This window comes from Carassius auratus, chromosome 40 (assembly GCF_003368295.1).
Source record: "Carassius auratus strain Wakin chromosome 40, ASM336829v1, whole genome shotgun sequence".
In the NCBI taxonomy this organism is placed as follows: Eukaryota; Metazoa; Chordata; class Actinopteri; order Cypriniformes; family Cyprinidae; genus Carassius; species Carassius auratus.
In genome coordinates this window covers 14,820,805-14,876,491 of record NC_039282.1, presented here as the reverse complement: position 1 = coordinate 14,876,491, position 55,687 = coordinate 14,820,805, and the positions used below count along the sequence as shown (strand labels likewise).

Below are 55,687 nucleotides of genomic sequence, written 5' to 3'. Positions count from 1 at the left end.
TCTTATGAAAACATTATATATATATATATATATATATATATATATATATACATGCAAATTTTAAGTATATATTAAAATTGTATTGTAATACTTGTAGTTCTTAACCTCTGGAGAGGGAGTTAAAAACCATTTTATGATCACACTTCCTCTCTCCAAGGCTGAGTTCATATATTTTGAGCTCGTAATCCCAGCAATGACATTTCCAAGAACGAGGATATTCTCTCAGATGTGCCAGTGTACACACTTCTAAATGAGAGACTACTTTGATCCATCCTAATTCTGCAGCTTTACTTGACGAATGCCTTTTCTATTTGCTAGAAACCGAAAGTTGAGTCATTCAGTTAACAACCCATGTCTAGAAGCATTTGTGTCTTTTTTTTAAACCATTGAAATTAGCATAGTGTGGGCCACCTTTGCTCTCTGCTGCAGCTGAGTCGGTGACGAGTCGAGCTTTTGTCCAGAATGATTTGGTTTTTTGTTTTCATATTGTGTACAAAGTGCCATTGGTGGATCCCTGATGGGGTTTCAAATGAAAACTCTTTCAGTCTAGGTAAGGTTTAACCATTAGGATGACATTGTAATATCAGAGGGTGCATGTAACTCTGCGAGCTGCAAAATCACAATTCATTTTTGCTTAAATACTGTTGATTTCATTTATTGGCTAATTGGTTTGAGTTTAAATCTTTGGTCTGTCATCAGTATCATATCTATAAATATCTATCTGATAATAGGTGACACCACATTTCTGTTTTTTTTTTTTTTCATGCTGATGCTGAACACCAAGTATAGCACATGCCTAGAATAGACAATTTAGTTATTCTCCCAGTGCTGTAATTCTATTCAGTTTGGTTTTGGCAAATCATAACTCTCCCTGCAAGTGCAAAACGCAACCCATAAAATGGAAACACATGTTTTGTTATCAGCCAACTGCCTTTTTTTGGGGTTTAAACTCAAAAAGCCTCCGAGTAGGCCTATGTTTATTATAGTTCACTGGTGGCAGCTCTGTCATTTAAACGCATCATAAAATTGTCAGATGATGCCACTATAAATTATCTGATGAGAAACAATGTATTGGATCTGGCAATAAGGTGCAAGGTATATTGCATTCAAAATCAGAAAAAATGGAGATTATTAATCACAATTTACACTAGACTGAAAAAATAATGATTGGCGTAACTGTCAGTTAGTTAAACATACCATACATCTCAAGTCAAGACACAGATGATCATAATCACTCTTTTATGAATGACAAGCTTTTCATTTACGTTGGGTCAAACAAGATTCCGCATTATCCCAGTATAAACCACCATATATTGAAATAATTTTTTATATTTAAAAAAATCATACCTTATATACAATTATATTTATAACTACAAATTATATTTCTACAAATTATATAAATGTACCTTTTTTTGTAAAGGGGTAAAAGAACACATTTAGTTACATTTATTGACAACTTTAATAACTCATGATTTCCGTTTTACAGGTTTAGCTAAACACAGCTGAAATCTTTTCATGTAAGTGGTTAGGCATCACTGGTTTAAGGTAATTTATGATTTTGTAATATAAAACAGATCTTAGATAAGTGTTATTGTCATTTACTGTGCAGTTCTTCTAATATGTTCTCACTTTAATGTGAGATCAAGGAGCATTAGCAGTGCTGTTTCATTTCATAACGGAAATGTCTGACTCATCCCTCTGACTGCGTGCCATGCATGGAATAGAAAACCTCATTTATCAGTATTTTATTCTGGACATAAATCTGTGAGTATTTTTCATTCCTTTTCAAACAATATGACGTTTTTTTTTCTAAAATAAGAACTCACGTGTCAGGTGTGGTGTGATGTGATAACGTGACCACTAGATGGAGCTGGAGTTTGATATTTCAGCTCATCTTGATTTTTTTTTTTTTTCTTTTTTTCTCCTCAATGAGATCATCAACTTCTGGAGTGTCAGGACCATCTTCATTACAGGGCACTTAAATTAGCTTTTTGTCTGTCTGATCTCCATCAACTAGTGGTAATGCGTGCGCTCGCACAAGCTGAGATGAATCTAATGAAGGCACTCGAGCACACACAACCTTTATTCAGACGTCTTTGAAAGGCTGTGCTTTTTAGCTCATCACTGGACAGTGGTAATTATCCGAGGTCACCCATGTCTCGCTTTCTGCCGGCAGACAGCCGAGGCCCTTAAATCTTTGAAAACTGTGTGCGAACACAATGGTTATTCAGACATCTTCTGTCATGCCAATGTTTCACTGTACGGCAGTGCTGGAATTAAATGAATGTTATTTTCTCCTGAGGGGCCGTTTAACATCAACACATTTCTCATTCGATTGTTCTGCTCGGGCACGGCTAAATTACACTTAAATTTTCGTATCTCACCTCCCTTCTCATTTTCAGTAATGAACGAGCAGAGGCTGAAGTCCATTCTGCGTCCTCCAAGGACACTTTTCTTTATTACCATCCATTATGAGGCGAAATGTTTCTGTTTCTGTCTTCTGTCTAAAACCGTAACCATGATCCCAGCCTTCCGAGACGGAATAATCGAGACTTTCTCCACAAGGGCGATTCGGAAGCGTTTCAAAGTAATCTGATACCTGACCATCAAGGCATAAGTCTGATTTATCCTTTCATTAATACAGTCCAAGGAACAAATTGATTTTAAAACACGCTGGACATTGATATCTGTGCTTCTAAAACACCTTTTGAACAGATCCAGCGGCTCTAAAAGTATTTGAAACACCTCAACAAACAGAAAGGTCATTGCTTTAAACAGAAAAATATCAAACCAAATATCATTTATTTTGAATTAAACACTTTTCAAGTAAAACTTTTCACTAAAAGAGATTTGCAAGGTTTTTAAATGATAAAACAATGGATATATTTATACAAATGGTTTTCCACGTGCTCAAAACAGTGGCCCAAAAATTTAGAAAAAACTTTTTTATAAACATATATATTATTTTATCATTTAAAATCTTGCAAAATTTAGGTTTTGCTTGAAATGTGTTTTATTCAAAATTAATTATGCTTGGTTTTATATTTGTTCTATGTAAAGCAAAAAAATATATGTATATTATATATACATATATTAGCCACATTATGTTAAAACAATTTATCTTTATTTTTATTTTTTTGCCTTTATTTAACCAGGAGAGAACCTCACTGAGATTAAGAATCTCTTTTATAGGAGTGTCCTGGCCAAGATTATTATGAAAATAATGCAAAAAAAAAAAGCATCCTGATTCATATTTTTAGCTTTCTCACAAGTGACTGACGCATCACTTGTCTCTGGCATCCTCAACAAAATCGAATAGTGGCTGAATAGTGACGTGCGACAAAAAGACAGACACTTGGAGACATAGAGCTAAGTAACTGAAGGTTCACATAAAAGCATATAAAGGGCCCTCAGCAACTCCTCTTACACTGACACCATCTGCTCGGCACTGATGTGTACAGCACAGCCTCTGTCTGAGCGTAGCTTCTTGAGCGGCTGATGAATAGAGTGTCTGCTTTGTAGCGTGTGCCAATAACTTTGATGGCAGATCATTAGAATGAGCGCTAACATTTTTTCTGTGGCCTTTTTTGTTACATTCCTTGATGTGTACAGGTGTGGATAAAGGAGAAAAGATACAAATTTGTGTTTGAATATAGTGAACTGAACATGGCCTAAAATGATTCTGTCGGAGCATTAGCAGTGGGCATCTCATAATATTGACAGGCACAAAATAGCTCAAATGCTATATTGGGCTTGTGACAATATGACAGATCTGTCGAACCAACATTTCTGTAAATAAAGCAACAGCCAAATGTTGATTGTGGAACAATCTGTGCATGGAAATAAAACAGAATGGATGTTTGGATGTGATAAGAAACAGCAATTCATGTGACAGGATAATGCACATCAGATAACGTGATTGAGGAAGTGCTCAATGCTCATTTAGTGGTGATGTGACAGGACTATTGATTTATTTGTAATTCACATACTGACCATGTCAGTAACACGATTGATGATCTCTGTATTGATTCCATTGGTTCTTGGGTCTTTTGAGCCGGATTTGATTTGTTTCAAAGGTGTTTAATTCATCCTTTTCCAAATTAGTCTTAGTGACTGTAATCAAATGTGTGATTTATAATAAGAAACTATTTTTAATTCCACTTAATTAGCAATTTAAAAAAGGTTAACTAGTATCACTTGTTGACTTCAGAGCAGTTTTCGTTCTAAATGCTTAACAAAAGAAACAAAACATTTGATATAGTTCTTAATTTTTTAATAGTGATCATCCTGGGTTTCAAAAAGTTATCAAATTTTGATCATCATTCATAAGAACCAGAACGCTGCTTTTAAAAGCGACAACGTGACGAGACTCCATTCTTTATCATTTCAACCTCCATTAAAACTGTTTCTTAAACATGAAGTATTATCTTTCGAATTATCCATTTAAAGATCTGAGCAGATATTTTCTAACCCCATTGTCAGATTGGCCATTTTAGGTAATGTTTGGCACATTAAAATGTTCTCTCTAATTGCAAAATGCACAGGCTCTAATTGGACAGATCCGTGTTGTGCACTTAGTCTAGGCTTTAATAAGGGTTTTCAGTTCAGATGTCTTTCTGTGCTGTTTTGAAGACTTAATGGATTTCCAGAGACATTAGATTTAACTTAATAATGGCGAGGGTTGCGGCATTAATAAAGCGTGCCTTCAAAACTGCCGAATGCAAATGTGTATATTTAAATATCCTCTTGATGTGTGTTTCTTTTAAAGTTGAATTTCAATTTCATTTCATCAAACCCGACAGCCGTGTCACAAGCAACATGAATATGCATATGGTGAATGGTAAAATTCACAAGTGTATGAAACTGATGCCTCGTCTCGTGGCAGCGGTGTGTTTATTATGTAGATGATTTTATAGCTGATCTACGCTGCGAAATGTACATGAATAGATTAGTTTTTTATGTGATCAGACAATTAAAGGTGTCAGAAATGTTTTGAGCTAGTTCTGCTACTGGTAATACAATTCTAACAAGTAAATGATACACTAATAAAAGGTCTAATGAGGTCCACAGTGTTCTTTAATGAACCAGTAAACGTTTGCCCTCACAATAAACATATCCCTAAATGCTCTTTAAGGCTTCTATGCTATGAAACACTCGGGACATCATGTAGATATTTAAAACCTTGCTCCGAACAGTCATTTCCTGTTCAATTATGCCAAATCTCAATGAGCCGTGATTGTAAAAACAGCCCTATTTGACGGCCCAGTTGTGAAGATCTGGCATCGTGCCTCCTTGTAATGCCAGAGAAATTACAAGACATAAAACACAACATGCTTTCAGGTGGTCAGATGAAATGCTATTCTGTACTTTCTTCTAAAATGAAAGGCAGCCGTGCTGAATAAACTATTTTGCCTACCTTTATGCTTGCTTATCAAATCCTATTATGAAATTATGTCGTTTCGATTATCTTAAATACCCTGTAAAATGTTCTGCCAAAGCCTATCAGAAATTTAATTGCGTATTGAATTACGATGAAATGGAACGGCAGTGGTGATGCATATTTGAACTTAACAGAAATGACATTTCGGGCGAAGAGCAGAAGCGAGCTCAATTTCAGCTGATAATGATTATTATTAATACTTACTAGAATTAGAAAACAATTGAAAACAAGTGTGTTTTTGGCACATTGTTTATCTCTTTTTTTTTCTTTTTAAAAACGGTGGTCTTTTCTTGCTCAAAGCCCCGAGAGAATAAACTGAGAGGAGAGAGAGATGTTTCGTTTTCTGGGTTGTGCCCCATAGGTACCCGTGTGTCAGTTTACCAACAAGCTGCCTGTTAGGCAGTGAGCTGAGACAGCGGGTTCACCTGCCAATCAAGAGCATCTCAGCCTCCCTCCTCTGGACACTGGCTTTATGTGGGCTCTTTACTTCAAGAGTTCTAACTGTTGTTCAGAAGCTATTTTTAACAGCAGGGGCGAGAAGAGGAAATATGAATTGGTATAGGTATAGAGAATAAAAAAAGAAGAATGATGAGGTGTCTTCGGGCCACGGAGCCTCTCTCAAACAGAGCTGCAGGAAATAAACAGCAATCACTGTAGCATGACAGAAAATCCACTGAGCAGGCAGCCTTAATTGAGCCCCCTTCTCTCTATTTCCTTTTCTCTCTTCCCCCTCTCTATGGATAATAAGCACAGGATCCCTTAACCTTTGTGTGCATTTTAAAGACCATTAATTGATTTGTAAAACTGCATTTTGCAGAAGTCAAGGGGTCCACAGACCCTCAGGTGGTGTGTGGTGGCTCGGATATTTCAAGTTGAATGTGAATTTCAAGTCACAAAGGAGGTGTATTCTGTACAGTCACTAGTATACACAGTGGAAAACAATAATCATATATAACATTTGCACGAGTGCTTCAGAATGTGACTGGAAATATCTATATTTCTAAATAGCATGTTTTCTTTGGTCAGTGACTAAGTATTTATTACTGTTAGATTTGATCACCTTATTGTATGCATATTGTATTTTGTACATTATACTGAAAAAAAATTGGTGTAGAAGATTTTTCACTTAGAATTTGCTAGTAATTGATGAACTATTGAATTATTGATGAATAAATGAAAATATACATTTATATTCGTTATTAATGAATGATATGGCATGTTACAAATGTGACTGCAGCTTAAATGTGGTTTCTTAATCTAATATTAAGTTCACAATAACAAAAACTGTTTTTTATTTTTATTTATTTATTTATTTTTTGTATTTTTTTTTTTTATTGGGGTTACACCCTCCACTGATTTAATCAAACAAGGCTGTCTGTACATTAATTTACACCCTGCTTGCTTTTTGGACATCTTTGAGCAACTCAAATGGAAGATAAGTTATGAATTCTCCATGGGGAGAAGTAGGCTATTAAAAATGAATCACTTCTCATTAATATTATCTGTTATGCAATAGCCTACTTCTCTTTCTTGGGTTGCAATGACAAAATACTTTAAGTAAAAGATCACTGGACTGCCAGTTTTTCTCTGGACCTTGGAAATCATATTCAGATGTATCAGTGTATCACTTTCTGTGGTATTGTTTACATTCACGTCTTTAATGTCTACAAATGCATAATGTGAATACTGTACGTTCGGTTACGCTTGTGTGTCTACGGTGATGTGACAATAAAAGTGATGCGATGTGATCTGATCCTCATGCGCTGGGCATCGGGTGGGCGGGGCCATGCTAATGACGTCAATGGAAGGACGGGATGGGGAGGGAGCCAGGCAGAGCTGATCCCACGTGTGACGCTCGCATTCCCGGCTCAGTAATATTCTCTTAGCTCTGACAGTGTGTGTGTTAGTTACTGGCCATAGTTGGGTTAGCCATGGAGGGAGACGGGAGCCAAGCCACATCTGGAAGCCCTAACGATTCGCAACACGACCCGGGGTAAGTCCGAGGCAAAGCTGACAGCACTTGACTTTTTTCCTTGTGTGTTTTTCTCCAGTGAGCATGTTTTAAAAACGCTCTTCCGGGTGCACGCAACTACTACACCCTTGTTTGATGTGTATTAGTGAGCACAGCCCGTCGGGGCTCAGTAAACACACACCGCTCTGCTTTGCCTTCGTTTAGCTCTGCTTTTTTTGTCGCTAGCTACACGTCAAAATGGCCGATCTGACATCTGGACTCACTTCTGCTGTGTTTTCCCCTTACAGTAAAATGTTTATCGGTGGCCTCAGCTGGCAAACTTCACCAGGTAAGAGACCGATGGTTCGCTGTCATTTGCACACGTTTGTCGGGCTGTGTTGTGTTTCTTTCATTGTGTCCAGCCTGGCGCGCGCTGTGCGGGATATGTGCCGTCATTTGAAGTCCTCTATTCGACCCCTGTCAGACATCCAGGGGGGCGTTTAATTTACAAACTGGTGTGTGTTTAACGCATGAATGCTTCGCTCATGTGCGCTCTTTTCTCTCTGTTTTGTTTCACAGACAGCCTTAGAGACTATTTTAGCAAATTTGGAGAAATCAGAGAATGTATGGTGATGAGAGATCCCACGACAAAACGCTCCAGGTAAAAAAAGAGAAGACACGTTTTATTTTTTTGGGTTTGTTTGTTTTTGTAATCCCTTAACACATTGAGTTTTTTTATTCTAAGCGATAAATTGTCGATTTTGCCCTTGCGCTGTTATTCAGATGCTATGCGCTGTTGAGGAGACTATCGGGGTTTGTGGTCAGGATACAGTTTGACATTGATTTGGGATTATTCATGTTAAACCAAATGTCTTTAATAAACCGAACGCTTTAATGCGGTTGCATGTGTTCTGGCTTTGACATTGGCACGTTAGTGGGTTTTTCTCACTTGAAATTGCCATTCTTAACCCTGGGTATTTTGTTACGTGTTTCACACTGTTCATACTTTACCATGGGTTTGTAATTCATCCTGAGCTGTCAGAATTTGCACTTTACGTTAGCAGCTTATTTTGCATATTAATGAGGATTAAAACGTTGACTGTAAGCGTACAACACGCGACCTGTTTTTAATATCAGTAGAAATGTCGCTGCGCAGATCCTCTCGAGTTGCATTTCATTCTGTGAAACGTACCGCAAAAAATAAATAAAATAAATTAATTAAATATATAAATACATTGTTTCCCCTCAAACATTTAAATTAAGCTGCGCGTGAAAGTTTCTGCGACTGTACAGTACGTATGAATATTTAATGAGCGAAGCGCCGACCCCGTTTATGATTGGTTGACTGTTGGTAAACAACTCTGTTGCAGATTTCCATAACGGACGGTTAAAAGCTTTGTCAAATTACAAGTTTGAAACGTTTCTTAGCATAAGTTTGTAACTGACTTTTTCTCAGTGTTTAAAAAGACACTAACCCAGGATTAAGTGTGGCGTGAAAAGTCCTTATGTGTCTTTGACAAACTGTATTTCTAAGGTAACATTTTATGCAAATGTTTATCTGATACGTTTCCTCAAACAAATTCTTGCTAAATAATGTAATAGTGTGGGTATATTAAAGGGATATTTCACAAGGAAATGGAAATTCTGTCATTGTTTATTCTGTGAAACACAAAAGGAATTGTTAGTGACTGACAGTTTCAGTCACCATCCACTTTTATTTGCATCTTTTTCCCAATATGCATTGAAAGTGAACGGTGACCGAAGCTGTCATTCTACAGATTCTTTTATGTTCCTCAAACAAATGAAAGTCAGGTTTGGAATGACACCAGGGTGAGTAAATGATGACAGAATTTTCTTTTTTGTGCAAACTGCAATACTGTTTTTGTCACTGACTGTATTTCTAAGACAACATGTCATTGCAAATGTTTTAGATATTGAAGGTCATGCAGCGTTTAATAATAGAATAGAATGGATATGTTAACAAGCTTACCAGTCATACACGTGTAGCGCATTGCTGTCAGCTTCTAATGTATGTCTGTGGTTTTGTTTGTTTTGTTTTCCAGGGGATTTGGCTTCGTTACGTTTGCGGATGCGGCCAGTGTAGATAAAGTCTTAGCTCAACCTCACCACGAATTAGATTCAAAGACGGTACGTTCCCTTCTATGTGCATTTGTTTTTTGAAGTGCTGTTTATACATGCTTGTATCTGTGACCATTCAGTGGTGAAAAGACACGCAGTCTTCCTATCATACCCCTTTCCTGGGTCGAGGCATCCCGCTGAATTTGTCATTGTACCACACACACAACAGCGGGGCACTTGACATAAATAAGTAGCCAGATAATTAGTCCTGTCTTCCTCACATGCCTCAGCAGGATTAACCCCTTGCTTGCCAAACTGGGACTGGGGAACAGAGGGTTAAATCTCATCGAGGTATGGGGCAAGAAGGGACTGTTGTTCGATCATGACTCCAACGTGCACATTTTGTGACGTAAGACTTGTAATGTATGATGTAGTGTTTTGCGCTCTTGTACATGACTGAATTTTCCAGACAGAACTCCGGATGCTGCTCAGGGCAAGGATGCATTTTGGATACGTGCATTAGTTCAGTGTAAACCTTGCTGAGCTAGAAATGTTTTACGTGGATGATTTACATGGTAAACTAATTGGATCACATTTGTTTCTTTTTGTATTTTCATAGTATATTTACATTTATGTTGAACTTGATACTTTGTCATTTGTGGTGCAGATTAGTGTGTGTACTGCTGTACACTTTCCCATTATTATACAATTAAGTGTTATGCATTGTTTATTTCCTAATGTGTCGTTATTATTTGAATTTTTTTCAAATTTATTTTTCAGTTGTTTTATTCATGCCTGCATGGAGTTTGCTGTTATTTCAACTTTAAAACATGCTTTTAATACGAAAACTTGAATTAAACTATATTTTTTAAAATAAAGATTCAAATTTTTGAAAACTATTTTGAAGTGTTTTTTTACCTGTAGAGGTTGTGATTATTTTATATTTACTATAGTATTTATATTATAACATTTCATATATAGTATGGACTCTTCTTCTAAAGCATTTCTGTTTGGAAATAGGAGTAAAATCTGGAAAATATTGTGTGTTTATATTATATTATTTTACCTTGGCCATGTAACTATGCAAACTGAGTCATACCTACATTTCTGTCAGCAAGAAATAGGTTTGCCTTTTTCAACCTAATCTAAATCCTAGCTGAAATACATTTAGATTTCCATGGGACAGTGAACCCCAGAATAAGCAGACGCTGTATCTGTAAAGTTATTATGGATTCTATTTTCTTTTTTTTATGTATGAAGTCACCATCTATCCTGTTTGTAGATGCAGCGGCTAGTTACCTGTAGGAGTCCAGAGTGAAAGAGCCTTTTATTTGGGATAGCTAGGGTGTGGACAAATACCGCCTTCACTGACTTATTTTAATGGATGCCATGTTGCTGCAAGTTCATATCAAGAGACTGACTGTATTTAAAGCCGTTCATTGCTTCCCTCAGGAATTTTATGGCTAATACTCTTCTCCCAGAACACTGTGTATTGGCTTTCCCAGTGCTTTCCTTTAAAAAATGATTAATGTGTAATTCTGTGATTTAAAACGGGATTAGAATAATTTTTCTGTTACTAGGTGAGTAGGCAATTTGCTAGTAACACTGTTATAAAAATGTTTTTTGCAACACAGACCCTTTCTAATACAAATAAAAATGAAGATAAATTGGAATAATAATAATAAAAAAAACCATACAAATAAGAGATGTATTTTAATAGTCAAAACTTATTTTATTTAACATTATTATCATTGGTTTAAGAAGAATTTGTTTGCATAAAGATGTAAAACACCAAACTAAGGTTCACTGATGTTGTACTGATTAGATAAAATCAGGTGGCTAATTTGGTCAGCCGCAGATTAACCTGTTAAACTGTTTATTTCCCACCTATAGCTGCAGGTAGATTACTGATGATTGTTTACTTAAATCTAGCATATTAATTTTGAATCGTAATTTAGCACAGCCAGTGAATATTCGCCACCTCTCCTGGTTCTGTGCCCTAAATCTGTTAGAAATACAGGTGTGCAATTCATTCAATCTCTCTCTGCCAGTTTGGAATTGACTGATGTTAGCCAAAATGCCTTTAGGAGGGAGAACATGTCTATCTGATTAATAAAATAATATTACATTGAGGACTTACTTGTAATTTGGACCTCAAAAGTAGGGCTGTTTCGATTAGACAGTCATGGCACACTTGTATTTTTAGTTACAAGTGGGTCAATGTTTGACGTTTAAATGCTCTTGAATGGCTGAGGGGGAAAAAGAAAGCTAGCATTAGCAGTGATGTATCCAGGATCGAGATCATGTGCACTGTAACGGTTGGTGCTAAAGCAGGGATTACTGAGCTCTGGGTTGTGATGTCATTGTCAGGGTTGGGGTGGCTGTGTCATGACTCTGGGGTTTCAGCTCCATCTGGAGACCAGGAGCTGGGAGGATGTTGCACTGGTGCTGGTTTAAGAACCAATTTAAATTGCACATGCAGTTGAAAGCTCTGCTTTTGATAGCTATAATAGAAGAACTATTATGAAATATTACTATTTGCATATGTATTTACTACTAGAAATTCATGTAATATCCAAAAAGTGTAATATCCATATATTTATAAGCTTTTTTACATTTGCATTTCATATGGATGTTATATTAAAGATAAACAATGTTTGCGCATATATATATATATATATATATATATATTTGAATGTATATATAATATGAGTATGTGTATGTTTATGTGTATATATATATATATATATATATATATATATATATATATATATATATATATATATATTTGAATGTATAATTGTATATGTGTGTATGTGTATAGTTGTCTTATTTAGAAATAAATTAAGTACCTGCTTCATGTACAAGTATCTGCAATTAATCCTTCAATCAAGCCCCCTACGTTTTAATTGCATTTTCCATTATTATTTTTTTTTTCATTTTCTTGTCCAATTTTATTTATTTTTTGTCAGTTTTGACGAGTGCAAATGGACCAAAGAAAACAGACCACAGATGTATATGTACAGAGATATTCTTGACACACTTGTTTGACATTTGATTAAAAGCTGTGTAATCTGTAATTCTGAAAGCCTGGGGTGAGAATTGCATTGTGTATTGACAACTGAAAGACTGCTGCCGGTTTCTCTAAAAGCACTTTTCTGGTTGAATTAAAATATAACACAACAGCATCATTTCCCTCCAGAAAGGTTTTATTTGATTTGTATACTTATTTATTTTTGCTGTACATATTGCAATTATGTTTAGGTCAAATTAATTTACCAGGATACCCCTTCCTTCATATTCCACCAAAACATGTTTATTTATTTTGCATGCTGCCACATCTCACAATTCTGCTTTTCTTTTCCTTACTATTTATAAGAAGTGACAAAGTATTCAGACATGTGGTAAATTCAAGAGCAATATAGCACTAATGGATCTTTTTCCCTTGAGTTATTTTTTCATTTAATGAGAGTGCAGAGGCAAGTCTTTGAACTGTTTTTGTTCTCACATGCATGATTATCTACCATCCTATCCTTCCAGTGCTCTGGCTGCCCAAGCTTTTGGCCTGTGTGCTAAAAAGCAGGGCTGTTGTTTTAGTCTATGAATGTTTAAATGACCAAAGCTTGCACAACAGCAGATCTGCAGGAACTCACTTATTCCGCAATGTAAAATCTTTATTTGAGCATTTAAAATAAATAAGCAATGTTCACTAAGATGAAGTCTAACAAGCCAGCTAGTGGAAATCAATAATACCTGTTTATCATTAATGAAACAATCTTTTAAAATGATTTTTCATCCATATTTTGCAGTATTAAAAAATGTATAATGATGCAAAGATCTAGTAGAGAGAGAGAGAGAAAAAAAAAGCATTGACTGCAATTGACATATTTATATTGTTATTTTACCCCTCTAGGGAATTAATTATTATTAATATCCAGGATGAATCTCAGAACCCCAGAGGTTTATGTAAATTACAAATACTCTTAATCACGATGTGTGCAAAACTACATTTCATTTGTAATATAATACAATCAAATAACATAGCTTATCCTACCAATAAACCTAGCAATGCCCTATCGCATACCAAAATGCATTCTAGGTAGAGCAGTAACCCCTCGTGCAGTGTGGTGCAGTGGGATAATGATAATCCCTCAGGGGGAAGGAGGTTGTGGATGTATTGATCTAATGCCTGGTCTTGATTCTCCGCAAATCTACAGCGCTCACTAAAACACCTCCTGCCATGTCGACCTGACCTCCCCGAGGCCGCAAGCACTTCTTCAGCGAGTCTTTGAATTATCTCCGGTGTGTAATATAATGCCACCTGTTTATTTATGTTCTAATCAAGTAATTATGCTCTAACCGGTGTAAGGTTTTATTCGATTTTGTCATACACAGGCTTCATGCAACTAGCGTGTAATAACTAGGCGAGATTACACATGAGACATGGAGCATTGCATCATGATTAATGCTATAATTTCCATGAAGGTTATCGAGTAGTCACAGCGCATTGCTGGCTTTTTCTAATATTTTCTAATTTTCCTCTTCACATAACAGTGTCACAAGCTCAGTTTTCTCATATTTCTTTCTCTCCTTCCTTGTCTCATTTAGATTGATCCTAAAGTTGCCTTTCCAAGACGCGCTCAACCCAAGGTAAGAACTGTTTGCTTTTGCTCTCTCATGCCGAGCCACTTTACATTTGCAAGTCTGCTGCGTATTTGTTAATAGTGTGAGAGGGTGAATGTTTTTCACTGAATTTGTCCTTTGATAGAACAAAGTTTGGTTGGAGTTGTAGCTGTGATGTTCTGCTGCAGTCTGGCTGGTGTTATTTTCCAGGCTAACTATGACTTCTCTGTGTCTTAGTACAAGGAGAGACTGTTTAATTGTTGTTTCAAATGTGAGGAATTCAGATTTTTTTTTATTTTTAATTAGCGTGGCTTGGTATGAACTCGAAGAAGTATCATGGAGAAAATATTGAATTATCACTGCCTTGTTGAGCGTGAAGGTTGAATTATTTTTCCTTTTTGGGGGCATGAGGTGGGGTGGTGATTAACTTACCTTTTTTAGCATCGCTGCTCGCATGTAAGATCATTAGAGAGGGATTTTTTTTTCTAAAAGGAAAAAAAAACTTAGAGGAGAACATTGCCCTCAGCTGCGGAATTCAGAGCATTAAATTCCTTTTTTTTTTTATCTTGCCTCAACAAGAAAATTTACTTTGTATAGCCGTGTGTGTGGGTGATTTTATGGTTTCTAATGTCCTGCTTCTGCTAGCCATGTTGGCAACAAACTTCCGACAGCCTATTCACTTCAGACTGCACTGTCAGCCAGATGGTCTGTGCCCCAGATTTTGTGTCTGCTATGCAGCCGTTGCTTGGCCTCTCAGGCAGAGCTGGGACGGCCCCCTGGCCCAGATACGGGCCAACAGTGTTTTCACCCAAGTGGAAAGGTGTACCGATCTGAGATCAGCCTAGGTGTTTTTTTATTTTTTATAGAACGGATGTGTAACAGGATGGCAGACGGTCCTTGATCATAATAGGCCAGGGAGGAGGGCTCATGGGGTGACAGGTGTCTATTGCACACTTGTCTGGCTAATTGATATAAAGAACTTTTTTGGTTCATCCAGAAATCATTGGAGGAGAAAAGGTGCACTCTTTTTCTCGCTCTCGCGCACATACACATGCCAGCGAGGCTGGTCCAATGCAGGCCGCAGGGCCCCGGGCCTAATGCTGTTTCTTGGCTCGAGTTGGACACGGGATGAATAGCAGTATTAATAAGGCCAGGCTCCAGTAACAGTTAGACTGCAGCCCTGTGGATGTTTGCTCAGAGCCAGGCATATTGACAAATAAAAGCTTTAATGCATATACATTATTATTCCCATGTCCTGTCAATAGGCTAGGCCAGCGATCGGCAACATTTTCGGCATGATGTGCTATTGAACATTTTTCTAGTTAATCACTGTGCCCACCCCCAACCCCCCATGCATTAAAACCATTCAAATTTTTATCACCATCGTTATTAATGCGCTGACTTAATTGATGTGTGCACACACACACACCAAACAGAGATCAGAGTTTGTGCTGTGCAAAGAGTAACATTCAGAAGCTCATAAACTTGTTGTAAGCGCTGCCACGCAACTTTTATTAATCAGTGCTGAATCGATACATTTATATTTCTCAGCAACATGGAGGGTAACATTGCAGTCTTAATTGATGCGCGCACACACACACACACACACACCACTCACAAACAGAGATCTGAGATTGTGCTGTGCAAAAAGTAACATTCAGAAGCTCATAAACTTTTTGTCAGCACTGCCACGCAACTTTTATTAATCAGTGCTGAATCGATACATTTGTATTTCTCAGCAACGAGGAAGGAGTAAGCTCAAATTTTTTTTCTTCCCTAATAACTGAACTTAGCCTCATTGATTATGTAGAGAGACAGATGCAGACAGTTTACACATCTCAAATGATTTGCAGCTTCATCTTACCTCACTGTTTTTAATGTTAAACTGACGCTTCGCGCTTTGCCTTTGTAAACCCCGCCTAGTTTGATTTGATTGGGCATATCAGTCATTTTGACATTGACGAGTGCTGTGGCTTTGATCTGAAGTGCCAAGTATGTGCAGCAGTCGCACACGCGCGCACATCTGTAGACTTGCGCAAGTTAATTCTCACACTTTAAAAGTATTTATTACATCAAAATCTATGTCAGTAAGCATTTTTACCTATTGTTTGCATGCCACCAATTATCACTCTATGTGCCACTGTTGGCACGGGTGCCATAGGCCAGCATTACTGCGCCTTTGGAAGTAGCCAATAGTTATCGCCATTCAGATTCATTACCCTATCTGACTCTAAATCAGCAGCAGGTAACACGAAGATTCAAATAGAAAACTTAGGAAACAAAAGCTCAGACCTCTGAATAGCCATTCTATCTTCGCCATGCAACGATAGAGCAGTTTTTTTATCTTCCAGCAAAAATACTTAAAGGGAGTGGGGATTTGTTTGTGTAATGATTATGTTGAACAGCACAGAAGTTTACCACAGGCGGTGGGCGAGATTGCTTTTTTTTTGCCGTGTTTGTGATTGGGCTTGTTGTTTCACACTACTTTTCCCAAACATGGCTCTGCATGTCCCGACAAGATTTTAATTGATATTGGGACTGAGGCCACTTTTGGAAGTGAATGGATTTTCACAGGTCTGATATCGCCCTCAGAGAAAACGGTTATTTCCATCAACCCTAAGGCTGCATAATCCTTCCAATCAAGTTACTGATGCTTCACCAGCTGCTGTAGTGCGGTTTTAACAAGCCTCTAGGTGCAGTAAGGCGATGGACGATCATCTGTATGTGATGGGCCATTTGTTTGATGCTCATTCTTGTCCTTTCTCATTGATCATGTTTGGAGGCTGCTCCATCGTTAGTTGCTAATTTAGTATGCTTGTGTTTATCTTCCAGACATTTGTGTATGAAGCATTACGTTCCAAAATAATTTCAAAGCTGTTTATGGCCTTAAATAGGTTCACCGATTAGAGGAAAAAGTTTAAAAATTAAATGTCAAATTGTTGCATTTAACTAGATAACAGTGTTGGGGACACATTGTAGCTTGTCTACTTTATTTAAAGTAATTTAATTACAGTCAAGTTACTATTTCGAAGTATATTTATGGTGGCATAAAAGTGTAATATTTGTACAATTGTAATAAATATTATATTTAGATATTATATTTAGAAATCCTGAGCCACTGGCTCCTTTAAGAAGTGCCACAGAATAAACGTGTTTTATTTTACTTATTTATTTTTAACACTTTAACATTTCAGTCATACTATCATTTGTTTTTGTTTCCCCTCCTTTTACTGTTCCAGCATTTAATTTAATTTAATTCACCTTGTATATGTCCTGGGAACTAAGTTTCACTTAAAGTGAGAATTGAATGGCTTGAGAACTATATGCAGTCACTAAGAATTATTTATTACACAGAATCTGTGCCAATATCATGGAGCAAAAATATGTCCGAATGACTTGGCTGTTGAGTGTAGTTTGAGCTCCTCCTTAATTCATCCTATAAATCTTGTCATATGTTTTGCACACTTCCATTCTTCATTAACATGCAATTTTAAAGGTTTTGAAATGTATTTTGCATTCTTTCTTATCATGTGGACAAAAGGTTAAAAGGGTCATATGATGTTTCTAAAAAGAACATTTATTTGGTGTAATGAAATGTTACGCCCCTCACCATACTGTGTTCTGACGATTTGTGTTACACTGTCAAATTTTGCTACCTCCCATTAAAACCGATGGTAGCATAATTCGATAGCGAAAAGTGCCACCTATCAGATTTTGCTTCATGCATGATATTAATAAGGTGTGAGGCTTTATTAACATGTACACCTACCCCAACCCTAAACCTACGAGTGACGAGACAAAAACATTAAAACCCATTACAAATGCATTTGTTGCATCCAGTGGGGACATAATTACTGATTATAATGACTTATACTGTCTTTTTGTGTTGCATCACATTGCACCGCGTAAACAAAATAACCATGTCTGAATTTTTGATTGGAGAAATGAAAAAGCAATAAGTGTTACTTTACACTGCTCAAAACTCACATTTGAACCATCAGTAGCAAATCCTTTAAATATAAAAAACGCTGTAGTAATGCACGGAACCACTCGTTATAAATCACCTGTGATTTATAGTAGTCACGTTTTTTATTATTATCTGAAACGTGCTGTGATTTATATTCCAAAGCCATTCATGTAATGGTATCGGGGTATCCATACATTTATAAAGAATATCCTTTTGGATTTGAGACTTTAGTCTTTGTAACTTAACAGATTTAACGGCTTGTAACAATCCAAAGAGAAAGGAAAAAATTTTATTGCATCATATGGCGCCTTTCAGTAAACATATTAATATGGAACAATAGCCAGGCCTGGCACCAGGATGGCATATGGGGTGAGTGCCACTACTTATAATGTGCAATGTCAAAACCGACTCGGACAGGGATGTGCCCATGTACAAAAGGGGGCTAATTTTTTAAGTATTTTTAAAAATATATTTAAAAATGTTTTCTGCATGGTATAAAAATACCTTTTATAAAATTGAGTGACAAAAATAATAATTCCGCAGTAGTTTGTCCTTCTGACTATTTAAATTGAGCAGTGTAACTGTTTCTATGTATAGTTGGCTTATGTTATTTGATAGGTTGTGATGTCAAGTATCCTATAACTGATATGTTGTGTGTGTTCGTGAGAGATGCCTGCGCGTTCACTTGAATTTGTTCCTTATGACCGCAGAAACAAAGAGAAGAGTGAGACATAACTTTTATCTTATTGCGACTGTGTACAGTCAAAATTACAGCGAAAAACAGTGCTTTTCAGAATACCATCTTGATTTCTTTTACGTGAACCCGCCATATAGAACGTGTCCCAGTTTTTTTTTCATTTTTGTTAATTAAGTCAAATATATTTAGCGAATAGGACTATTTATTCATTTTATATATTTTTATTCATTTTTTCTCCATTCAAAATGATTCTTAATCAATTAATAGCAAACATTTATGGCAAGCAATTGCTTATGAACTCAAGTTGATGAATTGTGACTGTGTCTACTTTGTCCTTTTTATATGTTTTAGCTGGTTGCAAGAATGCATATTTTATCTTCAAGTCAGATGCTGTTTGATCTGCGCAAATCAAGCACAACACTGTGCTCTGAAGGTGCACACATGCTCTCTCATAGCGCTAGGCCGGAATATAGCGCATAAATGTATTTTTTCTAGCTGAATAATGAGCTTATGGAGTCCAAATGACGTCCTATTAAAACTTTGATGTGCATGAAGGCAGTCGGACACTGGACAAGAAGCGCAGCACACAGAACAGTTCGTACAACAAATACAACATTTCTTAGCTGGGCACTGCAGACATATGCTAAATGGTGTCGCTGGTGTGCATACAGTTATTGAAAATAATGTGTTTGAATTTTAAAGATGTGGCACAAAGTGATACTGCGCTGCACCTCTCTTCCGGTGTGCGACCGGCTTTAGTGTACATAACATAACAAAATAAGTGATCACAAAACTATAAACGGGAAAAAAGCATTATATGCAAATTTTATCATACATGTTCCATTTATCTTTAAGGCTATAATGAAGCCATTTTGATTAGTTAATGTTATAAGCCATAATATTGGCTGTCTGGATAAAGAGGTGCTTTATACTATTCATTTAGATTCTGTCAAAAGTTTTTCCTGACTTAAGTGTTTTTGTGTGTTTTGTGTTTTGGGACACAGTAGGTAAGCAGAAGTAGTTTGAACTGCTGTTTTTATGCAGGTTCAAATGTTGAGTGTGGACGTGGACGGCTTGCTCTCCATGCCTCTAACTTCCAGCCTCTGTTTTTCCTGCCATTAAAAGATTATTGTGTAATTTTTGCTGACACTAGTTCAAAACAATGTTAGACACTAAATAATGAGTTTGCATTCAAAGCTCAGAGCTAACCACTTTCTGGTCCTCAAGTTGATTTCACAGGGCTCTCAGTCTTTACCAAGCCGGTTATAATCAGGCTAATGAGTGGCATTATATACAAAAATGGGAGCTATGCTTGAAGTACAGCCATGTTAAAAGGCCCAGCACACAACATAATGTGATCCTTCAGCTCTAGCAACACAACACACAGCTGACCTGAGTGGAGATGTCCTAGCATTTACTGCCCGTAATTGCTCTCAAAACAATGCCTGCGCAAAAGCTACATTCCCGTTTCTCTCGTTTCCTGCAAACTGCCTAGAACTGGACTTGCAGAAGAGTGAAAGAGCGCTTGTCGGAGCTGAATTTGAGTTTACCTTTTGTATTATTTTTTTTTTAATTTCCTTTCTATCCTACATTGTCTTGTGCCGTTTTTCCTCACACTCTCCTTCCCTCCCTCCCTTTTGTCAGTTTTGAGTGTGTAAAAATATTTGCACCTAGTGTACTGTGAAACAGCGAAGCTGTTGGGTCCTGTGGTGCGGGCTCTCGAGGAGAAGCACATGACTAAGTGTGAAAAATCCAGGCCAAGTTTTTAATGAAGTCCAGAAGGTGCTGAAACTTCCTCTCAGTGAACGTTTTCTCACTCTCTGAGAGAAAAGAGTGGCACTGAGAGCCTAATAACTCTAAACAACCCCAGCTCCAATTAAAAAGCCTGGATAACGCATTGCTCAATCCGGCTTCATGAGCTCTGTTGATCGCCTCTTTCATTTCCGCCGGCATAGTTCTTTGGACAGCTTGGCAGAGCAGCCCCTTCTCTCTTTTGAATTTTCCGCAGGTGCTTTTTTTCCCCTTGTGGGCTGAGAAAACCGATTTGATAAAAGGGCCTTGTTTAAATCTGTTGTAGGTAGATTTCAGTTTGGCTTGATGTAGACATTGCGTAGAAGTTCCATGATGAAACGTTTTGATGCGAGCAACAACAACAACAACAACAACAACAAATAAAAGTTTGTGGATTGAGAGATAGAAAGAAAGAATGAAAGAAGGAATATCCATTTCATAGTTCACCATGCACCAAGTCAATGGATTTTGACCTGAATTGTAACAGTGTTGAGTCAGAATTGTGTTATTAATCTGCAAAATTGCATTTCCTTTTTTTTTTTTTTTTTTTTTTACCATTTATAAATGCTATTTGTATGCAGAGTAACATGTTTTTTTTTTTATTATAAAGGTAAAAACCTACACATTTCTAGGGTTGTCTTGTGAATTTATTGTTGCTGAAGTAGATTTTTTTCAGTGTGAATAGGAATGTCAAAGTAAGCATTTTCTTATATACACTACTGTTCAAACATTTAGGGTAAGAACTTTTAATATTTCAACAATGGTGCATTTATTTGATAAAAAATATAGTAAAAACAGTAATATTGTACAATTTTAAATAACTGCTTTGTATTTTAAAATGTACTTTATTCCTGTGTTGGCAAAGCTGAATTTTCAGCAGCCATTTATCTGGTCTTCAGTTTCACATGATTCAGAAATAATATAACATTTATATAAAAACAATAATAACATTTTGTAATATTATCAATGTGGAAAACAATTTTTCTGCTTAATATTTTTGTGGATATCATGATACTTTTTTTAGGATTTATGATGAATAGAAAGTTTAAAAGCATTTATTTGAAATATAAATCTTTTGTAACATTATATATGTCTTAAGTGTCACTTTTGATGAATCATCACTGAATATAAATATTAATTTCTTAGAAATTTTTTATAATATTTATTTAAAAAAATTGCAGTAGCCAGGATCACTGATCAACTTTTCCCTTGTCACTGATAAGTTAGTTAGGTTGTATTTAAGTAGTGGAAATTGACTAGACCAGCCTTACACAGACTCTGCTTTGGTCACATGATAACGTTGAAAATGCCAATTTTGCCTGTTCTTTTTCTCTGAGGAATCTTTGAGAGCCCTGTCTTCCCCTCTTGTAAAGCCTGGTGACTGAAAGCATGGCTGGTGTGTTCACATGCTTGAGAACTATAGAGGAGAGCTCAGTACCGCTGTGACTGGCCCAGCACTAACTGCTGTTGAGTGACACTAATGAGGAGAACAGGCATGCAGGAAAGAGAAGGAAACAGGCTCTTCACGACATGGCCATCGACAAAACCCCTTTAAGATCTCACCACACACTGCAATCTTTCCCAAGACCCCTCATCCCCCCAGACTTCCTTTCGCAAAAAGACATCTCTAAATTAGCAAGGCTTGGAGAACATGGTTCTTTTCCTTTGATTTGTTTTGATTAGCAGGATGTGAGGGATCTAATTGAATCCTGTTCTAGAGAGTATTGCAACAGGCCTCACATCGAACCGAAAGAACAGGGAAAATACTGAGACAGGGGTCAAAATGTATTCTGCACTTGCAAATTTGAATCTGAAGCTGTCTGTGGTTGAACTTGTTTTTACGTTAGATGTGCAGACATGATGAGGGCGAATCTCTGTGCCAACTTCTACATTAACATTCCATGAATAGAAAATAATTTTGGTGTTGCATTGTCTGTATGTATATGAATTTATGTATAACTGTATGCAGTTTTTTCCCAGTTAAATTTTCCGATTATGATTTTCTGAAGTGCTCCTTTTATTGGCTATTTATTGAAAAAAAAAGAATCATTCATTTTATGTAATTTTCACAATTTGTTTTTGAGTTTCAAGCCCTATTTTGTCTAGGGATGCACGATAATATCGGCACAACATCGGTATCGGCCGATAAAAGCTTAAAATGACCATTATCGGTATCGGCCGATATTAATATTTCTGCCGATGAGCCAAACCGATATTCTCCAAGTGAATTAATTGACCTGTTTTTCAGGTGTGAATGTCTGTCTACATTTGTAAAATAATACATTTATGGTAGAATCAGTACAGAAGAGATACATGGATTTCTCTTCAGTAAAATAAAAGTTTAAATATATCAGGCGAAAATGTTTATATATATCGGTATCGGTATCGGCATCGGCCAAAATTATTTTGAAAATATCGGCATATCGAATATCGGCCAAAATCTAATATCGTGCATCCCTAATTTTGTCCCCTATTCATGGAAATTGGCAGTAAATATTTATGTTGGCTGTTTTGGTGTTCTTCCTTCCTCATTTGTTCAGGCTCACTGCCTATTCAGAAGTAAACCGATGCACACAGGCCTTTCACAAATGGCCTAATCAATAGCAAATCTTTGTCTTTCTTTTGTAACTGTATGAAAGTTAAGTAAAAAGTTTATTTTCTGTGTAGCTGTTGTTGTAGACAGTGGCTTGGTGCCAGTTCTAAAAACAGGATTTTTCTTGATATTTCTTTCCAGGTCGCACGGTGACATTAATTCAGTAGAAAAAGTAGCAATAAAACACAGGGTGTTGTGTTCTTCCTCCCAGCTAAAGACACTGTGAGAGCTGAGCCAAATGTGTTTTTTTTTTTTTTTACCTTTCTAACACCAGTGTTTAGCTTGCATATGTATTTGTATATATTTTTAAATGTTTACAGTGACCACCAGGGTGTATGTCCCATTTGATTTCTGATTGTTTTTTATGTCTTAGGTAATTTTTATACATGGTATTAACAAGAGTCTTCAGTGATCACTTGTGTTCAGATTTTTGTGCAGATTTTGAGCCCTGCAGAGTTGTTTTAAAAACTATAATGCATCGAAAAACTGAATGGAAAAGTAATTGGTAATGGTATCCAAAATTGTAATGATTAAACTATTTATAAATTATTTTTATTATTTTTATAAAGAACAGTTTAATTAAAGTTTTTTTTTTTATTGAAACTATTCTGTTAATAAATAGGATTAGGTTTTTCATATTCCATATTTGTGATCTGTGCTGACGAAATGAGTCAGAATGCACACAGGCAAATTTTACATAAAAAAAGTGAATAATGTTGATTTGTCACTATTGAGGTTTTCACAAAAATTTGTTTTATTAAGCATTCATCTAGTTATCCCAATGCTCCAAATAATAATTTAAGATGTTTAATTACCTTTATTTGAACATTTTCTGAGAGGAGAATACACACAATTCCAATAAATATACACACATACACAAAATTACAGTATTTAAGTATTCACGCAAACATAATATGTTAAGTATTAAGTGAACGTTTGGGGAACTGCTGGGGAAAATCAGGTAGATGTAAAGAAGCTGGCTGTAAGCCCTACACTACAAATATTTACACCCGCTGCACCAACTGAAACTACGATCAGGCGCAACTATGCACGGTGTAGACAATGCGTGTCCACGAAGCCTACACAGTCTCCTGCAGTTATAGATAAAGCTGAGACAATGTTCACGCAGCAATGGCTACAACTGCTAATATAAACTGAAACGCTTTAGACATCATAACATGTGAAGCCACCGCGCCATGAATTAATTGAGTAAACATTTCATAACAAGTCCGTGTTTTTATGAGTCTTCCTGCACATTCCTGTGACAGATTTCATCAAGGTTAAGTAAAATATACTGTTATACAATGCTTCTCTCTAGAGTTATTTTTTAGCTGACTATCGAGTTTATGTAGCTACGATGAATGTCTTTCCTGAGGTAATTGTGACATTTGACACGTGGCATTTTCTGTTTTACTGGCATCATTCTGTGGCTTAAAAAACTTTTATAGTTTGTATTTTGTGATAAAATTGACAGAATTTGAAGCTGATAATTTATTTCTGAATAAAAGTAACAAAGCACAGAACTAATTGTGATTTATTGGATGGCAGGCACACTACAAATAGTGAATGGAATTAAATATGTGAAATATTTCAGATATGTTCTTTCTAAACAAAGATGTCAAATGTTTCAGTTTCTTTTAATAATCCCAGTTCAAATGTACTATTTTACTACATAATTATTTCAGTCCACACCGAGCTTCGTGATTGATATCGTTTATCTGGCCCGAAAAGACTAACAGACATGAATTCTAAAAATGAATCATGATTAAGATAAGATTTAGTGCCAGACGTACCACTACGCTGAGATGATGCAACGGGTATAAATTATACGCACAACTTATTTATTTGTAATTAACACACCAAATTGATTTTTACATTTGATTATTTGTTTTCTTACTTGAATGCTTTTGTTTATATGTAAAATAAAAAAAGTTAATGCATTGTTTCTTTCTTAGATATTTATAATAGCAAAGATAAAAATAGCTATATTGTAGCTATATTGTGATTTTATTAATAGTAATTATTATTAAGAAAAGAACTGGAGGAAACTAATGCAGTGTTGCTCAGAGATTTTGCTTTGAAAACTTCAGAAAATATTAAATGTTTTTCTCAAAATTGCTGACTCTATCCACTAAAAACAGGTGTAGCGCATTCATATTTGCCCTCTTTTAAAGCTGTATTTTGGTAGTTGCATGTTTAAAACTCTTGTTTTTCACATTTGCAAATCGTCCCCTTGGAATTATAAGGTTCTATCTGCGTTCTCAGTAGTTTTGAGATATTGAGCTTCAAAGTTTTTGTGTTCCATAGACTTCTGTAGATAGAACCTTTTTGTTTTTTCAATAAAAAATTACCAAAATGTACAAAACTTAAAATAAAACATCACATAATGTAAATAAATTGTCACAGAATAAGAATATGTGAATAACTCAATTTTGACAAAAATGTCAGATAGAACCTTATAATTCCAAGGGGACGAAATGTATTTAGTGCTGATCATCACCCAATATATATTAACACCAAGTTCAAAAGGGTATTTTAATTTTGTCATTTCTCACCTGTTCTTGTGCATAGAAATATTTTGATTTTGTAGCACAGATTGCACATATTGCTGTCTTCATTACATTTGCTTTGTCAGCCCTCAGTTTTATTCGATTTTGATAAAAGTCTTACAAAATAAGACAATACGATATTACTTCAGGCCAGCTTTGACTTTGCCTTAGGCTGTCAGGCCTGGAAGCATGTCAACAGCTCAGACAGGTTATTACACTGTGACAAACTCCGAACAGAGCAACCCAGAGCTTTCATTTAGGGTTTCTCCCAGAGTGGAAGGCTGCCAAGTCTGCCAGAGCCCTTGTAGGAGCAGACAAGCTTCCAAATCCACCCATTCGACGCTGCAGCGTGCTTCTCTTTGATGCTGCGGTTACCTGCCGTGTCCTATGCACAGTACTGATGTAGCACCGAGGCTATCGGCCCACACACTCCACCCTCTGACAGCGGAACTCTCTGCTTCTGCCTGCTGGCTCTCGCTGTCTTTCCCTTTCTGAGACCTCATTCGAACCTGCCTGCTGCATGGAGAGTAGGAGATTTGCAGCGTTGTTTTAACAGCATGTTTATTGTGTTGTCTGTAGGGATGCACATATTTCGGCCAGTATAGACAAATCCATGTTAAAAATCTTTACTATTTTTATTTTAAAAAACACGTAGTAGGTTTTTACAGTGTCATCAATGCAGTGGTCTTTAATTAATTTTAGGCATCACAACATTATAATACACATATTGCCTGATTTGATTTAGATTTATTTGCATTTGTTTTGATTTGATCAGTTAACGTTGCTTAATTTTCTCTTGTAGCCATGCTACAACAATATTGCAAAATAATTTTAAGTTAAAGTGTATATTTTATATATTATATTCTTTATTTATTCAGTCACTGAAACTTGATTCCACTCTGTAGATTAAAAAAATGAACAGATCCAGACCGGATGGTTTGATACCAATACATTTCAATAAGTCGCAAGTATCTGCTGATAACCAGTGTGGTCCCACATATCATGCATTTAAATAAAAACTATTTAAGGAAAACTATTTACTGCATGTTTTTGACCCTTTGACCTTTATGAACAGACTGCAGTTAAAAACATTTTTCTCCCTGCATTGTTACTTCTTTGACTTGTCAGATATTGAAATTTCTGACAACTGTGGAAGCTGTGCTTGCCTCGTTCACTGTTCGCTTCTCTCTTGGTTTGTGAAATGAGCAGTCTATGCAATCAGTGCAGTGCTATGGTACTCGTCGAAGCTCTTCTGACCTGCCGTGTGTATGTCCTTGTTCAATGATTGTCCTTCAGTTCACTGCAGTGCTCAGCTCCTCTCCTCCACACAGATCGGCCACTTATCTGACCAGGTGGCTGATATGTTTTTCTTTCCCTTTCTTTTCATTTATCCCTCTTCTTTTTTCGCTCATTGTTTTTAGCATCCTGCTGCAAGGGCACCTTTTTTACTTTCCACTCAGAAACACTTGGATTGCTCTCTCATGACTTTTCATGTCATGTCTTTTCGTCACTCTCTATCACACATTTATTTTTTTTTATTTATTTTTTTTGTCCCACATACAGTGCACAAACCAATACAATTTACAGGGATGATAGAATTTGTACCTTATAGAACTGGTTTTGTTTCAGGAAATCAGAAGGCAACCTTAATAGAGCCACAATTGTTTATTGTACAAAATAAATATTGTTGAAATTACTAATTGAAATATTTTGATGCTACCATGAACTGCATAGGCCTAACAAATTGAGAAATGATTAACATTTCAATTGGCTGAATTGGAAAATTTAGTATTTTGGTTTCTGTCTTGAATTTCAATAGCTTCATGCTCAAGCCTGCTACTCGCCACAAAACTGATTGTGGTCTGCTCAAAGTAGTTTACCCTCTTTTCAGTGAATCTGTAAATTAATGTAGTCTGGCTCATATTTCTGTTTACCTTGCGTAATTTTGTTCAAGGTTTTTGAGGATGAAGACATGTCAGGCCAACCAAGCATATTGGCATTTTTGTAATTTGGCTAGTTTTTACTAGACAGGTGTACTGTATACAGTTTTTTTTATTTTTATTATTATTAGATGTACACAAATTTCTCCTTGCTTTTGAATCTGACAAGCCTGTTTATTTTACCATCTGAACTGTGGTTAAATATAGTTTAGTATTATTATTCCATTATTGTTAATTCCATACTGGCCTCCCTTTTTTGGGAGTTGAAAACCAATAGAGCACCTTACTGAGGTCCCTATTTAGTTCTGTAAAAGGTACAAAAAGGTATTAATACACTTATCCAGATCTTTTTGTTTTGTCCTGTGGTGTAGGTCAGGGAAGCAGGAGCATCTATTAGCTGCAGTATGTGTATGACTGTCAGGCCCAAGCCTTTTATATTGGCTTCGAATGTGACTAGTTACGGACACCCCCCTCAGAGGCGACGCCTCCTTTGGTTGCATTCTCTCCGCCCTCTGGTTAGCTGGAACCTTTGCTACCGCATGATAAATCTGATGCTAAATTTAGAGGCTGTTTTTCTCGCATGGAGAGAGAGATTACTGGCAAAGAGAGAGTGAAAGACAGAGTAAGAGAGTGTGTTTGAGTGTCGCAGGCTTGCTATCTACAACAAATCCATTTGCAAAGAGACAAGTGTGTTGTGTGTGTGTGTGTTTTCCCCCCACTTGAGGGCTATTGTTGTCACTAATTTTCCATTGTGTGATTTATTTAGTTGTTTTAGCTGTATTGTTGCTTTATTTAGTTCACTTCCATTTAGGAGCACAGAATGTTGGCCAGGCCTTTATAGTATGCATTTTTTTCTTTTGCAAATCCCATCAGTGAGTTCAATTACACCTTGTCTTCTTTAAAAAGACAAAGTTTAAGTGGCTTTTTGTAACTGATTGGATTCCAATTGGTCCTTTTAGTCGACTTTTTCTGTATATGTGATTGAACTAAACTTTAATCTTGCATGCCCAGGTTTACTAAGCATTTTTTCTCTTACTTGTTTGTTTGACAGTAACAGTTCAGTTATGTAACGGTGAACTTGCAAAAGCTTGGGCTGCATATGCAGACGCAATCCCTACTTCAGGTTTTAGCTTATTCCATTCACTATCAAGTCCCTGAGAAACCACTTACCTTGATTTTCCACGCTACTGCTGTGGGATTTAATTTGATCTTTAAAAGCAGATGGCATGCCAGCTACATCTAAAAACAAAACAAGTGCAGTCTTCCTTTCATATTGACAAAAGACACAAATACACTTAGCGTTGCATGTAAGGCACTGCACGAATCGAAGCATCAAATGAAATTAGCCTTGAGCTCAACTGGTTAGCAACAGCTGTTAGCTTCAACAGATGCACGCTAGGCTTTTGATGTAGCAAGAGAGGGTAAAGGCTAAAGGGCAATGCTGGGTCTCTGTGAAGTGTGCAGGGAGAATGAAACTTGTTGGGGACATTTTTCTAATGCTGATACAGCTGAAACAGCAGGAGGGACAGTGCGCTTGAGGACTGACTTGCTTTACTCCCCTGTCGCTACACAGACGCCAAAACAAACTTGCACCTTTTCAAGACTCAGTCAGTGTGCTGTGCTCTAATTCACAGGGGTCTCAGCTGACCTATTTCATAGCAAACTGTGTACGGCTGCAGTCGTTTCAAGGGATTATTCACCCAAAAATGAAAATCTGTCATCATTTACTCACCATAATGTTTTTCTAAAGCAGCATGACTTTCTTTTTTGCATGGAACACAAAAGGAGTAATCTTGAATATATATGTTTATGTATATTTGATTAAAAAAATACAGTAAAATGGTAACATCTTATTGCTATATTGCTATTTTTGAAGTACCTGTTTTTTTTCTTTTTGTAATTAGGGGCCATAATAATAATAAAGCTTTATTATTCTTTTTGAATGGGAGTCAACGTATGAAATGACATATGAAAATGATGAAATTTGGCATATTGTAGTGGTGGTCATGAACCGTGATCTGACCAACTTTGTGGTCCAAAAGACCAACTCTATTCCACTGACAAGCTGCGCAAAACATGCACAAAATATGATTGTGGTTTGGCGCAGCTTGTCAGTAAACAATGGCTCTGTGTGGTTAATGCTGCTCCTTGTGAAATCATGCACATATAGAGATTAAATATCGCATGTGATTTATCATGCAGCCCTATTTTGCCCCTAAATGCTGTTTTTGCTGTTCAGGCTCTGCATTACCTTTGCTGCCCATGCTCGCAACTGATTTTTTTCCAATCTTCAGTGTCACATGATACTTCAGAAATCATAATACACATGCATGGTAGTGTATTTATTATAAACAACTTTATATTTACAATTAATACAGTTCCTTTACGACAATTTCATTTAAGACTGGAAGAATGATGTTGCACATTTATAACACTGATTCATAACAGTTTTTAAACACTGAGGTTTTTGCCCCACATTGCTTTGAATATTACATTAACTATTTTATTTTATAAACTAGCAGAGCTCAAATAATCCCTTATTCAGCATTAGATTTTTATTTGGAATTCTCAGCCCAACTGTCATCACATTTTCCTCTTGGTTTTTAAAATAAATCTCCTGCAGGCCCTCTTCTCTGGTGAACTTACAGAGGCCCATTAGGAGTGTCACCCTGTTGGAGTTGCAAATGGTGCAGGCTTTTATTTTTGGCCCTGTCCTGGCTGATGTGTTCTGTTCTGAGACTGCTAGCTCTAGGATATTGATAGGTTTCGCTCTCTCTCTCTCTCTCTCTCTCTCTCTCGCTCCCTTTCTCTCACTCACGCTCCAAAACACAACAGCACATACAGACTCACACATGCATTTGTGTTATAGGCAAATATGGGAAGGCATTGATTGAATGAGCAATTTTTTCTTCTTCTCTTCACTTTTGTTGTATCTGGATTTAAACACTGCAAACTGTGTATAGCTGAATAATAAAGTTATTCAAATTTAAGCAGCATCATACTTATATAAGCACTATAAATCTATAAATTGCCAATTTAATGAATTATACATGAAAAAGTATGCAATGTGAAAGAAAATATAGACACTTTTGAGAAGGCATATTTGTTATTAATTATATGGACATCACATCTAAAAAATGTTCGCTGTGGCACAGAGGGCCAAGTGTTGTGCTTTCCAGCAGCACTAATTACTCAAAGACCATGATGCAGTGATACAATAAATCACAATCATTTATCTGTGGCTACTGTCTGTGATGAATAATTAAGGTAGTTATTAGTTAAATGAACAGCACATTAATTACCCATAGGCCTCAGTCGTTAAAGGTTGCGTCTCGCTGAAAATGAAGGCAGCTCTTGGGTAGTGGTTCCTTTGGTATTGATGTATTATGTCTGGAGCTCGTGTTCTAGGCTTCAGGTCTTTAACCTCTTCAGTTAGAGGAGTTCAGAGTGAAATGTGTGGCTTGTTGGTAGTCGGCAGAATAATTAGCAATCAATTATGAATGAAATGGAGCCTCTGAACATAGAGGCCTTCCCATCTCTACATCAAATTGTAATTATCAGTGATAAGCAGCCGTGAGAGTCCAGTGGAAATCTCTGATGTGTTTCACAGGTTGTTACAGTAGCTGCAATCCTTGGGTCCTTGGGAGATTCTTTACTCAGATGATTTTAACAATAAATGGTTTATTAAATCAGACTTGTTTTCTAATACAATAGCAAGCATCAATTTTGTCATGCGGCATTTTAAACTAAGGGCTACTGGATGTTTAAATGATGAGGGGGAAGTGCTTTGATATGTCCCAGCCCAGCTACATTCATTAGCCTGGATGCTGAAATAAAAAAAAATAAACGGCTAATAATGCATTATAGGAGGAGAACTGAAGGTTATATAGGGGTCTGCTCACTTCTTTATCAGTTCTCTGGGCCTGGAGGTGTACAATATCAAGCTCCCTGCAGTGCGCATGGGCCATGTGACTGTGGTTGCTACATTACGGTGTTCGACTAGGTATACTCCCCTAATGGGAAGACCCTTGGAGTAAATAAGTGCCACATCAAGTCAGTTAACAATCAAAGCTGATTCCTGTAAATATCAGCCAAGATCTGAAATCTCTAAGTCTGAATGCAGAGGATACACTTAATAGTATTAAATGTGAGAAGGAATGGTGAATATACACTTGGCTCAAGTCAGAGTGGTTTCTTAAATAATAACATCATTAAAGGAAACGCATCATCATTCTAAAGCAATCATAAGAGCTGTTTTAGCTCCTTGTAATGCTGAGATATGACACCCATACCGGGAAGTCCTTGGTGGATGGTCAATGCATTGTGTGTAATGGGAAAGTTATGAGGATAAATGTCTGAGGAAGAGTGGGCTAGTGCAGGAGAATAAAGATATAATGTTGCCACTGACCATACAGCTCGGATGTAAATGTCTGCTTGAGAGCAGTTATCCATCCATCCATTCTTCTGGCACAATTTTAACCACGGCTTCGCTGTTGAGTCGAGGGCAGCTGATGCCTGGGGCACTTTGATCAGTGTCATAGGTGAACAATTATAACTAATGGGTTTTTACCTTCAGGGTTCTACAAGTTTGGTAACAATAGACAGAGTAAATGATTATATGGAAGTGTGAGGAGCTGGAATTGTGCTTTCTTAAATGGTCACTCAGTATTCACTGTTCAGAGTTCACTGATGCAGTGAAAGGAGAGAGTTTTGCAAAATGCTTTGTATGCAATGGAAATTTGGTGCATACTACTAAGTAAACACGCTACTTTTTTGGACTGGGATCTTCTGCTGGTCTTAAATAAGGAACAGCTAACATCAGGTAATAGCTGCAGCATAACAATACCATTTATGTTGTATGTACTCATTACTATGTGCATTTAATTAATTTGATCAAATTTTTTTCTATTCTACTTCAACTTCCAATTTGTATATATTTTTTTTTTTATAAATATTTTTAACTGTTACATAATAAAGTCACTTTAAAACCAACTGGCTGAAGATGCAGGAATAAATTTCATTGTTTATTAAAATGCGTTCTCAAATTTCCAAATGTTCTATATTTTGTTATAAATATATTTCAAAGAATATATATATCATAATATATGTTATGAATCTTAATGAATTTTATCAAGTTGATACATTTTAATAACTAAGTACATCAGAGCCTATTTCTGATCATCTAAAAATGCTAAATTAAATTGTTGTTGGTATAAACATTTGTTTTCAAGTTCTAGGATGTAAGAGACTAAGAGTAGAGTACCCATCTAAAACTTCCATATTCATGCTTGTAGGATGATTTTGCAGCATTATCATCACAGTGCATATATTTGTGTCTTCATCCATGCCCCTCTCTCCATTCTTAGAGATCCCTGCTGTGCCAATGTTCCCCACAGCTGTGGCCCCTCTGCCCTGCAGTAGATTTGGGCCTGCTGGCCCTCTCTTAATGGCTGTGAGCATTAGGGGAGATGGGCCGCTTGGGGAGTACTTGTTTGTTGATTGGCGACAGAAGGGCAACCATTGTTTTCACAGCTGCCTTGATCGAGGTTTCAATGTTTTTGATTTGACCTTGGGGAGTCAGGGACGTTTGATGCGTCCTCCAAATGTAGACATGGCCAGGCCAAATACGGCCTGCTGTCCTTTATTACTCACTTAGAAGTGGACAGCGTGGCCAAAATCTTCACATCATGATATCATTTTTGGTGGAAACTCAAGTTTTGTATGTTTATATAGAATATATATGTAATATCTATTCTCTGTAATCTAGTGACTTAATTTTATATATTGGAACTTGATGGATGCAATCAAAAGATAAGATAATTCTTAAATAAGTCTGGGATCAGTGTAAAACAAAGATCGTAGGTTGGGATGACTGTCACGCACAAACAGAACCAAAACTCAAAATAAAAGTCCAGGCCTGGTCCTCTCTCGTCTTTCATTGCTCCTCCTTTTATCCTTCCGGAGCTCTTCCGTGGGACTAGAGAACAGTGAGGGGTGCAGGTGTCACACATTATCATTAACTCCACTGGCCTCACTCTGTTCCCATGGCTCTTGACCCAGCTCCTCTCATCACACAGTGCAGAAACTGCTTCACATTATGTAAGCACTGAGTTGAAAACAACATTCATAGCAGCAGGGCTCAATGCTAAGGATTTCTTTCTATTGGCCCAGTTCAAATTATTACTCGGGCATCATAGACATAGCTGTCTGTGTGTGTGCTGTTCACACAGAACACAGTGTGCGAGTACTGAATGGAAACGACTTTCTGGAATGCCTTGAAATTGTTAATATTTTTAATTAGTAAGGCTTAAAAACTGATGCAAATGATAAAAATTTTGGATGACAATGCAGTGGCCCGATTGGGCGAGTGACAAATCAGTCAACTGTCCCTAGCTTTCACACGGGCCCTGGGCCATCGGGCAGTCCTTATTCTCGAGCCCTGTTAGCTGTAATACATTAAATATGATTTGATTCCATATTTTAAGCCATCAGTTCTGTTTTAATGCTGAAAATTGAGATTAACAAATTAAAACTGGTTGTGTTTCTTAATGCAGTGTGTCTAAACTAAATTGCTCTGATTTAAAAAAAATGAATCTACACTTGTTTTTAGCCAAAAGGCTGAGAAGCTATAATACACACTGAATCTATAATGGAAGTGCTCAGTTTGCTTATCAGATTTGTAAAAGTTGCATCACATATAGAACGTAGTATAAAAAATGGTACAGCAGAATCTCTACCATTGCACATTATAATCAGTCATACCACCCAGACACTTCTTTTCTACTCTTGTACATTTTGCTTTGAGAGATGCATGTAATCCAGTATTGGAGCTTGAGCAGAAATGTGGTTTACTGTGCATGTTGCTGGGGTGGATGTAATATAAAAGCTCTTTACAGCCCAAATTCCAGCTCAGAACTCTTCCGTTTTGAACAGAGCAAACAAACAACAGCACACTATCCTGATTCAGGCCTAAATTGGTAAACAACCAAGTTCAGTTGTGCTTGTTCTATTGAAGTAGACACCCTACTGAGCGCTCCTGACTGAACCTGAAAGTTTAGGAACTCTTCGTCTCCTCCAGCAACCATTGCTTTTGTTTGATCAAACCTTGAAAAGCTACAATGAATGTACAGTTTCAGAGCGAACTCATATTCTCCAATTTGGCCTGAAAGCATTTGATAGGTTTAATTTTTTTATACAGCTACCGCAAAACCTTTTGGTTTGTGCATTTTTCTACAGTTTTATCAAATAGGAAATTCCCGTCTCACCCCTACATCTGTCTTTTTTTTTGTGTTTTACAGCTTCAGTTTTCATGCCGTCTCGCAGCACATGCCGCACGTCTTCCCAAATCCCAGCTCTTAGCTGCTTGCCATGAAAACCACTCTCAAAGTCCCGTCCCTTTCCTCACACAAGCTTTTATTTGAACATGCTTTAACCATTCATCAGAGTGCGAATCCAGAGATCACAGCCTCTCTCTAAGGACATAAAGGGGAAGTTTACTTGGGGAAACATCAGCAGATATAAAAAAAAAGAACGAAAAATAGACACCGACACTTGAACTTATGATTGACACCTTTGACAAGGTTTGAGTCGAGTTGACTTTGTGCATCCATAACCATAAAATATATTGAACAGTTACTGCTGTGTTTATGAGCGCATAGCTCAGAGAGGCGGCTGTCCTCAGAGTTGCACCATTGAGTAACGCAGCAAAGATTAATAGCCTGCAAAAGACAGTAAATGATACTTGATTTATGGCTCATTATATACGCTGCTGTGCGGCTCATAGTATTACATACTGGGCTTTTAATACTGCCTTGTCTATCAAAAGAGCCAGGCTTATGAATACAGGATCTGAGAAATTACACAAAAGTAATTAAAATTGAAAGACCACCGCTTTATAAATGATCTGACCGTTATTTTGGCCCACCTGTGGTTCTTTTGCAGACAGTATTACTGGCATTCGAGGGACGGTTGCAAGAGATTACAAGGGAGTGATAAACTAAATAAAGGTGTATTTTCCTGTTGTATTTATAAATGGAGGCTGACAGGGTTTTAGTCACTCTGCCATTTATGTGGTGCCAAAATAGAGGAAACAACTTTTATTACAGGACACATTTTAAGGTCTCAATGAAAAATGTTTTTTAATTCTTTTTTTGGCTAGGGAAGTAGCTTATTTCTCATGGGCGATTATAGTTGTTCGACTGTGTTTTTTATGTGTGCAATAAATGTCCTCACAATTCATTGATGCATGAATTTCAACATAACCGTGTAACTGACGCAAACACTTGAAGAGAGATAAAAATGATTTAAAATGATCACGTCTTTGGTATTAATCATCCAGTCGCATTATAAAAATTGCCAAAGAACCGTCGAAGAGCCTGAGCCTGTCCCTCTTGGCTCAGCAGTCTATTTTAAGAAGACCCTGGTTGTGAAGCAACACTCTCCCTGATGTATCCTTTTGTCCACAACCAGTCATTACTGCCACTGTCACCCTCTGAGAGCTGTTCACTCCCTCCACACCAGGGTTAAGGGCTAGACTACTTTTGACCCACAGAGCGTGTGCTCGCAATGGTTGATAGGTGATGATCCTAAACTGGTGGCAGACCATTTTCACTGGTTGCTATCTCACCCTTGAAATGTGAAATCTCATCTCACCCACATTTTTTAAGGCATTCTTTGCCCAAGCTCTAGTGATTCCTGAAATCTGTGTCTAGGGCTTCAGGTTGGGCTGTAAAACCCTCATCCTTAGTATGTTTCTGCTCCTAGTGCTTTTTTCTGGAGGCTGTTAGGATGTGTGAGGCTTTAGCAGAGATGATGGCTAAGTGATGTGGGGTGTACAGAGACCTGTGAACTTGGCTCTTCCTTCTTTTTTTCATTTCTTTTTTACCTTTATTTATTTCTAATGCTGAATTGTCAAAAGTTTATACACAAGCACATCTATTATTATTAGTGCTACACAATTAATTAAATCTCTAATCACGATTACAATTATGGATGCCACAATTAAGTAATCGTTCAAAGCGGCAATTAATCATTCAAAGTCCACTTATGTTATTTTTGCGTGCTTAAGATGTTTTTTTTCCCGACATGTTATCTTAAGGGTTTTTCCTATTATTTGAATTTTTGATTTGTTATAACATAATACCATTCATATTTTTACTTTTTTATAATTTAAAGAAGGAACCAATCTGATGTATAGTTGACATTTGATCTTAATACTATAGAAAAGCACAAAAAATGTTCAGCTTGTTTATTTTCATATAAAAATATGGCATGCAGTTGCATCAAACAATGGTATAAACATCATTCACTTGTGATAATCAATTAATCATCGCAATTACAATTTCTAGGGAATAAATGCATAATCATGCATCCCTAATTATTATATTGTATTATCTAAATGTGTGGGGTCAGTAATCGTTTTTAGTGTAAATCAGTACTTTTATTCAGCAAGACTGCATTAAATGTTCAAAAGTGACATTAATGACATTTACAGAGTTTCAAATAATTGCTGTTCTTTTGAACTTTCCACTTATTATAGAATCTTGATAAAAAATCGATCATGGTTTTTACAGAATACTCTTTTCAACATTGATAATAATAAGAAATGTTTCTCAAGCATCAAATCAGCATATTAGAATGATTTTTGAAGGATCATGTGACATTGAGGACTGGTAATGGCTGCTGAAAATTCAGCTTTGATCACAGGAATAAATTACAAATATATTAAAATCTAAAACAGCCAATTTAAATTGCAATAATAATATTTCACAGTATTCTTTAACTGTATTTTGATTAAATGATTAATTTATTAATATATATATTTTATTTTATGTGAAAATTTTGACTTACAAACTTTTTAACTTGATCTTTTACTGTGCTTTAGTTCTTAAATGCTTTGAGTCAAAAAAAGAAACTGAGCTAGTGAGAATCTTGAGTCGTTTTTGCAACACGAGCTCCTAATTCGCGTGTTTACTCTGCCTTGATTTGGATGATTCTCAGCTATTGTCTGTCTCACATTTTTGACATTTAGTGGGTGCTTGATAGCTTTTCTTTTTCACTTCCTTTGGATGAGGTGACTGAGGGGAAGGCTCCCTACTGTGCTTCTAGCTGATGTCTCTGTCTCTCTTTCTCTCGCATGCTGTTAGTGGAATCAAGGGCAATGCCACAGATGAGGAGGAGACATGCTAAAAGTAGCCGCCACTGATCACTGAGAGTGAAAGTGGAGTACCCCCCATGTACCTTTAATCTCACTCACTTGTTCTCTCTCACTCTATCCCTAGCTCTCTCTCTCTTTCTATCCTCTGAATTTGATTACAGTTCTCCAGTAGTTACAGAGCATGCGGTGGAGACCAGGTCTGCAATGGGCTGCATTTACTCTCTGCTGAAAAAAAAACAAAAAAACATTTTAAACTAGTAGCTGTGTGCAAGCTGGTCTTTAACTAGTTGAAGTTTGTCATTATGGTAGTCCAAGCTGGTCATAAGCTGGTTAACCAGCTACCAAGATGGTCTGGAACTGCTACAAACCAGCTACCAGTTAAGGCTAGATTTTCCCCATAGGACTCTCTCCCAGTTCTCTTCCTGTGGCTCTTCGGTCTAACCACACATCCTGAGGGATGCAAGGTTCTCCAGCCTTAAACTTGAGGACTACTATGTGTTTGTACAAGCCACAGGCATCACTTTAGCCAGACTGAAAAAAGCAGACTCTCTTGGTTGGCATTTCTTAGCCTTTATTGCCTGACGAACAATAGCCAACTTCTTTAAAAGGATTTACAATGCAGCCTCCGACTTAATACTTACAAGTTGAGGATAGCGAATGGACCATTTTAATCAGGCTGTCCTTTTTTATAATTGTTTTATTTAGCATTTTTTGAGCAGGTCATTATTTAATTTGTCCTTGTCTTGGACTGGGTTTGTGGCTAATCAGAGTTATCCATGGTGCTCTTCAAATTTATTCTCCTCAGCAGTGCACAGGCATTTGTCACTTTAAGTAAAATGCTAATGTGGAATAGTAAAATGAGAGATTGTAGGGCTGTCGTATTCTGCCAGTCCATTATCATTAGGTTGGAATGCTTTTCGATTTTCTCTGTCAGTTCATTTAGTTCTGCATAATAACAAATAGACAGCTTTTCCTGTGATTTCACAATGGCGGCGCTACTTCAAAAACAGCTGGGGGAAGATTTACAACCTATGTTTACCAGTTACATTATGCTTTCCCTTTCACCTATTACTTTCTCTGACTTTCAGTGGCAAAAGAAGCCAACAAAATGGATCTCGAACAAATTGTACCAGTTCATTCGAAAGCTAAAGCTGAGAGAGAGCATGGTGATAGCTCATGATTTATTCAGTAATTGTCAATGTTATTTATTTAAACTGTCATAGCATTACCCCAAGTCACGGGATTTGCTATGTGAATGTTGCAGCTAACTGTAAAGTTGTCTGTCTGTGTTATGCGTCTGACGATGCGACTCAATCAGTGTTTCTGTGCATTCTGACATGCCTCTGCCAAAGATCGCAGAGTTCCCCCATTCAGCTACCTTCATTTTCCTGTCTACAAAATATACGAAATGAACCAAAATGACTGCTGGTTCTTCCTGCATGATTGGCCTTTTTCTTGATTTTCTCAACCAGAACCAGATTTTACTGCTCGGAATAATCTTTGTCCTCCAAGAAAGATGAAGTGTAAACATATATTACTTTTCTGAAATAAGCAAAGGGATATGTTAATTCAGCATGAAAATAAAATTCACAATATTTGCTTTATATATATATATATATATATATATATATATATATATATATATATATAATTTAATATTTGATTAAATAAATCCAGCCCTTATCATAATCCATTCATTTCCCAGTATGCCCTTTTTTTCAGTTTAATTCTTATAATTTTTTAGCTTGTAAACAAGCCTGGCCACACAGTATAACCTCTAACTTTTAAGGTTCATAAAGGTTTATAGGCTGATGAATGTTGGTGTAAGACTGAGTATAGTGCTGTGACCAGCAGGTGAAATGAAGCCGCCTGGAGGCTTGCAGAGAACTTACTGGCTGTCTGTGCTGTAGTGCTTGCTGGTTAACCTCTTCCATGCCTGGAAACCAGAAGTCTACTATAGGAGTTAATTGAACACAGCTTTACTGTAGTCACATTAAAACCAAGGAGGAAGAGAGTGGGGTGAGAGCAGGCAGAGGGAGTCCAGAGGTTTAGCTCATATAAAACGGTTTCTGTCTTACACACAACAATCCGAGGTTGAGCTTTCCACTTTTTACATAGCAATTATATGTTTGTCAGCCCACATTATATTGGTGGGTGCTCATTTCTAGTTGGCCTTCCTGTTTGCATGAATACATGAAAGGCCGCAGGAGAGGCTCTGCAGAATTCAGCTAGTATATTAGCTAAGTGATTCCTGTTAGTCACATCTGCTTCTCAAATCAATGTCTGCAAGGCACTGCGGAGTGACCTGTGCCATTGAAGCATCAATACACCTCTGTGCCTGCTTAGCATCTGATCTGGCCTGTGCCTGCTTGGCAGCTCGCTCAGTGTCTTAGTGAGATTAAAATGGGGATCATGTTTGAGTTTGCTTCAGCAGGGAGGAGACTTCAGGTGACCTGTGTCACCTTTCTCAGGCAGTTATAAACTTGATTTTACATGGCTTCATCTAAAATGCTGATAGGTTTTCTCTCTCCCATAACACAAAGTATGAGGCAAATTCTTCTTTCTGGGGATGTTATGCTGTTGATTCTGGTGTCGCTCTTGTAGTGTAGACATTTAATAACAGAACTTTGTCAGGCTAGACACAAAATTTAATTTGACGAGAATAAAAATAAGGCTCTGAGGGATAGAAGTACAGTATAATCTGTTCACCATGTCATAGTGTTATGTACACAGTTGTCAATCATTCGACTGATGAAACATTGAAAATGCAATGCATCATGCATTTTTAGTGGAATGGGAAAACATTTCTGGAAAACATTGGTTGTGAAGATTAGATATGACAAAGTACCATAGTCAGCATTTACAACCCATTTTATTTCAGGATTTTTAGCAGGAAACAAGATGTGAAGATAATGTGTAAATATAATGACATAAATGAACCCAAAAGTTAAGGTAATAATAATTATTTTATTATTGAAATGCTCAAGTGTGTAACTTTTTATAAATAAAATTTATTAAATTGTTGCTGCATATCGGTTAATGGACAATAAATCAAAAATCATTTGTATTGGTAAAAATAAATAAATAAGTGTGGGATGGGATAAAATAAAATAAAACATGGGAATGGACTTGATTTTATTCAGATTGACTGGTTAAATTAATTGGATTGTGAAAAGGGGTCTCTATGACAGGAGAATGGAAGAGTTAAACCAAAGATGTAAGGAAATTTCTGAAATTAAATAAATGTTTTATTTAATTTTGACTTAAAATAAACATACAACCCTCTTTTTGACTGAGGTGGAAAACTTGCATGAGTTTAGCATACTATATCCATCTGTGTTACTCCGCAACACTGTTGAATATCACCGGTAGAATTTAGAATGGTGATAACTGAGCTTCCCTTAGGTTAGGCTCCCCGCTATGCACTCTCAGCGACTGTAATTGCCGAGGTGATGTTAAAAGCAGCGAACGGCATCCGCTAGGGCTATCATGGCAGTGATGTTGAGGAGCAGCAGGCGTAGTCCTGATCCAGCAGCAGCAGCTGTTGAGAGAGAAGATGAAGGCGGGCGAGTGAGCCATCCACAGGTGCAGTGCGTTAGACGCTTCACAGACAGCTTGCGTTTGTTTTTGCCGTTGTTTTAGTAAGAAATGCTGTGTTTTCAGCTCTGTCAGCCGTCACAACGCTCCGCATCAAAGCCCAAATCACGCCCTTGAAGTTCTCCGAGATGGAGCAGCTCTCAGACAGAGGAGACAACCTCCTCGTTCAGAACTCCTTTTATTTATTTATTTTCATCTTGTTCTCTTCTCTTGCGTGTGGTGTCTGTTCAAAAAGGGAAGGCCTCATACGGGGTTTCTGGCTTAGCCATAAAAGCTAATGGAGCTCAGTGCTTCAAAGGAGCCATAGGCAGAGCTGTTCTCTTTTCCTGGGATCGCTGTGTCGCCAAGGCAAGATTAAAGCTCAGCTGAGGCCGTTGTGGGTCTGGTATGTCCAGGCCATGTCTCCATGTGGGTTCTGGGATATGTCAGGAGGATGAGATGGATGCTAGGTCAGACAACCTGCACCACCTCTGATCTTCCTGGTGTTTGGCTCACTAGCTTTGAAGCTCGTGATGTCTCTCATCTCAGATCACCCATCAAATAAGGGAAATTTATATATATATATATATATATATATATATATATATATATATATATATATATATATATATATATATATATATATATATATATATTATTGAATGTTATAGAATTATAGAATATGTGTAGCCTACTTGAAATTCTAATGCGTGCAATCATTGGTCATCCAGCTTATACGGTTGTAAACTGCAAACATCTGTGGAGATTTCAATTCCTCATCACAGTACATGAGCAAGTGTAGTCCCTTCAGATTAATTAGCTGGAAAAAATGGAGACAAACAAAGAACATGACAAAGAAACACATGGTTAACCATTGAACAACACATCTCGTCATATTTTGCTTGGCAAAAAACAACACTTTTGCATTATGATCTGTGTGTTTGACCCAGATTGTGAGAATGCAGTCGTTTTTGCTGTGCTGTGCTTTGCTGCGTGTGTCCCTTTCTGCTGGACTGAACCTTGAGCTTCAGTGAGCTCAGTGCCAGCCGGTGGTAACTGGAGCCCAAGGTAATTTGCAGACCTTAAACACAGTGCATCCAGTCAATGAATCCCCTGGATTCCATTACCATGTACTGAGTGGCGAGCAACGCTAATTAGCAAGGGATCGAATCATAGTAACCTTCGTACTTGGTTGCCTCTTTCCAGACCAATAACTTTCTGAGGTGCAGCCACAGCTTGCATCCAAAAAATTTATTTCTGTGTTTTTAGATAGTTTTAGATTTTTCAGAATGAAGACTCGTTTCGACAGATTAGTGATGGCATTTAAGGAAATATGACACATTCTACATTATAAAGAAATATATTTAGTGATGCACCAGTATTCAAATTATATATAAATAATTCCCAAAAAATAAATACAAAATAACTATAAATAAATCATTTGTTTATTTGATTTTTATAATCAGTGTACAGGAATATAACATACAGTAACAGATTAAAACTAAGAATGACACACTAAAAATATTTTCATTTTGAGAATTGCTAAAAAATGCATGAATCAGTATTATTAAATTCTAAATGTAATTCTCGAGTACTACAGTATGATGGCAGTAAGATAAAATTTTGCACACAATAAAATATTCCATATCAGCCGATATTGATAAATTAAATATTGAATATAAGCCTATAGCTGATGGGGTGCATTTAATTGAACCCACAACTTTTGCACTGCTAACGCAATGCTCAACCACTGGGCCACAGGAACATCATGGCTCAGTGTTGCTGATATATTGTGCATCCTTAAATACAATTACATTTATTTTTGGATGTGTAGATGAAGTGCTCAATGCATGCATGCTTTCCAAACAGATGCATTTTGTATACTGTTTCTTTATTGCTCCGTGGCACTCTGTCTTTGACATCTGTGTCTAGCAGATAGGACATTTTGGTGTTTGTTGTGCCGTTGCCTCTCTTTTAGCAAGCGTAAAGCCTGACAGTGCATAATGGTGTACATTCCCAGCTCTGCAGTGACTCCAATAATGATGACTGCGGGAAGGGGAAACTAGGTTATTTTAGGCTGTTAGTGTCTCTATCAGAGAACAGTGTCGAGAATTCCTTGTGCTAGAGAGGGTGTTATTTACCCTCCTGTTTACGATATGATTGCCAAGGGGAACAACATATCAGATGTTTCTTAGATAGATCATTTCCAGGGGCAGTGAAGTCAACTTGAGAATTCTTATGGGTTTATCTATTACCTACAGCAGGAAATGTTGATTCGGATAAATGAAAGGTGTCATTGTGTTTGCTCAGAAACGCTACACGCAGAATGTATAATGAGAGCCCATGGGCTAAGTACGAATCGAGTGTCATATCAACCCAAATCTAATCAAAGTCCTCAAAGCCGTTGAACACGTCTGTTGATGAAGGTTGTGCTTTTCAAAGCCAGCTGCCAAGTTCTTTGTGGGCTTGTCGTAGGCAACAGGAGCTGAGAAAATAGACCTGCTGGACTCTGACGTAATCATTTCCACTGCTTTGCCACTTTGAAGTATGGATGCCGTGCTATTTTTGGACTGAATGGGGGAAAAGTGCAAAGAGACTAGGAATAATTGAGCGTGGGGGCTCTGAGTTTTTTTCCTCCCTTTGCTAAATTGGCCAGTTAATTATTATTTTAAGAAAATCGCCTGCTCTGTTGCTGCTGCTTGGATGCGGAGGCCTTACCGCTTCCCTCTTGGGGAGGAGGCAGCGCGGCGGCAGAGACTTATGGGAAGGAGTGGAAAGTCATTAGAATGGGACGTGCTCCGACAGGAGAGGCCCAGGCTTGAATCCCCAGACTGCTCCTCTGATACTTATTTCGTAAGGTCTCCATCAGGGCCCATTTTAAATTATTACTCTGATCTCTCTCTTAAGATGTGCAAAATCATCTCTAGTAATGGGCACATAAATTATGCACACTTCTCAATCCCTGACTAATCTTTTCTTCTCTCTGTCTCTCTCTTTTTCTCTCCATTGTCCCCCACCCAACCGTCTATTTCTCTTATTGGCTCATTTGGTCTTAGGTCTCGGTAGATAAATCCTAGTTGGTCTCAAGTGCGAAGTGAAATGAGGTATTTCAGATCCCCCTCCTTTGGATGACCCTTTTGCCCTTCTCATCATTTTTCTTTCAAGGCTAATAAACGCTGTCAGAAGCGCCTCAGGTCGGGGGGCGGCAAAGGACAATGCTGAAAAATGAACTTTTCCTCTTTTATCAGTGATTTCGCTACCTGCTGATGACCCTGCTGTCCTCGGCTCTCCTTTTACCTGCTCAGATTCACCCCTTTTATTATTAGTGATCTTATTTGAGATTGGAGGGTTTGGGATGGTGTCAGGGTCCTGCTGGTAGCAGCAGTCGGGCCCTTGTCCTCGCTTTGTGACTTTGTCACCACATGGAAAAAAGTACTATGTTTAGCAGCATGTTTGTTGCTGTGCCTTTTTGTATGGGCAAAGCTCTCGCACGTTAATGATTCTGCCACCCTGCTAGACGATGAGGGGGTAAAATGTCCTCTCACTGAAACATGCGGCTGGTGATTACGCTTTTGTGTCCGGGCTCGCATCTGTGTTCCATCTGATGGGTTTAATCCAGCCGACATGCTGCTTGTATTCAGGCTGCTTCTGCTGTGTTGTGGTTTCTTTGCTGTGTACTCAGTTAACCCTAAAATTTCTTTTCACGCTCTCTTTTACTTTGTCTTGTTTTCACCATGTCTTCCTCTTATCCCCCTCCTCCCTTGAGTTATAGGTAACACAATTCCTCCTGTGCTGTCAGAATCCTCTGCTTAGTCTTGGCCTCTCTGTGAAAGGTGCCAGGTAGAGGGGTGGCACCTGGAGAGGAGGCCATGCACTCACGCAGGGGTGCCGTGCTCTCTGTCGTGATGTGGAACCTGTCAATGGAACATATGGCTTTCCCACTAATCAGCACTTCTGCCCAACTCTGCCCATACCTGCTGATTCAACACACATGCACCTTGGCTCCACCCTGGCATACTGTGCTTTAATAAGCAATCTTTATTGTGGCAAGTCAACAATTATGCACTTCATATTCTCACAGTTGGTGTTATTGTGGAGCAGAACTCTTATTCTTGTATTCTTGCTTTAAGTTATTGCCCCCCTCCCCCCCAAAAAAGAAGATCTGTTTAATTTAATTGCAATTTTGTAAAAAATAAAAATACATATCCTATATTTTTTTAAGAGACCCACTAAAATGTAATTCAGTGTAACAATATTGTCAGCCATATTTACCACAAGAATATATTCATGATATATTTAAAGAGTAATTAATTTCATCCCAAATACTAATTAGTTGTAAATATATATATTTTTAATTTGCCACTATCCTAGGTTTTGCCCGTTTGTCAGTAAGAAATGTTTACTCATTTAAAACACAATCAAATTGAATATGCTCCCTTACTCTTTTATATATTGTATTATGTACATGTCAGAATAAGCATGTTGTTTGAATTTTTGCATAAATATTGAGTTACACTAAATGACAATGTAACATTATTTAAACTTTTTACATTGTGTTCTTCAAAAACTTATTTGAAACCTTAAAAGTAGACACTTTACTTCAATTTAATCTGCTTTCTATGGACATAAAATCACTTTTGTAAATTTCTTTTGGTGCAGACTTATCAAAAGAATCTTAATGTCTTTGACCCATATACATACATGCATAACTTACAGTATTGTTCAAAATAATAGCAGTACAATGTGACTAACCAGAATAATCATGGTTTTTCGTATATATTTTTATTGCTACGTGGCAAACAAGTTACCAGTAGGTTCAGTAGATTCTCAGAAAACAAACAAGACCCAGCATTCATGATATGCACGCTCTTAAGGCTGTGCAATTGGGCAATTAGTTGAATTAGTTGAAAGGGGTGTGTTCAAAAAATAGCAGTGTGGCATTCAATCACTGAGGTCATCAATTTTGTGAAAAAACAGGTGTGAATCAGGTGGCCCCTATTTAAGGATGAAGCCAACACTTGTTGAACATGCATTTGAAAGCTGAGGAAAATGGGTCGTTCAAGACATTGTTCAGAAGAACAGCGTACTTTGATTAAAAAGTTGATTAGAGAGGGGAAAACCTATAAAGAAGTGCAAAAAATGATAGGCTGTTCAGCTAAAATGATCTCCAATGCCTTAAAATGGAGAGCAAAACCAGAGAGACGTGGAAGAAAACGGAAGACAACCATCAAAATGGATAGAAGAATAACCAGAATGGCAAAGGCTCAGCCAATGATCACCTCCAGGATGATCAAAGACAGTCTGGAGTTACCTGTAAGTACTGTGACAGTTAGAAGACGTCTGTGTGAAGCTAATCTATTTTCAAGAATCCCCCGCAAAGTCCCTCTGTTAAAAAAAAGGCATGTGCAGAAGAGGTTACAATTTGCCAAAGAACACATCAACTGGCCTAAAGAGAAATGGAGGAACATTTTGTGGACTGATGAGAGTAAAATTGTTCTTTTTGGGTCCAAGGGCCACAGGCAGTTTGTGAGACGACCCCCAAACTCTGAATTCAAGCCACAGTACACAGTGAAGACAGTGAAGCATGGAGGTGCAAGCATCATGATATGGGCATGTTTCTCCTACTATGGTGTTGGGCCTATTTATCGCATACCAGGGATCATGGATCAGTTTGCATATGTTAAAATACTTGAAGAGGTCATGTTGCCCTATGCTGAAGAGGACATGCCCTTGAAATGGTTGTTTCAACAAGACAATGACCCAAAACACACTAGTAAACGGGCAAAGTCTTGGTTCCAAACCAACAAAATTAATGTTATGGAGTGGCCAGCCCAATCTCCAGACCTTAATCCAATTGAGAACTTGTGGGGTGATATCAAAAATGCTGTTTCTGAAGCAAAACCAAGAAATGTGAATGAATTGTGGAATGTTGTTAAAGAATCATGGAGTGGAATAACAGCTGAGAGGTGCCACAAGTTGGTTGACTCCATGCCACACAGATGTCAAGCAGTTTTAAAAAACTGTGGTCATACAACTAAATATTAGTTTAGTGATTCACAGGATTGCTAAATCCCAGAAAAAAAAAATGTTTGTACAAAATAGTTTTGAGTTTGTACAGTCAAAGGTAGACACTGCTATTTTTTTGAACACACCCCTTTCAACTAATTGCCCAATTGCACAGCCTTAAGAGCGTGCATATCATGAATGCTGGGTCTTGTTTGTTTTCTGACAATCTACTGAACCTACTGGTAACTTGTTTGCCACGTAGCAATAAAAAATACACTAAAAACCTTGATTATTCTGGTTAGTCACATTGTACTGCTATTATTTTGAACAATACTGTATTAGTAAATATTAGGTGGTAATAAATCTATGGGGTAACCCACTAACTAGCACTAAGTTGTCAGTATTATATTTTCATCTCTATGTATGGCTCTGGTCCGTCCTTCAAAACACATCTATATTTTTCCTCTAGTTTATTGCCTGCCATGTGAAAATTAAGTCGTTAAGTTGTTAAGCTAAGTGATCCAAAAGCCACACAGTTCGAGTTTAATGTCCATAGCAGTGCAGGAAGAGTTACAGGAAGTTTAACACATAGACTTCAAGGTTTTCAAGAGGCTGCCAACCCTAAATTCGAGATATACTAATGGTGATGCTTGGCTATATGTCATAGATTTTCAAAAAGACCCTCAGAGATAACTAGCCATCATTTGTGACACTGGTCATTCCTCTTCGTCTTTCAGCAGCTTTGGACAGCAGCTATCTCTGGCTATGCAGTCTTCTGAAAATAACCCTGTCATGGCCCACAGGGCAGCAGCGGGTCTGAAGGAGAATGGCAGATTTGTCTATATAAGGAGTGAGGGAGGTTTTCCCATAGGGTCAGTATGAACTGAAGTGCAGGTGGAGCCCTGCCCAGCTACTTCCTTCTTGTCCTCCTCCAGCACCTTCCTGTCTCTGGCTCTGTTTTTGTCTTTCTCTTGTGGTTGGTCTTCCTTCTGTCATGAGGATTTCTTAAACTCAGTGTCATTACCATAAGAGCTTTTGTCTCCTCTCAGGCCTCCTCTCCTCCATTTTTATTTCCATTATCACACTCCCTGTGACAGGTGACTGGCGGGACTGCTGAGCAGAGGTTAGAAAACTTATTAATAGGAGTGTGGGAGACTTGGCCGAGCACTTTCCTTTTGCACCTGCATCAGTTGCTGAATGAGCTGATTTGCCGCCTCCCTCAGGTCTAGACAGGACTGGTCAGTTCAGTTCAGCCCAGGTGCAGGTGACCAGACAGGTCAGGTGCTATCTCGGATGTCAGGCCACAGCTGAGAGAAATCCAGCTGACGAATCCATACGTGGTCTACCTTCATTTGTTTTTATGTTGGCTCTTTAAACACGATAGATAATGACACTGTTTCAGCGAACAGCTTGACGAATAGAGCGGCGCTTTAAGCGAGCTCCTGCTCCTGTGTGATTGTGCGGATGTTGTTTTTGATGAGCTTTTAAAGGCTTTTTCCAACATTTAAGGCCGGGAGACGAGCCAACCGTTGCACCTCTCCCATCACTTTGCTGGAGGACGGTCAGAAAACAAGCGAGAGATTCTGTTTCGCCTTTAATCGCCGACTAGCGCAAAGACAAACAGTACTTCTCCACCTGAGACACGCTCTTAGGGGAGCACTAATGATGCATTTACAGGCTGTGTTTCAGCAGAACCTGGCCGTGCCCTTTAGGTCCACCCCGAGCTCTCGAACATATTACTTTACAACTGCATTGTCTTCCGTTCTGCTGAGCCGGGCACAACGGCAGTGCAGCCCAACAGGAAAAACGAGCTAGTATCACACCGCTGCCTCCCAGGCTGATGTTTCTTCCTCTATTACCAAAGCTTGACATTTGAGAGAATGGCCTTTTCACTCTGGGGTTCTCTGACAGTGTGCTTGGATTCATGCGTCCTCTGCTGTCTTCCTCTGCTGTGTTTTTCTAAACTTAGCCCTTCGTTTGAGCGCCGTCTGACATCAGAAGCTGTAAAAGAGAAGCGATGGTGTCAGCTCGGCCGTTCTGCACTGTGAGTACGGTGTGTCGACGCATTTCTGTGCCACTGTGTGGTAAGCGGTGGTAAACATGCGGTAGAATGTGGCTGAGCTTTAGTAAGCCTGCGTTCGGATCCCCAGCAGAGCCAGAAACAGGCTGACATCCTGCCAAGGAAGACAACGGCTGAGAGGGGAGGGGGAGAGAGACACAGAGAGAGAGAGATTGAGTTTTCCCTCGGGATATCTCAATGAGAAAAAATACGTGGTTGTCCATTTGGGAACTTTTGGAAGATTTGTAGCTGTTCTAAAAATGTATTTATAGCATTTTACATGTTTATTGTGTGTATAAATCACCTCTGTGTTCATAATTTGTAGGGATTGGTCAATATATATATACACACACACACACACACACACATATGAATACTTTTATGTTTTTTTTTAATTATAATATTTCTATTATTTTTATATTAAATTACATAAGCACTGGCTATATTTATTTATTCATTTATTCTTTTATTTTGTTTTGTGTTCAGTCCTTTTTCATTGCACTCCATCTGCCAGTTTTAAAACACAATATTACATCTTCTTTCATCCTGAAAGATGCTTAATTATAGAGCTCTTTAAGAACGATTCCTTGACTAGTTGTTCAGGCAACCCTCTGACTGTTTGGCTGACAACTACATCTCTAATATTTATTCTTGTCTTTTATTTCCTATTGACTCAATTAAAGAGGGTTTATATATATATATATATATATATATATATAAAGTAAGATTAAAGTGCCCTTAGAATAATGTAGGTCTATTGAAGGGTTTTTCTCTGCCTCCAGGAGCTGTGTATTTTAGGTGAGAGATACTGTAGGATACAATTTGCCACAACAGATTCACCATAGGCAACAAGCCCTTTAAGTGGGATGAACAAGTATAGAGACAGGAAAATCAATTGGCATGGTAGAACGCAGTGGGGCATGAAGAGAGGAAGAGAAGTCTTTTCTAACCTGACGACCTGAGACGCTCCACATACAGGAAAACTTTCTCTCCTCAGTAATAACGAATGCAGCCAAGATGGCCACTGCACGCGCACAGAACTGTTGAAAAAGTGGTAGTCCAAACTTTTCCAAGCCTCACATCAGTGGATGGACCATTTCTAGATTATTTCACCCTATTCTTTTTATTTAATACATTTTAAACAAATAAAACAAATAATTAGGGCCTGGTAAATATGAACTACATATGTATATTAACGTGTGTGTGTGTGTGTCTTTAGGTTCATATACTACTACTGCCACTACTACTACTACTACTACTACTACTAATGATAATAATAATAATTATAGTAATTGATTATGATGGTCATTATAATATAATAATAATAATTCCTTACATTTATATAGCGCTAGGCACCCAAAGTGCTTTACCGGCAATAATAATAGAATATACATAATAGAACAGAATAGAATTTAAGTCCAGATGGTATATCTATGACATTTACCTGACCAGGTTTGTCAGTTGACAAGTGGTGTCAGTCGTCCGTAGTTACATGTTCACTAATATGAGTTGTTTAATAAATGATTAACTGGACTTTTGATGTGAAAACTCGAGAGTTTCAGTGCAGAAAATGTAATGCCAAGGAGCATGTTGTCACTACTTGTTAGCCTAGTGTCAACACAACACAATTTTGTTTAAAGACAAATTTGTACTCGTTTTTTTTGCTTTGCATTAAAATTGATATACCATTACCATTAAAGCTGAAGTTGTTTAAAATGTGAGAAAATATAGGGAAAGATGATGCTAAATGCTAAACGGATCAGAGTTTTTGTAGGTTAACCTTTAACTAAGTAGAACTGACAACTGACCTAATGTCCAGTGTTACAGAAGACTATGTATGCTTCAACAATCCTGTTCTCCCTCTTTTTCCCTAGCTCTCTGTCTCTGTCTTCTTGGTGTGGTAATAAGCTGCTCCCTGTCCGTGGCTCTATGTGAAGTTTACTGCTGATGGATGACTTTTTGAGATTGGAGCAAATGGGGAGGCGTAAACTCTTTGCATGAATATCAATTGCTCTTTTTCTTTCGCAATAAATCATTCATAAAAAAAAAAAAAAAAAAATCTCATAGAACATTTAGTTGAGGAGTCAAGGGCTGTGTTTGTGTGCATTTACACACAATGCCACTTAAATTTGCCTTGTATGACGCCTAAAAGCACCTGCACATTGCAGCATTGTAAGCAGAACAAAACATGTGTCCTCTCTGCTGAATGCCAGCTGCGTTTAGTCAGAAAATAGTTTTCTCACTACCAACATAGCACAGAAAGCTTTCAGTAATGTCTTGGAAAAAAAAAAAATTAAAAACCGCTTAAGTCACGTCACCTATGATTGGCATTGAAGCAGTTGGAATCTCTTTGGTTAGGCACATGTACAGTATGTAACAGCAGCCATCCGTTATATCAGTTTGGCTCTAGCTTTTGCTCTGTCAATAACATTTTAAGATAACAAAAGATGGCTGTATGTTGGAAGAGAGGAGTGTTTTTATATTGACTCCTACACAGGAGTGTTTTATGCCACGAACGCTCCACGGTCCATTTGTCGAGTGGTTTTCTTTCTTTCCTTCCTTCCGCTCACCACCCACAAACTACATTACATCTCCATGTCTAACCTTCACTTTGTCGCTGTGATTAGTATTCACATGGGCCGAGCGGTGGCCTGTAGAGGTGAACTGGATGCCCTTCGCCCCTCATTAGCAAGGTCGTTCTCCGGAGTGGACGGCTGTGACACGGCTGTTCGCCGGTGGCCGTGAGGGAGGGCCGAGAGCTTTTGTGAAGTGTAATGCATGTCAGAAGAGCCTTCAAAAAATTGGAGACCGCATCCCCGCTTGGATCAAAGCTCCTTCATTGTTATTCACGACGCCGTGGAGGCTTCAGGTCCGGGGCAGAAGGGAGAAAGTTCCAAGGGCTTGTATTGACGGAGCTGGTTATGATATAACTGGGTAGGATTTGAGTCTGCACCTTCTTTGGATCTGTTTGATATGAACCGGCATGTTCATATAGATGAGGATGTGGCAGAGGAGAAGATCCAGCATGGTCTTTGGACAGTCAAGTATTGTGTTGCTGGAGGAGCTTTATTCAGCTGGAACCCCCAGATTTGAAAAGTTTAAGCAGATCAAATGCATTGAAGGAGATGTAAGACAACTACCAGACAACAACTAGTTACTCCATTTTTGTAGCAATGTTAGTTTGAATTCATTTAATCATCACTCAACATTCGTTTTTAAAGTATACTCATAACTGATCATACAAATTTAATCATAGCTCATTATATTTATAGTATTTTTATGAAAATTTGACAAATGTTTGCACAATATTTACTAGAAAATGTATTGATTCTATTAAAATTTTAATTGAAAAGGCTGTCGGTTGATACTGACACAACGTAAAGCTATTATTCGGGAAAGTGGGCATGATTATATTTCAAAACGGCCAAAGATTTTCTGTTAATATTGGTCTAATGTGATTTAATATTGTGTAAAATATGTATATTGTCTTAAATAACAATAATAATGTTGAATTTCTGAATTTTTTAAATTTTTAATAATATAATGATGAATTGGTTATTATACTCTCTAGATATTTTTATATAGATCTGCTAGTCAAGAAATCCTACTGGTAGTTGGCCTAATCCTACTTGTCTCTGACTGCCCATTTCCTCTCAGCTGAACGCATAAGCCATATTATTGCTGCAAAAAGATGCTTTAAAATGTCAGTCTTCATAATTGTCCTACTGTATGCATGTCTCACTCTGAGCCCTTGTCATGTCTGTCAGAACACAGAAGTACATCCACCTGAAAATGGTTCGTAGAAGGCTCGCTTGCCATTTACTCTGCAAGGTTTGCCTAATAGAACAGGCAAATGCAATGGAAATTGTCAGTTATTTCCGTTTGTGTGAAAAGGTGATGAAATTATAGTAATATGAACTGGCAAATTCTATTTGGTTAGTAAAAATTTAGCACTCTCAAATTTGGGGATGGCAGAGTGTAAGCCATTGGAAACGATTGAAGTATACCCGGTCTGGAGGCTAAGTGATTGTTATTATTCACAAGCTTTGATGAGAGCTAGAGTGTGAGAGTGACAGTAAAAAAAAAAAAAAAATCTATTACATATTTTGCCTCTAAATGGAGCTTGATTAAAGTGTTAAGTAGAGAAGTGTCCCAAAAGGTACCCTTCCTGTCACTGTGGAAACGGCACGGTGCCGTGCTCCATGGGCAATCTGCCGTGCCCTCATTTCATCTGATTTGCATGCTAGAGAGAATTAGGTAATTGGCATTTATGCAGAACAAAAGAGGAGCTGCTCTCCCGGTTAAAGGAGTGAGGGCTTTTCAAGTAGAACCTGATGTATGCAGTGGCAGAGCTGCTTTTTAACGCAACACTTTTGTATGTGTGTGTGTGTGTGTGTTTCAAGTATGATGCCGTTGCGCCTTTGGCAGTCTTGTGCATGGCGGAGGGGTGGTGATTGTTAGCCACCGTACTCCCCTAGAAAGAGAACGCCACGTTTACCAGATCCAGTACCTGCAGAACATCTTCATGTGTTCCAGGGTGTTGAGAATGCTCAAAGCGGAATGGAAATATACCACAGGGGCACTGAGGCTTGAGAAAGCAGCGGGAACCTTCAGCAAATGGTTCTTCCAAATATTGCACCCATGCCATTTAAATCACAGTAATGAAGAGTCATTCTGCAGCTTCAGTTATACAGAACAGTTATCTGAGTGCGTGAGAAAAGGGTTTTGCCCCTCGTTAATGCCTCCTATTAGAGTGAAGGAGAGGTGGGGAGAGAAAGAAAATGCGTCTGATGGTGGCTGCACTCAGAACTGCACTTGAAATTGGTTTGAACAAGCCTTATCTGTCTACGGCAGGACCATTGGCCTGTTTACTGTGTAAACTGATCGTGGGTTCCGTTGTGTTGTGTGAGTCTTTATTAATTAGAGCAGCCAGCCTGTTTGAGTTCAAATAACTCTCAAAGTCATTTTTTCATCCTCTCTCTCTATCCCCCAGCTGATATCACTGTGTGACAGATGTTAAATTAGAGGCACGTCGCATTTTCACTTCTCTGGGGAAGTGAGAGAGTTTGAGCAGAATGGATTTTAACTCTCAGAACCTTCGAATCAAAATGCTGCGAAAAGGATAAGATGCATTTCATGTTCGTAATGCCTTTAAAGGCATATTGATCACCTAAGAAGTGCACCAAATGTGCACATAAAGCATTTTAATTGATTGAGGAGGAAGATTATGGGGTTTGCTTAGTTTCCAGCTCTACGCCTCTACATTGACTTAGCTGCTGGCCCAAAACATACTTGAATGCTGCTAGCTACACAAAGGGCTATAGTGAGCATTATCAAAAACAGTTCTTATACGGTACGTTATGTCTTTCAGGACATTGTTACATTTGAGCAAAGCATTTAAAGAGAAACTAGCTTAGCATGTCAGTTAACATTGGTTAAAATGTTGACATTTATAGCTAGCTACTAGGGAAGCTGATATATCCAAATGATCATGGGATCTTACATTACCTCTAGTTGGCCTAGATATTGTTAAACACAAATTAAATAAGTTTATTTTTATTATATTTTTATATATATTTGGGCCAGTAGTTCAAATTATTACTTGCCCTACCAACATTTCCACTGGCACTGCCACAAAAATAAATAAATAAATAAATAAATAAATAAAATAAAAAATAAAATAAGATAGTTGCCTTTGCCATTCTTTTTGATCTATGCTATCTTGATTCTAATAAATAAGCTTATATGACCACCAATATTTTAGATAAAAATTTAATTATGAAATTCTCAATTTCAGTCTCAGCCAAAACTAATAGCCTGACAAATATAAAGTTCAGTAATTATAAAAGACAAGTGAACAGTCAGTAAATAAGAACAAATGAACAAATTAGAAATTGAGAAATAAGAAATTAAGAAATAACTCCACTGAATATACAGAACAAAGATACAAATGAAATGATTTAGGATTTTATGTTTGTAGGTGTTGAATTGACTAAATTCAATAATCATGTAAAGTAACATTGCATATTCTTCACTGTTGTACCTTGCTTTTTCATAGCCATGTGAAATGAGTGGTAACCACTGCATTTTAATCATGAACTGATCCAAGAAAATAAAAATATACACACATGAAGCATGTGCAAAGTTTGATTTAAATTAGACTGTATAATTTCAAAGTTTGAAGCAAAAACAGAATGGTCTTACATTAGCTTTGTGAAATTAAGCATAAAACACCTGCATGACAGCAGGTGGCGCTTATG

The 55,687-nt window shown here is 37.5% G+C and overlaps 1 protein-coding gene across 4 annotated transcripts; it reads left to right on the top strand.

Moving 5' to 3' along the window:
- The first annotated feature begins 7,211 nt into the window (after nucleotides 1–7,211).
- msi1a (musashi RNA binding protein 1a) lies at nucleotides 7,212–45,779 on the top strand. 4 transcript variants are annotated; one of them, XM_026226794.1, is made up of 6 exons: nucleotides 7,212–7,433; nucleotides 7,700–7,740; nucleotides 7,971–8,052; nucleotides 9,455–9,539; nucleotides 14,079–14,120; nucleotides 45,135–45,779. In XM_026226794.1, the coding sequence occupies exons 1-6, from the start codon at nucleotides 7,372–7,374 to the stop codon at nucleotides 45,204–45,206; spliced, it is 384 nt and encodes a 127-aa protein (XP_026082579.1). In that variant the 5' UTR covers nucleotides 7,212–7,371; the 3' UTR covers nucleotides 45,207–45,779. The 4 variants fall into 4 exon arrangements, with proteins under 4 accessions (XP_026082579.1, XP_026082580.1, XP_026082581.1 ...); XM_026226795.1 differs by lacking the exons at nucleotides 14,079–14,120; nucleotides 45,135–45,779 and adding an exon at nucleotides 10,251–10,316 and having other exon boundaries at nucleotides 7,214–7,433; XM_026226796.1 differs by lacking the exons at nucleotides 14,079–14,120; nucleotides 45,135–45,779 and adding an exon at nucleotides 9,764–10,242 and having other exon boundaries at nucleotides 7,220–7,433.
- The last annotated feature ends 9,908 nt before the right edge of the window (nucleotides 45,780–55,687 follow it).

Bases quoted from the DNA above. Each gene is read 5' to 3' on its own strand.
- msi1a (XM_026226794.1), top strand. From the start codon at position 7,372: ATGGAGGGAGACGGGAGCCAAGCCACATCTGGAAGCCCTAACGATTCG. The intron at 9,540-14,078 runs GTACGTTCCCTT...TGTCTCATTTAG, and splicing joins ACGAATTAGATTCAAAGACG to ATTGATCCTAAAGTTGCCTT. The intron at 14,121-45,134 runs GTAAGAACTGTT...CTTGAGTTATAG, and splicing joins CAAGACGCGCTCAACCCAAG to GTAACACAATTCCTCCTGTG.